Here is a 72,089-nt window from a genome sequence, read left to right on the forward strand (position 1 = left end):
GAATATTGAAGATATTCTAAAGCTAAAATTGTTTCAAATTTGTGCTAAAAGTTGTTTTCCATGCATAAACGATAGCATATTCTCTATGATTGAAAATGCCAAAATTTTGGCCTTATTTCGAGTCTAGAAAGGCATTAAATGTCTGCTTCTCTCACAGGAAACACCAACCAATCAGAGTCCACCTTCTTAGTGTTTAGCCTAGCAAATGCCATTACTTCGTTAGTTTTTTTCTCTAGTCATGGTAAATGGAGCTCTTTGGTTTCACTTTTATGCTCATGTTAAAACTGTGAAACTGGAATCCTTCATTTTTGAATTGAATGTCGTGCTCAACCCTAAGTGGGCATACACGTGGGTTTGACACTACATCTGATGTCAGCTTCAATGAATGCTCGAGTTTGTTAGGGTGAAATCTCAGGAAATATAAAGAACTACGCTGCACTAGCTCGAACCTATCAGAAGTTTAACACTTCATTATCGTTTTAACATGTTCAGAATAGTTCACATAAATATGAACTGTTGCAGGGGCAGAACAATACGAGCTTGCACAGAATGGACATCTTGTGGTCGCTCGTCCAAATACTGCAACTCAAGGCACCATCTGAAGCATGATCTCCGGCAAATTCCTCCGGAAGCTATCACCCTGCGCGCCCGTTGAGACTGTCTCTCTAACCTTACAATGATGATGTCCGCTCTCCAATTTAAATCTTACCCCATGTTGCTTGTGCTTGAACTGTGAAGCCAGCCTCTTTCCTTCCATCCTACAAAGGTGTGTGGGTGTTGTGTCAAATTTTTGGTGCTCTCTGCTTGTAGTTGCTCGACTGTTGTAATATCTTCTGTCATGCGATGTGATGAAGGCTGAAATTCCCTGGAGATCCACCGAGAATTATACTAACATCATCAGAAAAATCTGTCATGCTTCGATTACTCGCAAAAGGGGAAAGTCGGGAGGGATTTCCAACTTTACTCTCTGGTGCTTTAAGTAAAAAATAGTCATGTCTGAGAAGAGTGCTCGGGGAATGGGAGAGTGCTACCCATTTAATTTCAACCATTTCCTTATGTAATTCCTCTTTTAACTTCTAAATAGTCTTGCGGGTCAAGCTGATGTAGGGTTTGAAGCAAAATTGAATTTCGATGAAAATCTATTGGTTGGATGGAATAGAAAAACCCATTAAGAATTCTACGTATCGAGAGATATTGACTAGAAATTGAATTAAGGAGTCAATAGCATAACCAAAAGAAAACATTGGAAATTAAAAGATAGTTATTTTTTCTTTTTGCATTATTAAATGTAAAAGGAAAAGAAAGAGGAAAGGAACAAGAAGTCCCATTCTATTATAATCAACGCTTCCAGGACCAGCCCATTAATCGAGAAATTCTTTGATGATTTTATTTCGTAACAATGCATGAAAATACATCAATTAAATTGGGATGAAGGAGAATGAAAGTTAATAATTCAAGTGCCTGTTATAATTGTTTTTAATTATAACAATTCAATTGATTTTTTCACCACATTATTGCGGGTGGGATCATTTGAGATTACTTCCATAAAATATACGTAGCATTTAGTAGATAGCAATGAAATAAGATGGGCATTCCGTCCTTTAACTCTATTTCTTTGTAAATTAAATTATACTATTGAGAGTTAGAATGAGGTTTGTCGAATGTTGGATTTGACTTCGGACAGACTAACATTTGGTATCTAAGAGTGGCCACTAATCAGATAGAATTTTCAAGTCATAGGGTCGTCGATTAAGCATCCTCTCATTCCACTAGGGTCATACCTAGTTTTTCACTAGTCAATTTTGTCTATGTTTCAAAATTAAGGGTTCATGATACAAATAGGCACGTGGTTTTCACTTTGTACCACATTTAGCACGTGATTGGTAAAATTACACAAACAAGGATGGCTATGAATTTTGTGTCAATTCTAGCATGTGGCACAAAGTGAAATATCTGATTAGTTATTCTTCCCTCTATCAAATATCCGGTTAGTTGTTATTTCCTCTTTTCAAATGGTAAATATTTCTCAAAATATGGAGTGCAAATAAACCAATATCTGTATCGGAAATTAAGATATTTGATAGAAGGTATTATTCTTCCCTACAGATTCATATCTGAAAGAGGTCCAGTAATAAGTTTTCTCTAAATTGGCTATTTGTCCCTTACTAGGGATGTTCCAGAATTGTTTGCGACCGAGTGGATGGCTCAATGAACTGATGGATCTTACCCAATTGGAAAATCGCGAGACTTGGACAGATTATATATCTATATACAAAAAGTTTTTCAATGAGTAGGCTAAAAATATCTCATAATCTCAATGAAATAAAACAACGAGAGGGATCACATGCAAAGAATGAAGACCATATATATACAGACAAGCTAAGCTGTGTCGAGAAGATGGAAGCAATCCGATCGGATCTCCTACGTCTTTGTGGACTCTTCTCCATACATGTCACCCACCTAAACTCTGCTCCCCCCATCCCCTCAATCAGCTATTCCTCATATTCCCTTAATTCTTCACTCATTGACTGCACCTTTGTTTATTTAATTTTTATTTGGTCTACATGTAGCAGAGGAAACGATCCAAAAGTTGGTGCGTTTATTTCAACTTAATTTCAAGTACTGAAAATTAAGTACTGAATTTTTTGAGTGTTTAGTGACATGAGTGCTTATTCAATTAAGTTGATTTTGTTTGGTGAAATAAGTGCTAAAAAATTTTACATTATTACATCATAATTACATAATGGCCCCAATATTTTCCTTCTTTAAACTTTTGCCCTCGATTAACTTTTTTTTTGTTTGAAAAATAATAATAAAAAAAAAGAGTCGGGATCTGCAAGAGGAGAAGGGGAAGGGGTCGGGAGCCAGCAACCTCACGGGCAGCCAATGACCTCGTTTGGGATGGTGGTGGCTGGGATTAGGGCCACCACCGCCCCCATCTCCCTATCTCTTTGTTTTCGATCAAACCAAGAGATAGGGAGATCGAGGGCGGTGGTGGCCCTAATCCCGGCCATCATTGCCCCTGACGAGGTCGCCCGCTACCTGTGAGGTCATCGGCAACTTTGTCTGTGGCGGTGGTGGACGGGATCGGGGCCACCACCGCCCCCGATCTCCCCATCTTTTTGTTCGACCGAATAAATAGAGATGGGGAGATCGGGGGCGGTGGTGATCACAATCTCGGCCACCACCGCCACCATCAGGGTTGCTGGTGACCCCAGCGATCCCAAGTGTACCCGCCAACCCCAATGGTGGTGATGGGGGCTAGGATTAAGCCACTACCGCCTCCTGCTGCTAGATCGCCTCCCTCCTCTCTCTCTCCTTGTTTCTCCTAGAAGATACAAATGGACTGATTTGAAAATTTCTCAAAGGTTCAGGGGTAATTCTCCCTCAACTGAGCGCGTTCAATAGAAAAATAAGTAGAAATTTGTTACTTAATTTTTCAATGCAATTTTTGAATTAAGTCAACTTCAATTTCATTTACCAAACAAGTTGAATTGAATTAAGTGTTGAAAAATTAATTTTATCACTTAATTTTGATTATCATACACACTCATGTCAGAAAGCAGAGAACCATTTCATTCATGTATACAAACGGCCTGTCGGGCTGAATGGTCTATGTCCATTGAATACACTACTGACGTGCGCACTTATGACCCACAATATGCATAAGGTGGGGGCGAGGTCCTTTCTTTGACCAGTGAATATGAAGGCAAATTTTCAGTATTATGGGATAAGGAGGGGCGAGATCCTTGGGAGCCAAAATGTGAAGGCCAATTTTTTTATTTTTTTTTAGGTGTGAATTTTGGTATTCGGAAATTCAATTGGATCTCGACCAATAAAGTTGAGCCGGGTTGGCTCATTAAGGAGTAAGACTTGCAAAATCTACCTTTTTGTGAAGGCAAACTTGTTAGTGTTATGCGGTGGGAGGCGTAATCAGTAATTTCATTAAAGATTGAAGAATAATAAGTAAATTTTCTCAGAGCGCTGAAGTTTTAGGGAACGGAGCAAAATCCATCCACTTGTATAACTATTCTCTATACATCAATAATGTACGTCGATTCTATGAGGATATCCTTCACTATGTCGCATTATCCAGTAAAGTACACATGATATAAATTGAATAAGAATTGATTCAACTAAAATTAAGGTGATGTTTGATTACATAAAATAAGTACTTAAATAAATTCTTTAGCATTTGATGTAATTCAGCTTATTTGATAATCTAATAATAAATTGAATAATTTTAGTAAAAAACCTCTTTATGATTCAGTGAATGGAAACCTAATTATTTATGTTGGCTGAATCGTTAAGCTTAGGAACCCCTTTTGAATTTTGCAAGGTACCCCTGTACGATTTTCTAATTGCAGTGAAAGGTCCCATTTGCTCTAAAGCATGGATAGGTAGCCAGCTGCCAGCGGCTTTTAGGGTCGCCGACTACCCAACAAGGGCGATGACGGCAGGCAATGGAGACTTGTCGCTCTGATCTTCCTTTCTCCCTTTGCAAAAGGAGAGAAAGGGAGACAGTTCCAGAGGTTGCCCTAACGTCGATCACAGCTGTCCAGGGGACAACTTCACTTGGAACAGAGGTGATAAGCGTCAGGTCCACCACCGTCTCCTCCCCTTCTCAGATCGTTCAATGTCTTCCTGCTTTTAATAATTTTCGAAAATCATACTTTTTATTACGAAATCCTAAAAATTAATATAAGATTTTATCGGACCTGAAGTTGATAAAACGAAAGTTGTGTGGCGCAATGTAAATAGGACCTCTAATAATATAAAATTTCAACACTTATTTCTCAATCAAACAAGATTAGTACACTTAAATAAACTTGTAGGTCAACGCGTGCGGTGCATGCGAGACTAAGATTATATTTGTTTGGACTTAAAATTAAGCACTTAAAATTTAATTATTTAAGAGAATAAGTGCTTAATCGGTTAAGTCAAACTATTTAATAAATTTAAGTGTTGAAAACTTATAGTTTTCTAGGGTTATATTTATATGCTGCCCAATATTTACTTTCTTTACAGTTTGGACCCATATTTTTTAATTCAATTAGTAAAAATAGAAGGGGAAAAAAGGAGAATAGAAGATAGTATCGGAGAGGGAGGAGAGAGAAGGTGGCGGTGGCAGCCCCGATTCCGGCAACCACCGCCCTAATCGAGGTCACCGGGGACATCACGGGGCCCAAATTGTGGAAAGTACTTTTTCCTATTTTTATAAGCTAATGAACTAAAACATGACATGTTGCAACATTATGAAAATATTATAAGTAATGGAGTTAATAAAAATGCAATAAACTATATTAACAAAAAGTAAAAGAAATTACATTTGAATTTCTATTTATGATTCGCACATTCTTGTCAACGTTCACAATCACAAGTGAAATATAATATGGCTAATAATAATAATAATAATATGATATAATAACTATTAAAAAAAATTAGGTGTCAAGAAAAGAGTGCGAAAACAATTAACTAATGAGAATAGCCTTTCAAACATTGTGAGCGTGATTATGCTCTAAATTCTTGTTTCATCCAGTCGATCTACGGATTCGTGTTCTTCATAGAATTCATGCACTACAATCTCTGAAAAAGTACGATCCTTTCATTTGACAAATGTACAAGTTTTCCCAACCAAAGTATAATCCTTGATAGTATAAAGTACTGACTCTTTTTTTTCCTTTTGGATTAACTCATAAGAAGTTTCATTAATGAAGGAGGTCTTACAAGAAACAGAATATTATTTATATATATATATATATATGTTAAGATCAAAATCACCTTTCTCCGAAAATTACAAACCAACAGCAAAATACCAAGCTAAAACACACGAAAAGGAAAATGATGGAAATGACACCATGAACCCGAGGAATGCAAAGAGACAGATCACGTACAAGCAGCAAAATCAAAGGTTCTAGTCACTCTGATTTAGCAAGCCCCTCATTAAAAAAAAAAAAAAACTTGATTCCCTAGGGGAGTGGTGGTTTCGAATCTGAGCAAAGTGACAAGAAGAAGGTTGAATTCCGGTGAAGAAATTGAAACATCCATGAAGCACCGCCCAAACTTGCTGATCTAGGGGATAAAGTTTCTAATCTAATTCAATGACGAAAGAGAGTCAAAAAGAGCCATGTTTGATAATGAAAGCTGGAGTGCTCCTTGTAAAGCTAGCAACTCCGTAAGCGGGGACGAAGCCACGTTGATGTCAGGAGGGTACTAGCCCCCGTGAACTTTGGGCTTCTTTGAGATTTTACCTCAAAGGTTATGATTTCTTATAATTTTGCCCCCATTTTATATTATTAGCCCTCGCCCCCCCCCCCCCCCCCCTTCAAAAAAAAAAAAACAGAGAGTTTATGCATTATATATCATGTCATTATTTTTGCTCCAACTGGGGGAAAAAAAAATCATGGCTCCGTCCCTGTTCTTCATTGACAAATCCATAAATCGAATTTGAATGGACGATTCATGAATCATTTGATTACTCATTATCGAATATTTTTCTTTTTTATTTCACTTAATTGAGATATTTCTCTTAATCCAAAGTATACAATTGGATTTGTTTTGAAAGTTCTTTTATTATCTAGGACTACTGGGGTATCTAATCCCATTCGCTCACCTAGTGTCGGTGTCGGCCCAGCATAGTGCTTTTGCCGTTGGTGCTCTTTCCGTAAGTTTTGAATCAGTGATTACCTGCAGGGAAAGAGAAAATACAAAAAACACAGCCCTTAATCTCTATTAAGTAAGAAGAACACTACCAATGCTCGAGGGACCAGGTCCTCCGGTAGAGGAACCATCCATATTCCATTTTAGTCAACCATTAAGAGGAGCAAACCAATAAATCCGAGAGTGGATCTTCATAAAATTCAACAATTTATTCCGAAGCGGAATAAATTTCATCCGAATTGATAGTCATAGAAAGATAATCTCCACAAAAGAGCTTCCTTAGAATTGAAAAAGAGATTGCTCCTTGCAAGTCTTTTTCACATATGTGAATTTTGTGCCATAAGAAAATGCTTTTTAGTTATTAATATTGCTTCATTATATCTATATATACTTTCAGCCTCTGCAAAATTATGGAGATTGTAGCTCTTTCGATGCATGTTTTCAATTCCAAGCGTTACATCGATGCCATCATTAGCGATTACATTACATTCTCTGCATAGTCAATGTCATCTTTACAAAGACCTTCTCAAGCATTTTAAAAATTCTATGATAAATGCATGTACCATACATACAAATGGTTGCTTGAAAAACTTCAAATAAATTACTTACAATTCTAATAAAATTGTAAAAATCAAGTAAATAACTTGAAATGAAGTATTTTACTTTTAAAAAAATACAAATAATTTATCTGCATGTACGATAGATGAATTTTCTACCATATGTACCATAGAACAACCCCAATCATTTTGATAAATCATTCAAGAGCACCGCTTGTACTAAGACCATTAAAAAAAAAAGAATCGTAAGCGATGAGAATAATTAAAAAAAAAAACCTCTTTAAGATAAAACTAAGATTGAATCGGACACGCTATGTTATTCTTTTCAGTGGCGGTTGTTCAAACCTCCATTATACTCAAGATATGATAAATAATGATACAGTAACAAAAAGAAGTAGATCACTATCATTTGTGTTCCCTCTGAGTGAAATTATTGAGAACATAACTGTCCTCGTGTAGTACTTTTCCATTTACTTCAACATCCTGACGACAGCCCCCCATTTCCTTGAACAATGAAAACAAACTAAATTGAAACCCAAAGCAGTGAATTACCTGAGAATTTATAGTGTTTTGTTTACCCAATGAGAATGCAATGATTTTGTTGGTTATGGAGCATTGGAATGGCAGACTTTAATTTTTGGACTTTGAGGTCCGTTCGATCACTGAGTCTGCAATTGGCGACGCCCTCATCTTATTCCCAATAATAGAGTGGTCCTCCGACTTGGCACGTTTAACGTTGACGATTTTGCTTTTGCATCCCTCTATAATATGAGAAAAAAACGGTGCTAATCAGCAAGATACTGGATTTCTGTTGCTGTATAATAATGAAAATTTATTTTATTAACCACGTACACATACCTTCAATATAATAAACAATATCTTCACCAAGAGATTAATTTCTTTACAATGCTTAGGAGTTGCAATTCGTTCGTCCCCCTTGAGACTCTTGAGAGATGTGTGCGTACAAGCATGGATTGAAATTACCTTGACACGCGGCTTCCATCAAAAGAAGAAGAAGAACAAGAAGACGAAGAAGAGGAGGAAGAGGAGTGTATCCATTCACCAAAGGTCACGGTCTTTCAGGAATATCCGATAATAATTTTGAGAGGTTGCACCGTAGAAACTGCCTATCTGAGGAACGGTCATGTACTGAGTTTTTTTTTATTTTTATTTTTTTCCTTTAAAACAAAACGCCATAAATTAATTCTTAAAAAAAATATCTAAGATATTTTGCATTGTCTTGTTAGTTGAAATATATCTAAGAGAATGAACGTGATTTCAAAATCTAAATGAGATCTTCTATTGTTAACTCTAAATAGATTGAGGAATTAATTAGTTACGATTTTATGTCTTTATTTACGTTTAAAAAAATATAATATAAATTTTTGGGTGAATGTTCGCACGAAAAAAAATGTCGGTGAAATCATACATGCTTTGGTCACCCTAAATGAAGTGAATAGGTATGTGCTTATATGATAGATATATGAATGAATTAGAATTTGTCTAAATACATTGAACATATAAAAGTGGCTAGATTCACTAGAATGATAGAGTACAATATTTAAATGTCTAGATTTATTGAAATGGTAAAATTGAAATTATGAAAAATCAAGAAACATATTATTGAGCTTACTACTTTTACAATAGTTACAGATATAGATTATAGATTATAGATAGATAAGCACTTAATATCAACCCAAATTGGATCAGGTGATTCGACATTTCTCCAATAAGGTCATGGATTTAAATCTTTGCATGGAGAAAATCTACGATTGCCAAAGGGCCTTATCCTTTATAGCTTATTTGGATCCCGAATTATGAAAGGTTATGAAGGGGGTGGTTCATTGACGATTATAATACAAATTAGGATTATATAATACAAATTTGTATTCCTTTACCCGCGATTCATTAGTGGGCTACACTTGCCTAAAACCTATTTGACCTTTTCGAACTGTCTGTAACTCACTATAAGCTCGAGAAACAAAGAGAAGATGTGTATGAACGAGATATCCAACAACAAGAAGAAGTAAGAGGATCGAATAGAGGAAGTATCAAACATTTGGCGATCTCGTGATGATAAAATTTCAAAATTTTGTGCTATGTCGTGAAATTATTACTTGTTGTGCTATGTCATGAAAAAAATTCAAAATATCGCGTTGAATGATGAAGTTAATACAATATGTGTTATGTAGTGAAATTTTTCAAAATATCGTGCTATACGGTAAATTTAACCCATATTATAAATAAATGATATTATATAAATTGTAATTAATTGTGGTTAATATTATAAGAATATATTTGCTCATAATGCAAAGAAAAATTGCATAAATATTATAAACTCTCGTTAATATTGGTTTAAAACTCTATATTTTGCTACAATATATATGAATGATAATTCGATTGATACAATACAATTTTTTTTTAATAGTAGCTAATGTATATAGTTTATTGCATATTTTGTTATCTAGTATATATTTTGTTGGGTTATATGCAAGTAATATATTGTTCTATTGCATAATTAATAACAAAAAATTTCTTTAATACACAAGTGATTACGTGGTAAAGCGAGAGCACTTTTTTTCTTATTTTTTATGATGTGCCGATATGAGAATTCGGTTTTTACTTTGTTTATATATATATATGTGTGCGTGGATAGAGTTTTTAGCAGGATCCACACGTTAACAACACTCGTCAATGTCGGCAACGTAAACAGCACTCGTCAATGTAATGATCCATCACTGTTGAACATTTTTCTCCGAACCAGACAAGTACAAGTCTTCTCGCCGCAACCCACGGTCTTATTTGTCTTGAGAAAGGGACTGGATGCTATGTGGTCCGTAGAAATATTTTCATGACCACTCGGTTGATTTTGACACAAAGAGACCAAGCCTTCTTGGCTGAATCTGGTTGTTAGACATCGTACTGTTTTGGAGGGTAAATATTTCGAAGCTCTGAAATACACGTACACATTTGACCATGGGCTTGATTACTTAAATTCAATGCTGACTTTTTTTTTTCCCAGCATATAAGGTTCCAGGTCAACTAATTGGAACGGTGTCAGAGAAAACAACAGCCATTCACGTAAACCCTAAAAGAGTTTGGCTAATGGGATGGAGGAGTTTAATGCCCCATTTGGATTTAGAGTTAATTGATTTTAACTTTTAACTTTAACTTTAATTCAACACACTACACAACAAAACTACACATTTCCCAATTCAAAAATTTTAACTTTAACTTTAACTCAACACACTACATAACAAAAATATACGTTTCTCCAATCAAATTTATAATCACATCTCATTTGTTCTTTTCCACAATTAAAATTAAAATCAAAATTAAAGTAACTTTAACTCTGAATACAAACGGTCCCTAAGTATCCATTCGATTTCGGATTCGAAACTCCTTGAAGCCACCGGAGCGCTTTTGGCGTGATTACCTATTCCGTGCACTGCCGGGGGTTCACAGAGACTCGGGGATTAGTCGGGCGAAGCTCGGACTGCCATTCAAGTGGGACAACCATCTCTTGACAGCCAACTTCGTAAGAAATCGAATCAATACCGGCTCTAGTATTGAAAATATTGTTTGCATTTTCCTGGACGACAGTCGAATAGCCTATTCGTAGTCGAGTCGCTCTTCAATCCCCGCTTCTCTGCAGAAGATTGGATCTTCTAAGTCCTTTTTTTCCAAGTCCAAGTCTTCCCACCATTATCCCCTTTCATATTTGGTCTCAATCAAAAGAGAAAGGGACTGGAGTGTCGGTACCAAGAGGTCTTAGTTTCATGGCTACTCCGTTGATTGTGACACAACGGTGATTAATGCCAAGTCTTTTGGGCTGAAGCTGGTAGCTAGACGTAGGAACTGTTTTAAAGAGCACTGAGATGCACATGTAAGAGTATATCTCGTTTGAATCCTGCATTTCTAAGTCTATGATCTTCTTAAAGTTGCCGTACAAGATTCCAGGGCAGCTAGCTAGTTGGAATTGTCTCAGAGAAAATTGCAGCCATTAAAGTCGTTCATCGTTAGAAAAGGAAAATAAGCTCTTCATTGTTATTCATATTGTCAAAAGGATTCGGTGTATACCAATAATTCAGTACAAACTCATGAATACTGCATGATCATTCGAGATTTTACTGGCTTTGCAAAACTTTCTAGAGACAGTAATGCTCAGCTCTACCGTTGTTCGAATTCTCCAAAAATGTGCAGTTAAAAGGGTGACCTTGATGTGCCATTAAGGGACAGTTTATCAAATTAGTGGGGAACCCAAATCCAACAATTTGACTTACACGAAAATTATTATATAACTCCTCAATCCAACAATCAGCCATGCATGTCCCTGCAGTTTAGTTGATATTTCTACAGTTGATCGATGATTTTGCTCTAGATCTGTCCATATGACCTATCATAATACCAAGGGGATCGAATGTTTAGTCCAGTTTACTTTTCTTCTTGAGCTACTAAACTGTGTTTCGCATAATCTCACCACAGTTTGGATTTTCTTTTCTTTCTACTGTTTTTTTTTTTTAAAAAAAAAAACTTTGTAGACTTCAGGATAGCGTAGTGGGGCAAGATAGTACAAAGATCTTGGACCTTTCAAGCAGATCTGTCACCACAACTCCCGCGAATATTTGCACCAAGATCAGATCGGTGAGAAAAGGGAAGTACAATTTTCACATAGTATCGCAAATTAGATGTACACGCCAGCAACGACCCGTGCTTGACTTCATGCAACTGCACAAATTCAAAAGATCCAATATGAATTTGGAAAAATTTATTGGTGGGAAGAAAGAGGGATGGTGGAATTTCCACTTCAATCAGCTCAACATGGCAATGAACAGGGGGCTTGACTATGAGCATATCTCATCAGGCACTGTTTGATCTCATAGTCTAAAATGCACTTTGATGTGCTTGAAGTGTCGTATACTAGAGGAAAAATGTAAATTTTCCCTGAATGCGTGCTTGATTTTCTCCCTCTCTGTTTATTATTTTCTTTATTTGGTGCGCACTACTTAGTATCTGGAAGCCTAATAGGATCCGATTAATCTAGGTTCGAACTGAGTCGGCTCATGTGGATTTTCTCCATTCACAAGACTCAAACCGGAGATCTTAGAACACTTTAAATCTAACCACCTTGGCTTTCCTTTAATTAGTAACAACTACCAGCACTTTAATCCGCCGACAGAAAACATGATCATTAATCTGTTAATTAGCTATCGCCTCTATTCCCTCGTAGTTTGCCTTTCGCCAGTGATTGCTGCTTTCAGCCTTAACAATGAGACAGACTACAAAGCGTTACTGGCCTTCAAGAACCATATGAGCTCAGGCCCTTTCGATGCCCTCAGCTCTTACTGGAGGAATCCGATGGTAGACATATCTAACTATTTGGGGGCGAAGCTTTTTTGGAGCATTGAAATTACACGGGTATGAATGTAACTCTTTTGGACCCTACTAACAAAGATTCCAGCAGTTCAAGTCGGACAACCATATCATGACCGCCAAATTCTCGACAGGGCCGTCAACTGATGTGGAAGATTTTTGTGGACACATAAATGAAGACCATAGAATTTACTTGATTGAAGGAGACATGGACTAGCATAGACTTTGAGTTGGAGAACGGTGATGCGCTAGGATCAAGTATCCAATACGTTGGAGAAGGCCCTATGAAGTGATCAAACTCAATAGGGAGCAAAAAAAATAAAAATCAATAAGATCTTCTTCTAAATAATAAAATAAAATAATTTCCCCAAAGAAGAATGCAGCAAAAACATGAACCTGAGATTGTTATCTTGTAACCCGTTCAAGAAAGAAAACATAAACGATGGCCCATGGGCGGATAGGGGAAGGGAAGCCTCCCTGGCGAAAATCAAATTCAAGAGCTTGTGCTATTGCGCTATCTATTACAAGTATATGCAAATCGAACGAACAAAGCACTGAATGAGAATTACTTCTCTCTTCCCTAAGCGATTGAGAATCACTGTAGCTTAGAAGATATATTCATGAAATAGATTGAAATTACAGTAGGAGATCAAAACACTTCGGCTTTGTTTGGTTTAGGAGTTTCTTTTTTTTTTTTACTCTATTCCACTTAACTCCAATTATCTTTAATTCAACAACACAATTATCACTTTTTCATTTTTCTTTAATTTTTTTAACCATTCAATTTTATTTTCAATATTAAATTGTCTCAACTTTTCATTACTTTTTCCACAATTCAACAACACAAATTATTACTTTCTCTCAATCTCACTTATTCATCGTTTTTGTCATTTTTTCTCATAATTCAACAACACAATCATTATATTTTTATTTTCTCTCTCCACCTTATTATTACAATCCAATTATATATATATACATAATTGGAACAGAGTTGACATAAACTCAACTCCATTTCCAAACAGCCCCAAATCGTGGACCATCTTTTTTGTTATAATTTCTAGCTCATTTTCAAACACCTCTAAGTTTCAGCTGTCCAAGTCTAACACTCCTGTAAATATCGTTGCAGAATCGCCCATGCCTATATATAGCTTCAGCTTTCCTTCTGATTCATTAGAAATCCAACCCCATACACTCATAATAAACATGAAACCCCAGATACACAACTGCTCCTCGAAAATCCATGCTCTCGTGTTCATCCTCTATCAAATAGCTATTGCCGCTACTACTGCAATTGCCGCTACTACTGCAATTGCCGCTTTCCGTTTTACCAATGAAACAGACCATCAAGCATTGCTGGCCTTTAAAGGCCAGATAGCCTCCGATCCGTCCGATGCCCTCAGCTCTTGGAACAATTCAATCCACTTTTGTGCTTGGACCGGAGTTGCATGCGGTAAGAAGCATCAGCGTGTGACAGCACTTCAACTCCGATCCCGGGGGCTGGTGGGTTCTCTGTCTCCTCATGTCTGCAATCTTACCTTCCTAAGATATCTAAACCTTGAGAACAATCACTTGAATGGTATACTGCCCCAAGAGATCAGTCAGTTGAGGAGGCTACAGGTTCTTAGTCTCATCAACAATTCTTTCGAAGGAGAGCTGCCCAGAAATCTGACCAATTGTGCAGACCTCTGGTTCCTACATTTGGGTGGCAATAGTCTTGGTGGCCGAATCCCAGTTGAGCTCGGTTCTCTGTTGAAGCTCACCCACTTACAGCTCCCGTTAAATCAGTTCACCGGTGAAATCCCCCCCGAGCTGGGAAATCTTTCTGCTCTCACCATATTTTCTCTAGGAGTCAATTACATCCAAGGGAGTATACCCAAACAACTTGGATATCTGTCAAACTTAGAATTTCTAGATTTAGGAACTAACAATCTTTCGGGCCATATTCCCACCTCTCTCTACAACATCTCATCCATTCTCACTTTCATTGTGGACCAGAACACTCTCGAGGGGTCCCTTCCTTCTAATCTATTCCAAACTTTACCGAAACTAGAAGGGCTGCATCTGGGCAGTAATGGGTTCTCAGGACTGGTTCCAAGCTCTATAAACAATGCTTCTGAGGCCATAATTATTGAAGTACAGGATAACGCCCTTGTTGGACCGCTCCCAGGGGACTGGGGAGGCCTTAAGAATTTGGACTGGCTTAATTTAGGGGATAACAAACTTTCTGGTCACGTTCCCTCCTCTCTCTACAATATCTCATCCATTCGCCTCTTCTCAGTGGCAAACAATAGTCTAAGTGGGTCCCTTCCATTTGATCTTTTCCTAACTTTACCGGAACTAGAAGAGTTGTATTTCGGTGGTAATGAGTTTTCAGGATTGGTTCCAAGCACAATGACCAATGCTTCTCGGGCTGTAAAAATTGATCTTGCTTTGAATGCCCTTGTAGGACCGGTCCCAGTGGACTTGGGTGGTCTGAAGAATTTGCAGTTGCTTAATTTTGAAGTGAACAATCTAGGAACTGAAGAAGGGAATGATTTGAGCTTCCTTACATCCTTAATCAACTGCACCAAACTACAAGAACTGTCTGTTACTGACAATAGGCTCAAGGGCATCTTGCCCTATTCTATTGCAAATTTCTCATCCCCTTTGACAACGTTTGGGCTGCATAAAAACTTCATATCAGGAACCATACCTTCAGGCATAGGGAACCTCGTAAATTTGCAGCTTCTTGGACTGAGTGAAAACATGCTTACAGGGAGAATCCCCGGCTCCATCGTCAAATTATCGAAGCTGCAGGAACTCTACCTCTATCACAATAATCTCTCTGGAGTGATTCCATCCACCATTGGCAACCTGACTTCGCTCTCAGTCCTCAACTTTGTGAATAATATGCTGGAGGGAACTGTCCCTGCTTCTCTGGGGAATTGCACACACTTGAATTTTCTAGGCCTGGATGAGAATCTCCTCGTCGGTGTGGTGCCCCAAGAACTCTTTGGTATTCTTTCACTCTCAATTCTATCATTAGCAGTAAACCATTTAACTGGTCCAATTCCATCCCTGGTTGGTAAACTGGCGAATCTCCAGACGTTAGATGTTTCGGAGAACAACATGCAAGGTGAAATTCCATCTGCTCTAGGTGATTGTTTGGTGCTGGAATACCTTTCTTTGGGAGCTAACCAATTCAGTGGAACCATTCCACCCTCTATCTCAAATCTACGAGGTCTGAATTCACTCAATCTCTCTCGGAACAAATTTTCAGGGCAATTCCCTGGATTTCTAGCCAACCTCCCTTTCGTCCAAAGTCTTGATCTTTCCTTTAATAAGTTTGAGGGCGAAGTACCAATCAGAGGAATCTTCCGTAATCGTAGTGCGGTTTCAGTCGTTGGAAATAATGAGCTGTGCGGAGGACCTCCCTTCCTGCAATTGCCTAAATGTAAAGGGGGAGCAACAAAGAAAAACCGCAAAAGAAGATCATCTCAGGGGACAGTTTTGGTTATTACTGTCACGGTCTCCATTTTCTCCCTGTTGGTAGGAATGATTGCCATAATTCTTTATCGTTCAAAAAGGTTGAAAGGCGGAACTGCATTTGCTTCTTCAACCCAGGATCATCACCCTATGCTATCTTATGGTGAACTTTCTCGAGCGACAAACGGGTTCTCTCCTACGAATATGATTGGTGAAGGAAGCTTTGGTGCAGTCTACCAAGGCGTTCTGCCTAGCACTGGACAGATTGTGGCCGTGAAGGTGCTCAAACTTGAAGAACAGGGAGCGAGCAGGAGTTTCATGGCGGAGTGTGAGGCTTTGAGGAACATTCGGCATCGGAACCTTGTCAAGATCATCACTTCTTGCTCGGGCATTGATTTCCGAGGAGAAGACTTCAAGGCTCTAATTTTTGAGTTCATGCCCAAAGGGAGCCTCGAGAAATGGCTGCACCCAGTTCCAAATGAGATGGGAGGGAGCGACAATAACACGAGGTTAAGTGTGATTCAGAGGTTGGGCATAGCCATTGATGTGGCCACAGCAGTGGACTATCTCCACCATCAGTGCCTTATTGGCATTGTTCACTCTGACTTGAAGCCCAGCAATGTTCTTCTCGGCAGTGATTTTTCTGCACATGTAAGTGATTTTGGCCTCGCAAAGTTTCTAACCGTCAAAGCATCCGGGACACAGAGTAGTTCAATTGGGATCAGAGGAACAGTCGGCTATGTTGCGCCAGGTAAAACTGATGTACTGCTTCTTCTCATCATCTTATATAAGACTTCAAAACAGTCTTTTTCATCTTACAGAAATTGGTTGAATCAGTCTGTTTCTTTATACATAACCAGATATATAGTTCCCCAACGTAGCCACCAGCCCATCTAAAATAACGTCTGGTGAACGAAGAGGTTCTGTACAACCTGTTTATGAATGGAAAGATTGCAACAATAGTGTTAATAGACTGGTAAGTTCTAACAGCCCTTTTTTTGAGTGCAGAATATGGTGTTGGTGGTGAGGTATCGGCGCGAGGGGACATCTACAGCTTTGGGATTCTCTTGCTTGAACTGTTCACAGGGAAGAGGCCCACCGAGCCCATGTTCAGTGGCGAGTTTGATCTCCGTGGATTTGTGGAGAGATCTCTTCCTAATGGGCTAAATCAGGTGTTAGACCCATCGCTTTGCATAGGAAGAGTGCAAGGCGAACTCAAACAGTGCTTGCTCTCGGTCTTTAGAGTAGGGGTCATGTGCTCAGCTGCGCAACCAAATGAGAGGATGGACATTGGAGAAGCAGCTGCGGAATTGCAGAAGGCACAGGATGTTCTTCAAGTTCGTAGGAGGAGAATCAGAGTGTGAGAGCTATGCGCTTGGCATAGTGATCACAATGCAACATTCCACCAGTTCTCAGTAGATCTCTTTCACGTACATACTGCAGTTAATGCTACTTTAATTAATAAGTTTGGTGCATGCAGTTTTAGGAGATGGATTGTGATTTTTGCTACTTAAATGTTACCTTTTCACAGAAATATAAGGCATAGCTATGCCATGACAAAGCAGTGACTGCTGGAATCTCAACTTTGATGTGTCTGTGTGTGTGAGAGAGAGAGAGAGAGAGACGTCTCTGGCATGCTGAATATGTTTAATCCTGTCTTTTAGCTCATGCGCTTTGCTAATTTTATGGTAACTTTGCAGAAATTGAAGTTTCCTTGGAATGGACCCCATAGAAAGGATGTCTTCTGGTTATTTCCATGATAAGTATATTGGGAAGAGTTACTGCTGTTATTAATTCAATAGATCTTTAACTGTGTAACAGCACTTAAAAACCCAAATTTTACATGGATAACTGTGTAACCCTATAGAAATGGATGATGTCGGAAGAGGGCACATGGCCAGTCCGGTTAACTAAATTATGGGACAGCATTCACGGTGAGAATCTTGGCATCAACTGTGATCTCTGTAACCTCGTGGGTCATGTCCTTCAAGAAATCCTCGTTTCAGTATCAGAATCACACATGAACAACGTATACAACTTAATTTTCTTATGTTTGGTGCCAAGAACTCTTGTATGGTGTGGTACTTGTCCCGTAAGGCCAAAAGTATAGTGTTGACGGGTCCTGCATATGGAAGAAGGAAGACGAATAGGCTTGGGAAGATACATAGGAAATAGATGCCAGGAAAGGAGAAAAGGACTTGATCGAGTTAATTTAACTGTATGATCCTTATTGCTATACGAGATAGTCAGATATTCCATTGCCTTTTGCCAAACTTCAAGTCTTCTCCCTGTAACCTTGTGCCGTGATCAATTTTCTTTATTTTAAAATTTTTACACATATAAATATAGCTTTGTGGGGCCCATTGTTTTTTTATCGGTTTTTATCTTTTTTTCAAAAAAATAAATTTTATTTTTATTTTCAAAACTTTTTAAAACATATAAATAAAGATTATGTGATCAATTGTTATTTTCTCGGGTTTTGAGCGGCTTTTAGAAATGAATTTTAAAATCTATCTATATATATCAAAACAAACCACTAACTGGGCTATCTCGCTATATATGCCACATCATCACTTATGTATAACATCCCCTCTTTTCATAATTTGCCGCATACCACCCCTCCTTCCATTGATGTGACATAAGGAGTGTTTAATTGTCACCATGTGAATGTTGTGTCACTTTGATCCATAAATGGACTCGATATATCCGACTTTATCCAAATTTGTGTCATTGTGACACAACATCCACATTGCGACAATTAAGCACTTTTGGTGCCACCTTGTTGAAGGAGGGGCGATGTGTGGCTAATTTTGAAAAGATGGCGTGTCATTGGCTATCCAAATTTGTGTCACTGTGACGCAGCATCCATGTGACGATAATTAAGCACTCTTGGTGCCACATTTATGGAAGGAGATATGATGTGTGGCTAATTTTGAAAAGACGGGGTATCGTTGGCTATTTACTAAATTATAAGAGGTGTTGTCTCCCTTAATTTTATGTTGAAGATAAAAATTCATCCTATCATGATTGGAATTTTTCTTTTTGTTTTGTATGTATAATCTTGACAATGTGAATTTTTCAAGACCTATATTGAGTTCTCTTCTTTTATGTAATTTTTCCTTATTTTATTCGTGAAATTAAATTACAATTAGTCTTATATGCCTAACAATATACCGTTATTGATTATAAATTACTATTTAAAAATATATAGCACATATTTTATATAATAAAATTAGCAAAAAATATATTGCCTTTAATCATGTGAAATGCATGGGCTCCACAACTAAGTTATAACTATGATATCTGCATATATCTTACGTTGACTTCTCAAGTCATACTACTTCTACTGGCAGTGCAGGGTTTTGGCTCATTCATCATATGTCTCTATGGACATGATTAGCATTGTGTATTATCCTTCAATATGCTACCTGATGTGTTTCTAAAATGTAAATTTCCTCTTCTACTATCACTCTTTCACGTGATTGTCAAATCTCAAATATATAAGTGATGAATCCTTGCCTTATGTGTGGTAGTTGCTAGTCAATTCACCCGCATTTTTCGTGGAACTATTATTCGTGATAAATTTTAGAATATCCTATCATTTAATTTGATTATAAAATTTTAGTTAATGATTTAGCCCCAAAAAAAAAAGAATATCATATATTATGGTTCAAAAATATTCAAGAGTAATTGTTACATATGAGAATCGGAGTTTTTGTTCTCGATATATGTTTTAGGAGGATTAATCATTTGTCATCTACCATTGATACGGAAAAATCAACTTGAGTATGAGAAAAAGGGGTTCAGTGCTCCTTGCACTCACTCTCATTCTCGAAGTTAAAGGTACGACCAACGTGGGTTGGTTCAAACGGTTCAATATTTATTCCCGTTAAGTCAGATCTTGAGTTCGAGTTTTATAAATGGAAAAAATCAACGCTGAAAGAATTTTACCTCTTAGTGGGTAAACCCTCCTCGACTAAGTTAGTCGATGCCCAATTGTACATCTGAACCAGGGTTCACACCAAAGTTAAACATATGATTGTTTAATTTCTTTTTTTTTTCTTTTTGACCAGAATGGATAAGTTCAACTTTCATAAAAGGATTTTTTTCATGACTTTTATTTCCTTTTCCTCTTTCCTCCAAGTCATGGCCATCTCTTGTAGCAAAAAATACTAACCTGGGTACATTTTATAATTTTTTCACAATCCTAGAACTTTTATAACAATCTATTATAATATATAAAAACTAAAGAGCGTGAAGTGAACATGTCTAAGCTCGGTTAGCAAAATCTTAGGTCCATATTGAGGGACCTTATATTTCATTATGAAACTTGCAGCTCTATATTGATTTGACCTTGCAATTCCATTCATTGAATTTTTACTATATTTTGTTTGTGCCATATTTGATCTATATAAGCTATTCTTCTATATTATTTGTATGTAATAATATAAAATTAATTTTTAAGAAATTATTAAAAGTCTTCTCAACTCTAGGTATGTGTCATTTTTCAACTTTAATGTACAAAATTTCCTATAAATTCGAGAAGAAATTACATTTTCTTCAATCATATTTACTGCTATAATTTTTCCTATATCCTAACTCATGAACAATATTACCCTTTTTTGTTGCACCGATGCATATTTCAAGATTTTTTTATTTTTTATTATGGGTTGATCCTATTGGGATCATATTATAGGATTATCGACCTAATATACGTAAGTTATTCTCATTCCATAGGACTAAATTATGTATTTGTTTGCCGTCATAATATATACTTCTTTTATAATTTTTAGTATTTATTATGTCCAGTTATCTTTTTATCATAAATTTTCTTTATATCTATATTCATTTGTAGATCATATGCATTATGTATAATCTAATTTTGGTTGTATAAAAATTGGAAATTTTTTACAGCGCACGGGTATCGACTAGTTAGGAAAATTTTGAAATGTTACTAGTCATTCTGTTGGAATTGACAATTAAACATAATATATATAAGCTTGACCACGCCATAATAAATGGGGATATAATAGTAAATGTCTTAGTAATCCATAGATTAATATGCTACATATAAATTAAATAATAATTCATATTATTGTAATTAATAATAGCAAATACGAAAATAAAGAAACTACTAATTCAAATCACTTAATTATGAAAATTACTAATATTTGTAATTATTTAAACAAAAACGAAATAATGACACATATTATTTTAATTTATAAAAGCATATATGAAAATGAAGAAAATATTCAAAGCTCTACTGAGAAGAATTCAAATCACATATTGTCATTTTAATAGCAAACATATATTTACAATTTAAAAATTAAGAATATTTGTAATGATATAAATTTCAACTTGTTGAATAAATTCTTAAAATTATAGCCACTTTGGTTAATTGAATATTAAATAGATATTCATACTTTTAGAAAATCTGTAATTATATAAATTTAAACTTATTGGAGAGATATCTAAAATTGTTGCTAAACTTATAATAGTTCTATTGGGTAATCTCTTTAGAAGTAAAGGTGGCAATTCGTATCGTATTGTGTTTATACGTGTCGTGTCTAAACGGGTTTGTGTCATCGAAGTCAATACCTGTACACGACACGATTATTAAACGGGTCAGGTTTCATATATACAAACACGACACGTTTATATCCGTGTTGACTCGTACACGACACGGTTAAACCTGTTTATTGAAACGTGTCATAATAAGTACACGTATCCATACATAACACGATTATATCCGGTTACCCGGACACATTAGCACGACCTGCTTATACACGACTTGTTTATCCAACCTAGTTAACCATTCAAAATTAGGGTTAGTGGAAGCGTATTTTGGTAAATTCAGTTAGATAAACGGGTTAACAGGTTACACGATTAAATAACACGGTTAAACACGTCTAAATAAACATGTTTAATCGTGTATAATCGGGTTACACAGGTTCAACCTAGTAAGACACGCTTATTAACCGTATTTAAACGGATTGGACCCGTTTAAACCGAATACCAAAAATGTCTAATCCAAACCCGTTTAACTCTGTGTCGTGTCAAATTTTGCCAGTCCTATATGGAAGTAATTGAGTCATTTAGTTGAGATTTGGGGATGAATAGCATAATGAGTGGTGAAGTTACCTACGTATGTATACATACATCAACATATATATTTGACTTCCTCTTAATAAATAGCAGTAAAACAATAAGATCAAATAAATAAAATATAATCTCATCGAGTGTATATATGCCTTATGGTCACTATATCTTTGTGGAAAGATATATAATCTATATATAAAATAATGGATTATTTGTACGTTAATTATGCTTAAATATTTTAGAATTAGTAATTAATCCAACTTTCTACAAAAAGTTAATCAATTGATATTTTATTTTCTTGAAAATTCTTTGAATAAAAAAATCTCTTGGAAGTTTTCTACCTTGAACAATAACACAAAAACATTTTTAAATATATTTTATAAGTAGGCTTATTGCTCTCTTATTTTATAATTGGAACAGTACATGTGCATATATTTTAAATCATTAGTATATATTTAAGGATTATTGTGTGCTATAATTTTTTTTTGTAATTTACTCAAAATGAACAAATATATTTTCATATTTTATCTATACTTTTTATGATATGAAAATAATTTATTATGATATTCATCGAAGATTAAATATGGTTTATCATGACAATGTATTTCATTTCAAATTGAATCCAACATATTTATAAGAATAATAAGTTGGTAAAAGAATTATTCATACTTTATCATAATTTCATTTTGTTATTCGTTATTAAAGTTACTAAAATAAGACTATACCAAATAATAAAACCATTCAGATATAATTTGAAGTTTTATTTTTGACATAAAATTGAAATAAACACATCTCGTGGATCACACGAGAAAATACTAGTATATATGTGGAGAGAAATAAATAATAAACAATAAATTTATTGCTTTAATTACTATAATATAAAACAAAATTATTGATTTCCACCTCTTAATACTAATATATTGAATATGAATGATAACTCTACTAATTATTTGCATTAAATAGCGTCATGATATTATTTTACCATCAATGTCAATTCAATTTAAATTTTTTATCACCAATTGTCATAAATTGATGAAAGAAATCATTAATTTAGTGACAATTAAGGAAATCATATTATTATGGCTACAAAATTTTGAATTATCTTAATTGCAAAGATATCTCCATTAAGTTGGTTTTGGAGCTCATATGCACATGGTGAGATTGTTTTGCCAATATAAATTCCAACTCTCCTTTTTTTTCAGTTGTAAGAGAGGCTTATGACCTAGTAGAATAATAGAAATAATAAAGCTATATAGAGAAGTACGAGAGTCCTACTAATGAGGATCGAATCTGAAATTCCTCATGGTTTCAGGCGGTGACTTGTACCCTTACATCAAATCCCTTCCTCATATATCAATTCAAACTCTTGGTTTAGGTATTCCTATATATTGGGCAAAATATTTACAAGGCAAGGTGAGTAATTTCTTTCGATTAATTTACAACTCTAATTTAACTTCTCTTTTTTTTTTTTTAAGTTTAGTTCAATTCAAAGCCTACAAAAAATGGAACATTTTTTTCAAGTTCATCACAAATCAAGATTCCAAGCAACAAAATGAGCAATATTGTTTATCCCAAAATTAGGTTACTTTTATTCATATTATTTAGGGGTTTTTACCTAAAATGGCTCATGGTTTGTCCGTTTTGTCAAATCTATTATATGCTTTTTTTTTGTCAAATCTATCACATGGTTTACTTTTTGCATCAAATCTATCCCGACGTTATCTTTTCCGTCGACATCTAACGGCCGTGCTGACGTGGCATGTGGAGAGATAGTGGGCCACACTTGCCACGTAGGCGCCACGTCAGCACGGCCGTTAGATGTCGACGGAAAAGATAACGCCGGGATAGATTTGATGCAAAAAGTAAACCATGTGATAGATTTGACAAAAAAAAGCATATGATAGATTTAACAAAACGGACAAACCATGGGTCATTTTAGGTAAATACCCCTATTATTTATGCCTCAACGAAAGTATGATGCAATTTGATTATGCTACTTTTATTTCTTCTCAATTCTAAAATTTATAGTTTTCTTCATTTATCCATTAAGAGTATTGATATGATAATTTATTCACAAAAGAGATTAATAAATATTATAATTCATAATTATTATTGATTTTGATTTCGACTTCTTCTTTTATATTTATATAAATTCAATTATTTTTCATAAATTTTTGTTTGCACGGGCCTAAAAACCTAGTATTATTAAGTTGATTAATTAGAAATTATTATCGAATCTTTGAAAAATCAATCTAATCTGACTGAGATATGACTATTTGAATATCTACATAAAGATTTGTTACGGAAAATTATTTATATGCTCAAATATCAAATCTACTATAACAAGCCCCTTCTTTGGTCAAAGCTCTCCCCCTCTCGTCCCACACCGGGGAAGGTTGAGAAACAGGAGGGAGAGAGCACTTATAAAATACAGCTGAAGCCTCCGGTGCAAATCATACCTTTCTCGGCCTTTTGGCTAAGATCAAGTGTAGTATCTGTTCTTATCAGTTTAATATCTGATAGGTGAGCCATCGGCTCACATGATATTAAATTAATTTTTTGAAGGGGAGGGTCCATCACAGTAGCTTGCTGCTGGGGCTCTCGCGCGTCGCCTTGGCATTGCAGTACAGCCTCGGCCTGGCGCACCCTGACCAAGCCCCCTTAAAGCCTTCTCCCCTCGGCCCATCACGACGGTCGGCCCATGGATAGCAGGCTGCACTTGCAACCCGTTGAGATTCAGTTTATTGCAAGAATTTACTGCTAATTGAAAGTTCATTCTGTTTTAGAGCTGTAATCAGGTTACCGGAATAGTGCAAAGGTACACAGTGATGTTGATGCTCGACGGTCTCAGGGTCGTGCACTAGTTTAGCCTGACTTGATTTTCTATAACTAGAGGTTGCTCAAGATTGATCGATTGAACATGTCTGGAATATGGAAAAACCGAGACCTGTAGCGCTAGCTTTGCAATAGGCATTGTCACCAAACAGGGTTAAATGATCGACAGATGAAAAATTATGCCAGAGAAGCTCTATTAAAATGACAAACCAATCGAGCCATATTTTTGACAAGCTCTAATGAGATTAGAGGGATTACCAGTCATGGCTCAAACTGGGAAAAGAAATAGAAAGGAATTCGAATAGCCATTTAACGAAGCCCGAGCCCCAATGTGGCACGCTTCATTTGCGGTAATTGTGATCAAATTGTCAATAATCGACACTTTACAGTCAAAAAATTTCCTATTACCTAAAGTTTGAGGTTCGTCGAAGATATTTCTCCACACAATTTACATATGATAATAATATATTCCTTTAAGCAAAAAATATGTCATGAAAAGGACCCCAGAGATATTAGGAATTAAAGCACAAAAACGAGATATTAGGAAAATGTGTTCCTACGAAAAAAGTGCATGATAATAGAACTTTGATATAGTAAAACATGCATATAAAAATTGTAAATCAGTATATAAAACAATGTATCTCTTCTTGAACTTTATAGAATAACTCTTTTTTTAAAATAATAAAGGGCCCAAATGAAAGAATAGAAATAATAGATGGAAATACCTCTAAAATCAAAATAATATTGGGGAGAAAGGCAAAAATGAAGGTGACGCGCGTCCTTTTCCTCACTTAGATGGACCAATTTTCGACAAAATCATTAGACATAATTTCGCGTTTGGGGTGAGATACGTCAAATTTATTGTTTATACCATTTTCAAATATATTAATTATGTAATTTGTTACTCAGCAAAAAAATTATGTAATTTGTTTATCGTAGTATTTAGAATTATTGATTACTCTTTTAAGATGTCTTGTTTCTTTACACATGTTTTTAGATGTACTATATATGTCTAAGATATTATTTATATTTTGGTAAGTGATATATTATTTATATTTGCGTTGATATTTTGACCAATCAAGAGGTGCCACGTGGACCGATTTAACGCCGTTATCTTCCGGTTACAATTTTGGACTAGAAGTGTTCAACGGATTAAAGGTTTAAGACTACTTGAGCCAAAACGATGCTTTTACAACTGAAAGTTAACTTTTGCCATAGTTTTAGGACTTCAACAGTAATTTCCCGTAAAAAAAATTATTAGAATTATAGTTAATGTTAATGACATATATTAGGCAAACTAAAGTTGAGGACTATTATTTAAAAGCAAAAAATGGTCTTGAGTTGGTTTAAAAAGTAGTTCAACATATGAGAAGGCCAAAGAATTATATCCAAACTGATTCTTATGATAAGTATTAGCCATATGAGAAATTAGATATGGAGAGTAACATGCACCGATATGGCATGTAATTTTCAATCAAACGAAAATGGAATGTTTTAAAAAATTATATATCGTGGCTTCAGAGAATAGTGTATCAATTGTTAATTGAAAAGTTGCATATGACTATATATGTATTAAATCTTATTTGAAATTCTCTCGTAAGAGAGGTCAATTTCTTGTTCCCCTGCTGGTCCGATCAAATAGCAAGACATACTACTGTTATATTTGCCTACAACGATGAATTGAGAACATCAAATTAATTTCCTCGAAGAAAGCTTTAAAAAATAAAAGAAAAGAAATATTCTCGAGGAGATGAAATAGATAAAAAAAAAAAGCCAAAATCTAGAAGGAACCGTTTTGGTTGGAGAAATACAATTTGAAATTTGTCTGCGAACCCGAGAGATTCTTGTCCTTTCCTATTTACCATGTAGTTAAGTAACATGCCTGTCTTCTTGGGGAACCCGAAAGACATCGGAAAACGAGGAAAATGTGTTTTCTGTTTTCCCTTCTCCTTTTCTTAATCTTTTATCTTTTTTTAAAAAAATTTAATCTTATGCTTTGCTGGGCAAAGCAAAACGATTCTTGTCGGTTAGCAATTTGTTTCGAAGCCATAGGCTACGTACTAGGTGATTTAGTCGTCCATAAAAATCTGAAAAGTTTGTGAATTGCAATCTTAATCCATGTAAAATCAGTGTGTACTTTTTGAATACAAATTGAAAGGCTTCACGCATGTTCATCATCAAGAAGATTTGCAATTTGTCAAACTGAAAGTCGTTGAATCGACTTTTTGTGGTCAGATACGTATAGGAAATAACTGATATAACAATTATACAAAAGTAAAGAATGGTTTCTTGTAGAAAAGGAATGTGATTCCCGATTGTACAAATTTAGGATTTATTAGACTTAAAACACCTAAATATACATTATCAATTTTGTAAAAAGAGATAAGCCCTCATGATAATGGTAGCACATCTAAAAGTATGTCCGATAATATTGGTAGCTGTTCTTTTTTCATAATATATTTTGTTAGTTGTTAGCGTACAAACAAAAAATAGATATATTGTAGCCTCACAAGATTAGCCTTTTAGAGTAGACGGTCATGATAATTTCAAATTTCACTTGGTATCAAAGTGCGGGTTAGTGCATACATATACCAATTGTTCAATTAATTCAATTTGATAGTCCTCTAAAACTATTCTAACGAAGGAAGTGTTAGGGAATAAATATAATCATGCATGTTATCTAATAATGCTAACCTTTTAGAGCATATGGTCATAGTAATATCAAATTTTATGGTTATAAGAGGAAAAATCAGGATGAAAAAAGATGAAGAATCGGGATGAGCGAGTGACAAACTCAGTAATGTTTGGTAGGTCTAAATGAAATGTTATGGAAATGAATGAAAATTTCTCCATTCATTCCATTCGGCTGCATTGGAAAAGTTGAAATAGTCATTTCATTGGGAAGATCATTTTTTTTTCGATTTAATGGAATGAACAATCCTTCTCAAAAATTAAAGACTGTTGATCTCACCAATTTAATCAATTTAAATGAAAAAATGAAGAAGATTAATATGCATGATTTACTTTTAAAAAAAAAGAATACGTATGTTTTAATTATATTATATCATGGTCACATTTTGTAAACCATAATGGAATCAAATGACATTCCACTCTTCTTCTTTTTTTTCGTGAATCTTGAAGATTCATTTATAATATGTAAAAATTACATGAGAAAAGCTCAAAAAATTGAAATTACAAGATCAAAATAATCGGATCATCTTAAGTGTACTACATAGGAAAATATTAAGGTGAAATAAAACGAAATTCCAATCAGAACCTTCTACCATCACACATGGACCCTGCCTAAACCCGGGGGTGTGGTCCTCAAGCCATAATCCATAAAAACTCATCCATCTAACGCCAACTTTCAGAAGAGACATCAACAACAAAAGCAAAGCAAATGGGGTCTTGACTCATACTCGAGTGCCAAGAACCCTTCACAGAAACATGCCGACAAAGAGAACAAGAGCCTAGGCCAGGAAGGGCTATCGACAAATTCGGCAAGTCGAGGAAGACACCAGACTATCGACTAATCCAACAAGGTCGAGGAAGCCTGTCAAACCAACAAAGTCAAATCAAGAACTGCTAAACAACCTCAGTCGGTTCAAACCAACGACTAAATTGGGAGCCCTAAATGTCCCAATCCCAACTAGTCGAACCAAGTAAAACCTAGCAATCTCAGTTGGCTGAGCCGGAAAGATGCCGGGCTGCCAACCAAGCCAGCCTCTATCACATCACTCTGCAAACAAGACAGATAAAAAGACTGCCGAGAGAGGCTCGAGTCACCGCAAGCTTACACGTCAAGAAAAAAAGAAAAAGAAAAAGCGGTCATGTCACTGGAGTGGGGAAGTGTAGCAGTGGTCTAATTCTAACTGAGGGGCACAGTTCCTTAACGGGAAGGGGCCAAAGGCACCGATGGTCGGATGGTCCGCCGAAGAAAAAGAAACCGACACCAACTTTATTGCCACCAGAGAGACACCAAGAACCGATTTTATCAGAAATGATCCGATCTGGATCGGTTAGGGTATATTTGGTTTTCCAATATTATTTTAAAATTACAATTCTAATTTAACTCTACCCACTACAAAACAAAATAATTCATACAAAGTCAAAGAGTGGGCCCCATTTATACCACTTTTTCCACAACAAAACAACATAACTCATACAAAGTCAAATGGTGAGCCCCATTTATACCACTCAAAATCAAAATCAAAATCTGATTTTAAAATTTTATTATGAAACCAAACGCAACATTAGAATCTGATGATGAAGATGTAATTTTCAAAGTCCAACTCGGAATAGAAACTCCATAGGCGGGGGAGGCCGAAACAGGAAAATCGGAGAGGAGAGGAGGGCGAAACCGGGGTTGCCACCGCGCCAGTGGAGTGGAATGTCGGGGCCGCCAGTGTTTTTATGAGATCAAAACGACATTCCGCTCCATTTGCTTATTTATGTAAATGGCCATCATTTCTGGATTTTACGCAATTTTACATCATAAATTCTGGCTATTATTGATTGGATTCGACAAGGCCCCGTAACATTCAAGCACATAATTAAGCTAATCTTGAAGGAAAATCCTTCATTATATAACACCATTCCAGAAATAACCTACCCCATGAGTTGGGAACCTGCAACGTAGTGCAGAATCTACCAGGAAAACAGGACGATAGAACGGGCAGCCACCTGAAAAACTGGTTCATTCGGTTTCAATGTTTCAAACATTATTGTATGATTTCCCCTTAAGCGAGCGTGAATACAGCTCAAATATGTTGAAGTTGTGCCCACTGCTTCACCTGGTGTCCAATCCGGCACGTTTTCCAGCGTTAGTTCAAAGGAAAATTGAGCATTGCAGTTGAAGCCTTATCAGCACTTCAATGATTAAAATCCGCATAAAATAAAACATCCGATAAGTACCCGTAATTACAACAGCAAATTCCTGAGGGTTTTCCATCACAATATAAAAAGCAACCACTCCATGATACATACCATGGAATCAATCCCCCACTTCATTTGTCGCAAAAACAGATGGAAACCGCCAAAAAAGAAACGTAAAAACGCGAGAAGATCATTAGCAGAATTGAGTTAGCATCACTTTCTAAGTCATTAACGCCATCGTCCTCCGTCAGAAAAACAAAAGTTACCTCTATCAGTGGCTTCACAGACAGCTGCTGCAGTTCCCGAGCTCATGAATGATTGCATCCATGGATGGCCTCTCCATGGGAGACTCGTGGGTGCAGAGAAGGGCAATCCTCGCAATCTTCGCAGCCTCATACTCAAAGAACCGTCCATGTAGATTGCGATCAACCAACTCTTGGAAACGATTGCCCTCAGCAACGAGTCGGATAGAAGAAGTCACCTTCTGCTTCCCTGACATTATTTGGAATAGTAACATCCCGAAGGCGTAAATGTCACTCTTCTCAGTGAACCGGCCAGTGGAGGCATACTCAGGGGCTAGGTAGCCCATAGCGGCAGCCTCCTTGAGCGAGGAAAAGATAGTGTCATTCGTGAGAAGCCGGTGGAGGCTGCAGCCCGAAAGAAGAGGACTGTACCGCTGGTCGATGAGAACTTTGTCTGCTGAGATATTCTGGTGGAGGAGGGCAGGCTTGCCTGCTTTGAAACTATGCAAGTAAGCTATTCCTGTTTAGATAAGAATCGAGAGAAAGGTGGGTCAGCTGAACAAGGTACTGCAAAGACCCAAATAATCAAGAGCATCTTTCAAGAATGACTCAGTTCATGTAATGGAAATAAAAAGATTACCGTTCAACTACAAATAATGCATTCAGGCAAAAAGATTTTGGTTACTTTGAAGTGTATCTTGTGTATTTTGCCATTTTATTTTTGTGTTTACCAAGGAAAATAAAATGGATCTGGGACTACAATCCACAACGAATTTTAACTTTTCTCCATCACCATGTGCTGCGGATTTGGTCGTTTGTGTATATGCTTCAGTTTTCCACTTCTGAGTCCTCAAAATACGTAGAAAATTAGTTGCAAAATGCGTGACATTACACTTTAGAAGATGCATCAGATAATAGCATGTCTCGTAAAGAGCAACAGTTTCTTCTTCAAAATATTCACCAGATCTGGTCTTAGCAAAGGATGTGAGGAAAAGAACTGACCTTTAGCAATGCCTTTCACAATCGAGACTCTGGTGGACCATTCGAGTATGTTGCCATCTCCATCCTTCAAGTCAAGATACCTCAGCAGACTCCCATTGGGAACATAATCATATATCAGGAAACACTCTCCCCTGCCCCTTGAGCAACAGAAGCCTCTCAGTCTCACTAGATTCTCGTGCCTCAGCGAGGTCAAAACGTTTAGTCCCTTCAGAAACTCGCTCTCATCGGACTTGCAGCTGGTCTTGTTGATGCACTTAACTGAAACAAGGGACCCGTCTCTCAAGATTCCTTTATAAGTCGTGGACGAGTTACTCTTCCCCAATACATTCACCTCTGAGAAGTACTGAGTTGCTGATTCCACCTCCTCAAGATTGAATCTGAAGCTCTGCATAACTTCTTGAGGGAACAATCCACTGATAACCTTACCATCGGCGAGCGGGTCCCATCCGTTGGAGTACTCAAGACTTGCAAGAGGCGAACCATTCTTCCTGTAACCAGGGCCCCCACTCTGGTCTGTACTAAGACGACTATCTGAATGGTCGAATGAGATCCCGAGCTTTTGCTTCCTACGACGGTACTGAGTGAAGGAGAAAGCTCCTATTGCTGACAGGGCAATTGTTGCCACAACTATGCCAATAATGACAGAAGAGTGTCTTGATCTGGGCAAGTTGGAGCACTGAGTATGGTTACAAGGCAACTGTACATTTGCAGTCTCGGGAATGCTTGTCAGGGGACCTGTGGTCCCAGACGCATAAGGCTCAGGCCTGCTTGAACCAAGACTGTAAGAAGCATTACAAGCCGTCAGGGTCAAATAACCTGCTCCACACAAGTCCAAGTTGTTCTCGTACAAAAACCCATCGTTCAGTCTCTTCAGGCCTTCATCAGTCCAACATGAAATAACAAATCAGACTACATAAATAAAATTACAAGTTAATTATCCAAAGAAAGGAAAAAGAAATGATTTCCACTAGTTGGGAATCAAATCTTTCCACTAATCTACAGGTACAAGACAGCAAGCTTCCCTGGCTCAAAACAAGCAACAACTACTCAGCGTTGGATTAAGTTTGAGTCAAGCGCCTTTAACATTCGTCATATAAATTTCAATTTATTAATTTAACTGATTTTGAAAGTTATTTTCAACATTGAGAGTTTGAGCTAACTATATCAAACCCAAGATTAGATTGAAGCTAAGCCCGCAATTGATCAAAGATACACCAAAATAATCAAGTTCTTGAGCTTTGTCAGTTGATGATCTCAACTCTCAAGCTGACTTGCCTCAGCTCTACTAGATTTGGCCACTGGTGTAGTATCAAATAAGAACTGTAGCTTATGAATTTCATTGACCCGTTTAAATTTTTAGAAAGATCTGCAATTGTTCAGTCACGACCAATGTAACTATGAAAAAGACAAGCAAGCAAGAGGAAAGATAGTCATACTTGGGGGAACATTGCCAGAGAGTGTGTTGTTATGAATGTCAAGAACTTCAAGCAGCGGTAGACCAGCAAGCCTCGTTGGGATTGAACCAAAGAGACGGTTGAAGCTCAAGTCAAGCCTCGTCAATGAAGCCAAGTCACCTAAACTTGCGGGTATTGCACCAGTGAGTTGGTTGGATTGGACGGAGAAAACGCCAAGTTTTGAGAGAGAACCAAGCTGAGTGGGTATACTTCCAGTAAACTGGTTATAAGAGAGCTGCAAAACTGTCGAAAAAGAAAATGAAGGAAGATAAGGACACCATTCAGATTCAGTAACAGAAAATGGTTTCAGTTTTTTCTTTCCACGGGCAGGACCACCTTTAGATCCATCAATTCGGTTCATGTATTTGAAGACATGTAGCTTTTTATGTTTGTGCTGCAGAAAATGTTCCGTGATACTTTTCAAGAAAAGGAGAACTGGAAAAGAGTATTTCCCTACTACATCAAGAACTACATTTAGGTGCAATCCAAATATCCAAAATATGGGGCCTCATTGTTGATTTCAAAGTTTCAAACTCAATTTTGAATCCCGAGCAGACTCTCAACAGAAGAAGTCTCATTCAATCGTAACGACAACAAACATTGTCCAAAACAGATCTTCATGCCCAAAATGTACTGTGATGTCAGCTTGATTTTCTCACACTAAGCAACAAAGGAGAGCAGTACAAGATTCATTCTTTTCACATTGCATGATACAGTTCTCTGAGAAAGTCAGGAATAACCAAACAACCAGTAAGGCAACCAGGTCACTGTAGCAGTAAAAAACCAAGAAGCAAGAATAATGCGTTTTGAAATTCGAAAAGATAAGTTTGGTTAATCAACTTGCACTTTCACATAATCAGCTTCGTCAAATTAAGCCGTTAGTCTTACATAAAATCTGCTGTCGAAGCAGGAGATGTAAAGTTCTGATCTTTTGCAGATAATATTCAGACAAACCTTGCAAGATCCCCAGAAAGAATCAACTCGGAAGCAGCTATTAATTGATTCTTCAGAGGGCTAAGAATTTTGCCAAAAAATTCTTATCTCATGCTAAAGTAATATATACTGTCAATACACATTTGACTCTTTCAGTGTCGAGCAAATTCAAAGGTGAAATCACAGAGATGGCATACATTTCTTGAGACATATTTCCACAAACAAACATTGCAAGGATCCCAACAACATTAGTACACAGGAAGCAGCCAAACGAGGTTTCAGAAAAATAACAATAAAAAAAGATTATTGTAACCGAAAAAAAAAATATTTCGCCCAAAGGAAAAAAAAAACATTTCCGAATTCGAAAACACACCCCGTTGAACAGGAAAATAAAGTTCGAATTTTTTTTTTACATCCGACAATACCCAACAAAAAAAAAAGAGACGAAGCATTTCCCAAAAAAAAAAAAGAAGAATGCCGGAAAATAGTAAAACGCACCTTGCAAGCTCTCGAGATTTCCAATCTCGGAGGGAATCTCCCCGGAGAGGTTGTTCATGTTGAGATACAGATCACTGAGCCGACTCAGATTACCGATCTCTCTGGGTATCTCTCCATACAAAGAGTTGTAATGCAGGTACAGCCCAGTCAGGTGCTCCAGCCCAGCAATGGCGGGCGAGAGCTTCCCACTGAGCCCCCTGCCCTGCAACGAGATGTTGGCCACGTGGCCGTCGGCGGTGCAGCCCACGCCGTCGAAGGAGCCGCCACCGGCGTTGCAGGGGTCGCCATTGAGGTTCCACGAGGGGAGCAAGGTGTTGTCGGGGTCTAAGCTTGCTTTCAGGTCCATGAGAGCTCTGAGCTCTGAAGTGGGGGCGGCGGACAGGGCATGGGCTGGGAAGAGGAGGAAGAAGAAGAAGCAGAAGAGATAAAGTTGACGAAGAACGGACATTTTTTTTTTTTTTGGTTCTGAGGGAAGCTAGCTGGGGGTCTGTTGGGTTAGCTGAAAATGGCGGAACAGAGAGGGGAATGATCGGTTTCTTCCTTCTCTGAGAGACAGAGAAGTGTTGTTGGGGAAGAAGAGGGAAATGGTTGCAGAGCAGAGCTTCAATGGAACTTTTGACCTCTCTTTTCTCTTTGTGCAGATAAAAAAGTTCAAAAAACAACTGTAAAGGGGGACAAGATAGTTGAGTACTTTAAAGAAAATATAAATATATGTTTATAAACAATAATTAAAAAAATGTCGAGAAAAACTAAAAATACTACAAATAAGAAGATAGCATGCATTGGGTCCTGGCCTAGTCAGATAGACATATAGATAAGCGAACGAAAATTTTAAATGAAAAAAGAACAATAAATATATTAAGAATAGGGGATTGGACTGCAAAGGCAATTTTATAGTCATTTTCTGACGAATCCGAAAAGTTTTACTAGCCAAAATGCCAAAAGCCGTCCGTGAAATTCTTTGTTTTGATGCATTTGGCCTTTTCCAAGCATAAATTCTCCCATGAAAGTAAGTATTGGCTTCAATTTTTGTCACCCTGATGTGATAGCCTATTAATTTCAAATCTACTCACATGTGATATGATTCAGTAACTCTAAGATCTCGAAATCGAATCCCCCTATACGTTTATGTCGAAACATTTACTGAAAGTGTGCTCTTCACTTTAACATCGTGGACATTGACTTATGTGAACCATATTAGATTTTTGATGGTGTAATGTTAACGGATCAGTCTTTGATATGATTGTCTATTTCATCTTATATATTTGTGGTTGAACACGAAAATCCAACATTGCGTAACAGGAAGTAGCAAGATTATTGTTGCCCACCTATTTATTAAGCAAATAAGAAAAGTTCGATTTTTATCAATTTGACTTCCTAATTTATTTTATTTCGATTTATTTTAGATCCATGAATCTGGCATGTAACTTTGGAAAAGCAAAACTTCCTGACTCAAAATTTTGTTTGGAGAAATTAGTGAGGGTACAGGAGGTGTACGTGATTCTATCAATTTGGTGGAATCGAAGATTTCACATGATGGTGCAATCGAATTGTAACCAAATCATATATTTATCAAGAATTTTGTTTATGCGCTTTTTCATCAACAATGACACTCCCATGTCAAACGTGTCCCTTCATAGCCAACAAATGCAAACTAATTGCACGTAAAAGCAATATATTAGAGAGATATCAGTTTATAATATGGTTGAACTTCTCTACCTATCAACTTTAACATTTATGCTGGATACGAGTTTGATTACTCATAAATTTTCTGGAAATTTAACACAACTTTAATGCACAAATGAGTTGGAATAGCCTGCACAGTAAATCGTACAAACAAATCAATACCGGTGGTCCTTCTTTGAGAGCTAGGGTAGACGAAGGTCCTAGTGAATTCATAATGATAGCAATAGACAATGGATACGAGGACTTTGCCGACAACTGCCACAATACACTGGGGTAACTCCCGTGCTTCACCGCGGAAGACAATGGATACGAGGATTTTGCCGACAAGTCAACTGCCACAATACACTTGGGAAACTCCCGCTCGCTGCGGGAGATGATTTCTTTTTAGAGAAAATAACGTAATTTATTCCAATCTTTATACGGTTATTTTAGTTTTATTTTAACATCGATTTTTTTTAGGTATCATAATATTAATAGTTTGGTGCTAAATATATCTCGCCATAAAAGTTTCGTTCATTTTTAACGTAAATATTGACGTGGCGCGTTAATTGCTTGACGGAACTGATATGGAGAGTGTTTGAGTCCCGAAATAAGGAAAAAAATTACATTATGTATCCTAAATATTTTGTCGTTTCTCAATTTTATCTTAACATTTTGACGCCGTCTCAATTTTATACTAATATTTTGATAGTTTCTCATTTTATCCCAATCTTTTACTGTTTTCTCAATATTATCCCTACGAGTTGAGATAAATTTGAGAAATTATGAAAAGATTGGGATAAAATTGAGAAAAAAATAAAAGGTCGAGAAAAAATTGAGAAACTATCAAAATATTGAAATAAAATTGAAAAATCATCAAAAGGTTATGATAAAATTGAGAAACAACGAAAAAGTTGGATATATGGCGTAATTTTTCCTTTGTATCGGGACCCACACACTCTCCACGTCAGCGTCGTCAAGCAATTAACGCGCCATTTTCGTATTTCTGTAAAACAAAATGGACAGAATGTTTACGGCGAGATAAATTTGATACCAAACTATTAACGTTATGATACTTCATAATAAAAATAGACATTTGAATAAAACTAAGATAATATGTAAAGGTTGGGATTCATGGTGCAGTTTTCCCTTTCTTTTTATTATATATACAGTATCAAGTCCTCAATTAAAACCCAAAAAAAGCTAGCCCACACAATATGTAAATATCAATTGATATATTAGTCAATAATTAAATCTAAAATGATAGTTAATAAAGTTGTAGAGAAATTAAAATAAATTGAAATATCATATTATTTAGAGAATATTATTGTTTGAATTATTATCTCAAATATACGAATTTAGAAATTCTCAAAAAAAACTTTAGTTAGATGCACACATATTAATAAAAAAAAGACTAATACTTTTATTAACGTGGTTGAATATATAAGAAGTTAAATATTACTAGATTTATTGTTCAATATGAAATTCTCCTTATTCTTTCAATGAACATAATTTCAATTTTGTTCACATGAAATTCTCCTTATTCTTTCAACGAACATAATTTCAATTTTGTTCATCGAAATTCTCCTTATTAACATTTAAAAATTGGTATTAGTTAACTTATTTGAAAATAAATGGGCTTTTATTGTCATATATCACATGGTTTGTCCCTTTTCTCAAATCTATTTCATGGTCTAAAAATTACCCAAAAATGTCAATGGTTTACATGTTGTTCTAGATTTATCCCGGCTTCAAGTTTCTAGTCAATTTTTAACTATATTACTTACATGGCTCGTTTTACATTTAACGGTGCCTACGTGGAAACTTGACACGTTAGCAACACCGTTAAAAATTGACGAAAAACTTAACATCGAGATAGAACTGAAACAACATGCAAACCATAGCCTTTGTGTGTAATTTTTAAACTATGAGATAGATTTGAGATTAGTAACAAACCATGCAATATATAGCATTAAAACCCCAAAATAAAACTAATTTGAAAAACTTAAACAAGTAGGTCCTAGATTAGAAATCTATTACATTCTAGAACCCCACCACCTAATCCTTATTTTTAAATATATATATATATATATATAATATATAAAAGATTTCCTTTTTCAATGAATTTAGAAAACCTATATATTTTATTTAATTCTACGAATGACATATGAAGGACTAGGAGAGTTCATTCGACACTCTCATTTACCTAATATTAGTGTTGGATCCCACGCCTCACAGCAGAAATTGATTTCCTCTATTATATAGGATATTACGGTTCAATCATCACAAAAATTAATTGGGCCATGATCAATAATTTTTAGTTTATATATTACTGGTTAAGCCTAAAGCAAAAGTAAAAAAACTCAAGTGTAAAATAACAATTAACAAAATTTATAAAGCAACTAATAGTCAATAAGTTTTTTTAGAAAATGTTGTACACATTATCATTTCAAATTTCCTAATTTAGATAAATTATATGTAGTAACAAAAGAAATTGACTATTGAATTAATTTTTAATATCTCACGAGCGTAGTGTTCGCACAGTTGGTTTTAAAATATTAAAGAGGAAATTACGCCATATATTCTATGGTTTTACTAGATTCTCAAATCTATCATATGTTTTAAAAATTACCCAAAATATCACATGGTTTATATTTTATTCCAAATTTATCCCGCCGTTATTTCTTTCGTCAACATTTAACGGTATTGTTGACGTGGCACGTAAGTGGGCCCATTCTTGCTACTGTGGCCTTTTACCCGGGATAAATTTGAGAAAAAAATTAAAATCATGGAATAGATTTGAGAAAAAATTAAAATCATGGGATGAGTTTGGAGTCTACTTACGTTTTATTAATGGATAAATTGACGGCGGGATAGATTTAGAACCAAATGTAAACCATGAGATATTTTGGGTAATTTTAAAGCATATGATAAATTTGAGAATTAGGTGAAACCATATAATATATAGGGTAATAACCTCAATATTAAACATAAATAAATTTATTGTTGAAAGTGAAATTCCTTTTGTTGGCCAAGATTACCATTGCGTGGAAAAAAAGTTAACTTATTTGAAAAAATTATACCATAAACTAAATTGGACTCTATTACCTACTTTTCATTTGAAATATTAAATTGTTAAACCCCCAACCTAATCCCTATTTTTAATTAAAAAAAACACTTATGAGAGTAAAGAATAATCTCTACTATCCTCAAGAATTCCATTTTGGAACTCTATCTTAGCTTAATATATAGATATAGATATAGATAGATTTTCAATAAAAAAGAAGAACAAAACAAAAAACACTTGTGAGACTCAAGAATTCCATTTTGGAACTCTACTTCAGCCTAATATATAGATATAAATATATATATATATATGTATATATGGATAGATATAGATATAGATATAAATAAATAGATTTCAAATTGTTAAATTCTCCCAACCTAATCCCCATCTTTAATATAAAAAAATGAAGAAGAAAACAAAAGCACTTGTGAGAGTAAAGCATAATCTCTAGTCTCCTAATTTCATTTTTGGACTCTACTTTAATCAATGTATTGATGATATAGACTACACCCAACCATATCATTTTTTTAGAAGAAATTCTTGCTTAATATATATTATACTACATACCACATATTTAAAAAGCAAGATAGTATTTCATAACAATCATTTATACCTTACTATAAAATTACGATATCATTGTCATGTCACGCCATACATTAATTTGTTAGCAAATATATATTTTCCAACTAATTAAAAAGTGATGCTCTTTTGTTTTGAATGAATTTAAGTTCTTTTAACTCATTTTTATAATTGTTTTACAACTACTCATTTTTATAACTTAATAATGAAATAATAACATTAGTTTGTAACTTTGTATAAATGATTAAATGTTATAAGGAATCAAAATGTTCCAAGTTTAATACTCAGTGGGACTACCTATACTTTTATTTATCTATTAGGATTTTCATTTCATTGTACTTGCCTACATGTCTCCCTTGTAATCGGAAATTAATGTTATAATGAGATTTATATGTTCAAATAATATATATTGCATTATACAACATGCACTAATCAATTTAAATAACTTAAAAAATTTTCCATACGTATGTCCTTAATTTAGGTTATTCATAGAAACTTATAAAGTTTAGATGGATATAGAAATGAATAAATTTGTTGGAAACTTGAATATCGACAAAGAATAAAGGAATAGAAAGTAATTTCCTCTTCAATATTTTCTTTTTACTATGAAGAAAGACCAAAAGGAAACCTTATAAATATTTTATTATGGCATCCCTTTGATTAACACTTGGCTAAAGGAGAGTTACCATGAGTAACTCTCCTTTAGCCTAAGTATATAAATATAGATTGTCAAATAAATTTAGGTAACTTAAGGAAATGTTGAAACTTGTGGTAGATCTCTGCATTATAACCACCTAGAAGTAGTACTCATCGGGGTATTCTTCTAAATCTCATCGGGGTCATGGTGACTAGCCCAAGTTCTCAGGTCTTGGTATAGCTATAGCTCATATCTTGTGGGGTTTACTATGTCGATCGCCCCACCAACCCCTTTAGCTTAAACCATTGAGAAGTTGAACTTGATGCCAAAGTTGATATGATAAGAGGTAACTATGGGGAAGTCACAAATTCAAATAACCTTAGATATTAGGCAGGAGATACTTTTCTATGGCCAAATTGATTTGCTCTTAGACTTGTAGGGTGTTTACGTGAACTATATATATGGGGATTACTCGGACAAAATCCAAAACTCCTCGTTGCCCAAAAAAAATGAGGTAACTATACCACCAATTAATCTTTTTCTCTATTGTTGGATCTTCAATTGCAAGTTCTTGGCAGTTAAGCTACTCGTGCATCTTCTAGTTGTACTTGGTTTATGGACCCGGCACGGGGCATGAAACCTTCTTGTAGTTTGTATTATGGATGACATTTCTATTTAACCAAAAATAAACGAGGAAAAAAATGCCAATAGCTGAAGGGAACGGTAATTCCGCAGTTCTGGCAAAAAATTGCAGTGGTTAAAAAATAATAATAATAATAATAACATACATCAACTATGAAGCTTATTGCAAATCTTTATAATTTTTACCTAATTTCATTATCGTGAAAAAGAAAGAATAAGTTTTCAGAATAATTAGTGAATGAAATTAGAATTAAAAGAGGGTGTAGCACACTATGGCACGCCCTCACTTGGTAATCAAGAAATTCTAGATTCGATACTCAATGGACTATCCATGTCTATTTCTTAACTATTAGGATGTCTATTTCATTGTACTATCCTCACAAGCATTCCTTATGATCGGAAAAAAAAAAAGAAGAAGAATGAAATGCGAAGAATTGAAGTTTAACCCCAGGGGAATAGACCAATCACTTCTACCCCCATTCATAGGTCTGAGATCTACGGATCTATATATCTATATAAAATTATAAAAGCCGAAGCAAAGCCTCGAACAATGTCACATAGGACATAGGGTTGAGTGGCTTTTGAAATTCTTACAAATCACAACGCGACAAATCGGGGTGGATCCACATTGTGTAATATGGGGTCAATTGACCCAATTGAATTTTCAAAAGTTCAAGAATTAGTCATTAGAAAACTAAATTTGGCTCATTTTTTGGATAAATTATGACATAATATTTAATTTGAACCCACTTCTTTCCGCATTATCTCTCCCAAATGGATAAAGAGATGAAAACTTATGTTCATATCTGTCTTGAAATTTCTCAAGAATCCCTCCCATGCTCTTATTTACAAAAATAGGAAAAGAAAAGGATAAGTCCATAAAATCCTTCAAAACTCCTTTGTTAATATTAAATCCCATATCTTTGCAATGTCTTTTATTGTCTCACTAATTAGTCTTTGACCGGTTATAAGATTTTAGGGTTAATCAAAGGATACTTGTAAGTTTTTTTCATCATATGACCACATCACTATATTTATAATTGTGGATAAATACTGTTTATATTTGTGTTTTTTGAATAATTATATAATTATTTATATTGATTAGGTGTTTTAAATAATGTTTAGATTGAGATGATTAATGTAAAAATACCTAGATCATAATACGAATTCTTAGCATCATATAAGATGTTTTGGATTTTTTTTCATTTCATATGATACTTCACTTTTTTCAATTATTAATCAGTTTTTACTTTTGTAATATATTAATTTAAGATTATATTTTTTTTAATTCCTATTTCACTCCAAGGACGTTATAAATATTCTTTGTACCCACTAAACTCTGGGTCCCGGATACGCCCCTAGTGACAAATGCCATGTTGTTATTGTGCTACACTGCTCATAGAATTCCAGAGATCATTCAATTACAAAAATCGAAGAGTCATCTATAAACAATCTTTAAGAGGTAAAAAATCTCACCATTTGTGTACCCTCATCATCTTCACAAAACGAAAACAAAAGATTTTTTTCTATAAGTCGTGGGAAACTCCAATTTTTGTTGAAAATACTAAAGTATAAATTTTGCAAGACATTATCAACTAGTATGAAATAGCTTCAAAATTTTAATTAAAATATGACTAATAAGAGATAAATATTTTTTTTTGATAAATGCGCTTTATTCCATCAAACTATGTACAAAGGTTCCTCAAACATATGGCCCTGTTTGGTTTTAGGGTGTTATTTTAGAATCACAATTCTAACTTAACTCTACCTACTACAAAACAAAATAACTCATACAAAGTCAAAGAGTGAGCCACATTTATACTATTTTTTTCCACAACAAAACAACATAACTCATACAAAGTCAAAAGGTGAGCCCCATTTATACCACTCTTTTTCAAAATCAAAATCTGATTTTAAAATCCTACTATGAAACCAAACGCAACCTACATCCACTCAGATAAACGAAAACTATGAATCAAACGACAAGCTCCAACTTTGGTACTCAATCTTAGTAAAGAGTTAAGTCTCCCTCGAACCATTTTTTATTATCTGCTTCTTAAGAGCGACTACCTTAGTTTTCTAGTCTTGAAAAATTCTCATGTTCCTTTCTCGCTAAATAAGATAAACTAAGCATGTCCATGTCAGCCTTCGAATAATATGCTCCAAGCTTCTGCCCTTCCATTTCATTACAGTTGCAAACTCCGAGTTACAATCACCTGCAGGAGAGTCAATCAACAACAAATTCATCATTCCCCTCCATATTTCCTTAGAGAAAGAACAAGTGAAAAATAGGTGATCGCGGCTCTCTATGTCCTCATTACAAAAGACATATTGTGCTGAATCAATGTGACCCCGTTTTTGCAGCCTATCTCTTATAGTCAGACTGTTGAGTATGCAAAGCCAACTGAAGAAGGATGCATGAGGTACATGTCCTGGGCACCATACAAGTTTCTGCCATGGCACCTTCTAATATATTTCAACCAAATATATTATCACAAAATAAAAAACCAAAACAATTACTTTCCTAAGGAGATATAACATATCTATGGAAGAACCTCTGCTATATTACGAAACTGGTGACCATTTTTATTAGTTATTAGGAATTTTCAATTGAAAAAAAGCACATTTCAAAATCGACTATATTTTTTTGTTCTGTTTAGTGGAATCAAATTGATTCTTGCTTCAAACATTAGACGACTGTCTCAGTTAAGGGGGTCATGGAAAGAACGGGTTCAAAATCACGATCAATTCCTTTTTCAAATCCTGTTGTGGCTGATTGGGATTGTTTAAGCCACTCACATAATCGTTGACCTCTTGCCAATTGATTTTGGGTAGCTTTATCGAGATCCAAAGTGAATTGTGCAAAAGCTTCTAATTCTGCGAATTCCGCCAATTCCAATTAACTAATGGTTCAGAACAAAGAAATGGAAGAATAAAAAAAGTCGTCGGGATTCACAAAATTCCGTCGATAGAAACTAAAAAAGAGCTGTAAGAGCTATATAAGTAGTTCTGATGATTCAATAATATTAATATTAGCAGTTGAAATCCAAGCAAACGTAGCAACGTATTCTTTCTACTACTATGTTAATTTGATACAGAAATGGTTTCAAAATGAATAATGAATTTTTTTTTTGGATATAGAACACTAATGCCAATAAAATTATTTGAAAGCCTTATTGGACAAATGATCACACTCTTTTTTTTTATATCCAATGCTGAATCGGTGACCTATGTAATGTATAAAGTAAGAAGAATTCTTTGGATTTGAAGGAAAAAACAAACAACTTTGTATTTTGTTTTAGTTCGACCGGTAGTGTCATGAAATAGGGGACAATATAAATTTAGCAACACTCTTTCCGCCAAATTTGTTCCTAGAAAACTTTCCCTCTCTTTTATATTGAAAAACAAAATGTGGTTTTTCAGTCACAGAATCAAAAATTTGAGACAAATTTGAACCATTAACTATTAAATGTGACTATAAATTTATAAATGATTTTTGGATTTGAATCGAAAGTTGTCTTTGAAAGATTTATGCTTTTCAATAAAAGTTTCCCATTTGTCAACGAAAAGGGACGGAGTAGTTGATGTCACTCTTCCTACACTAGTTGATACTTCTCGGGTTTTTACCTAGAATGCTAAAATGAAAGAACAAAAAAAATATATATTCATGAAGCTTAAATTACTGAAACATCGAGGAAAGTGATCTATTTTATCATTAATATGAATAAAATATTATGAAAGCTTACGCAAGGGGGATTCTACCCCTTGCCTAAGCTTTCAGGTCTCAAACTTAGTTCATGGGATTATAAGATTATAACAGGGATGAACCTAACCCGAAGTATGAACCATAAAAAAAATACCTCACAAGGCTATTATCCAAAGTGGAATCCTTCATGTATTTCAAATAATTCGTATAGAATCCAATAAGTTATTGGGTGTTCTTTTAATGATTTCAGTACCTGCAAAATTATTTACAGTATCTTTTTTCGAAAATGTTAATACATTTTAAAATCCATTTTGTCGTCTAGTAGAGACAACTGTCTTTTTGATTGGTCCAATAGAAGCAAGTCCGATAGATAATCTAGCAGCAATAACGAAAGCGGTAGAAATCAGTGGATTCATGAACAATTCCTCACATAAAAAAATGGTTAATGATATAATCATCCAAATAATTATGATTTTATTATTCCATCGCTAAGATTCATCCAGAAATGTTGGCCTACTTCCGCACTAGATATACCGTATAACCCTTTTACTATGTTAGTGGAACATGATAAAACATTCATATTGCCCTCTTACAGAAGTAGAACTTGAAAGGGAATTGTTTTGATTCAACCATCTCTTTTTCCACTTGATGAGTTGAATTTTCTATTTTTCTCGATAGTGAATTTCTATCAAATGTATCTATTATTTTTTTCCAATTTGTCATAATCAGTAGTTAAAAGTATACCATGAATCTTGTTTATCCAACCCATGTCTATGTAATTTTTTATTAAAGTTTTATTTGAGGCATAACGAATTTAAACCGATAACAAACTAAAAAAAAAAGCAAAATAGTCAAGGAACCAAAGGGTCTTGGGGATAGAGGGACTTGCACCCTCACCATGTTTAAAGTCAAGTTATGGGTCATCCTATTATTACTATTGTATTAGTCATATCAAAATAAAGTAATGTATTAAGTAGGCTATTTTGGTTTAATTCTTTTTCGTTGCTCTATAGATATAAATTATCATAATACGTAATATTAATTGAATTTTTTTTTTGTATCTTCTTCAATATCTTACTTAATATAGTTTAATATATTAATAAAAAAAACCTGTAATCGTAACTTGGTTATACTTTTTTGAGTTTTTTCAAGAGTGTTACAACAAACCAAGTATTCCGTAATTGACATGAAACCCATCGCAGATCTAATAAGTATTATTCTTATTAGTTATTAGGAATTTTTAATTGAAAAAGAAAACCCATTTCAGAATCTACTATATTTTTTATTCTACATTATTTTTCCTCTCTTATTTTTTATTTCTTTTTTTATTCCCTTTCATCATTACTTAAGTCCCATAGGGTTAATCCAATAGAATCTGACCCATTTTCTCATTGAACAAAGGATACGAAATAAATCAGATTGATTTTTTCATCAAAAGTACCTTGTGGTGGAGACGATGGGATCGGTCCATGGATTTTCCTTCTGTCGCATTTCGCTCAAAGGATTGAAGGGAGATAGTGCATCAAGCTGTTCGCAAGGGCCAACTTGATCCTCTTCCCCAGGGATCCCAGGGATTCAATGACTATTCATAGCTTTTACCTTGACACCAAGAAGAGTTCCACCCAATGCTTTATTTTTGTCCTAGTTGATCTTGATTTGACATTAGAAGTATATTGATTTTTCACCAATAAACGTTGTTTTTATGCAGTGCTAATGATTTAGTAACTATCTTTGTAGCTCCAAAATGTTTCAATTTATGCTCCTACCTATTATGAGGGTCCTGGGAGGGGAATTACTCCTTTGATGTGTGTTGCAATGGCTCTATTTGCAGTATTCCTATCTATTATTTTTGCCACTGCATTTCACAATCCAATTCGTCATAACATTCATAATGATCAACTTTACGAAGATCCCATTGTATTCCAAAAGCTCGTAGCATCAATGCCGATAAACCCCCATTTATTGCTTCTTCTCCACCAATAATGCCTACCCCTTTCTTTTGTTTTTGAGGTTTCTTTCAGTTCTTTTAGTAACAATGGGTGATGTATTTTGCCTAAATAGTAAACACAGGTAATAAATAAGAGAATACTAAAGATTCAATCCATAGAATTTCTCAATTCGGACACAAGGTACTTATTAGATCAAATAAGTACACTAGATCTAGAGGGAAACAACCCGGATCACCAGCTAAGGCCCCTAAATGACTGACCCGGAATGATTCATCAGATTCTGATATTATCGACCGATTTGTGCATATATGCAGAAATCTTTCTCATTATAACAGTGGATCCTCAAAAGAAAAAAGAAAAAAAAGAATGTCTCAACTAGGTTATATGATGTTAGCTCTAGGCACGGGTCTTATCGAGCCGCTTTATCTCACTTGATTACTCATGCTTATTCCAAAGCATTGTATTTTTCAGGATCCGAATCTATTATTCATTCAATGGAATCTATTATTGGATATTCTCTAGATAAAAGTCAGAATATGGTTCTTATTGGAGGTATTAATATTAATTACTACCGTTGGAATTTTGGTTCTTTTTTACAGTGATAATTATATGTCTCATGATCAAGGATATTTGATTTTTTTACTTATCTGAGTTTTTTCAATACTTCAATGCTGGGATTAGTTACTAGTTCTGATTTGATACAAATTTATATTTTCGATAAGTGCAAAATAGTATGGATATGATCCTTGTTGTGCATATTGATCAATTGGGTTGTTTCTTTGTGGATTCCGATGCGAACCGTTTGTAGATATGTTTCCGGGTCTTCTACCCATTCAGTGACTTTGATACTGCATGTTCCCAAAATGGGTACTAGCGATTGGGTGAATTCAATACTAAACGCCTCTTGGCATTCCAACCTTCCTTCTCCTTTCAGGGCCACATGAGCCCCCAAAAATTTTTCGGAAAAATTGATAAGTCATGCATTCCCGGCCCACCAAGCAAAACTGGTGGTTTCTTGATCATGACCAGTTAAAGCTAATTTGGATTTTTTAAAAATAATTTACTTTTTTTAGTGTAGATATACACCATCCCTTCCTACTCGTATCCAAATAAAATTGAAAATTGGATTAATTAATTTTATTTGAAAAAATTAGTTGATAAAATTCGGAGTTTATAAAGAAATTAAGATCCCTTGGGGTTATCCTGCACTTGGAAGAAGTAGAAAAAGGAATAAATGATAATTTGATTCTTGGTCGCCGCAGTAAATAGGAGAGAAAATCTAATTTCTTTCTTCGTCTTTACAAAAAAAAAGAAAAATATGATTAATTAACTATGGCACGTTCACTAAAAAAAATCCTTTTGTAGCAAATTTTTTATTAAGAAAAATTTAGAAACTTAACACAAAGGCAGAAAAAGAAATAATAATAACTTGGTCTAGGGCACAAAAGTCCATAAGTCCAAGTGGCATTTATCAATTCCTTTACATTTGTATATGTTATAAATTCAAATTTGAGTCTAAAATTCTCTTTTCTCCTTTATTCAGATGCATTTTATACATTACATATATGGAGTTGGTTGAAATTTCATGTAATTCAGTAAACACAATAGAAATTTTATCATTGCTAGATCTAGGGGTTTTACCTAGAATTCTAAACTGAATGAATAAAAAAAAATTATTCATGAAGCTTAAATTACTGAATCACTTCCTAATGGGATGTTCATGTTTCGTTTAGATAACCGTGTCTAATGATTGTAGCCTCTGCATATGTGTGGATCTTGCATCTAGTATAGTAATATATAACTACTGGGATTGGCATTGCATGCCATTTATCCAAAAGTTCAAAACAAGACATTTTCATTGACTGATTCTTCATATGCCTAATATACTTTACTATCTTATGTATAATATATCAAATTTTAACTTAGTAAACTAGCGTGAAATGGTTTACGAATTTATTCAATACTATAAATAAAAAGAAACTAATTATTCAAAAAATAGTGAGTTTTAATAATGTAAAGTCATATACTTTATATCTTATGTATGTAAAAAAAATCAAATATTAAATTAGTATATTAGAGTCAAATAATTATAAATTTAAGTTAAACTCAAAATAAACATAAATATTCATATTATAATTAAAAACTAATTATTCAAAAATCGTTAATTTTAAAATAATTTAAAGTTATATATTTTACTATCTTATACTTATAAAAATATATTAAATTTTAACTTAGTATAATAGAGTGAGATAATTTACATATTTATGTAAAAAGTTAAAATAAGTTTGTCTCAACTAATTATTTGCTCAAAAAAAGAAATTTTTAGAATAGTTAATAGCATTTTCAATTTTCATGTAAAAACTAAACACATCAAGAAATTAAAAGTCTCATTATTAAGAAAGTAAATAATTTTAAATAAAATTCTAAGTGAGTTAATATTATTTGAGGTCAAAAATTTAAACTATTAGATTAATTTAATATTATTTAGTAGATATGAGATCTATAAAATCAAATTGAATTTTACGAATTTGATGTTAAAAATATAAAAGTTTCTTTTTAGAATCTAGAAATCTAGCAATAAATGAAGTTAGTTCAACATGTTGTATTTTATAAATATTTTATATTCAATGCTAACTTGAAAATTGTCAAGAAGTAAATTTTATATAATCATTATCTAATCAAAATTTTATAATCATATTATACGATAGAATATGTACTAAAATTTGTCACAAATAATAATTTAACACAAAGCACTGGTGAATTGACTAGTATGAATGGAAAGGTTCGAATGACTAAGAGGAGTTTAAAGTCAGACTTTTGAGTTAAAAAGAACCTCTTTTTTAGGTTAAGCTTGTTTTTGTTTTTGTTTTCCAACTTTTTTCCCAAATAAATGAAAATAAAATAAAGACTAATTTGCATTTGCATTTGCATGCGACTCACATATTCCTTTATTTTTCAATCCTTCATTCGCTTTTGGGCCCTCAGAAATTACGTTATAATAAATAAAAAATAATACAAATAAGAGTCACAGTTCCACAATAAAAAAAGAAAAAATTACCATTTTTTTGTTAAAAAAATATAGTTACACTCATTTACGATAATTTATTTGTATATATAACATAACTTAATATATGTGTTTCGAGTATCAAAGTGGCCAATAAAAATGTAAGCTATACCATAATAGATCAATCTTACTATGATCGCAATTGCAGTAATTATTTGTGATTTTAACATCATATATCCCATAATTTACCCATTTTCTCAAATCTATCGTTTGGTTTTAAAATTACCAAAAAGGCCAATGGTTTGCATGTCATTCAAATCTATCCTGTGTTTTTCGTTAATTCTTAACGAGACAGATCTAAAGCAACATGCAAACCATTGGCCTTCAAGGGTAATTTTAAACCATAGAATAGATTTGAGAAAATGGGTAAACTATGAGATATTTGGCGTTAAAACCCCTAATTATTATTTTTAACACAAAGTAAAACAAATGTACTGTAAAATCAAAATAAATATAGTTAACGAAATTAATTTTATAATATTGTGAACAATCATTATTGTTCTCGTGATATTAAGCTGATTATAATGTATCATCAAGTTAGACAATATCAATATTGCATAGAACCATATCATTATTACAATACTAATACTAATAATAATAATAATAATAATAATAACAATAACTTCACGAGGAATCATGGAGGGTGGTCATTTTTTTTTCCACGAAGTAGGTTTATCGATCAAGAATAAATGAAATAGAATAATCATATGAAAATGACTAATATATCAAGTTTTTGTTTTTTTTTTTTTGTTTTTAACGTGGTGTTCCGTTGAGCACTCGACTTATATAAAGAAAAGAAAATTTTAAGATGATTCTTTATTTATTTATATATTTTGATTCTAGAGTAAGATTATATTAGGATATTTCAAATATTTGAAATAAAATCTCGTTATTTCAAATAATAACACTAAAATGTAAAAATGAGAAAAGAGACATAAATGAAACAATAATAAATATTCCTAGAAGTATATGACAAGCAAAAGAAAAATGGAAAAAGAAATAAAAAAGAACAGCCAGCTGGTCAGAGTTAATCTTCAAAACAAACCCGAATTTTGTAGTTGCTAATGCGATGAATCAATGCAGTATGATTAAAACATATTGTAGATATCCAGAAATTCAAGTTTATACATTAAAATTCCTTACGAATCAAGCGAACTTCATGAAAAAGAAGATTATAACAGGAAAATCCAACTTGCCAAACTTATTAGTCCTTAAAGAGATTATAATTGATTTTATGTACATTAATGAGAGTTAAAAGTACGATTAAAAACCAACGTGAGTTGGTTTAAGCGGTTCGGCGCTTGTTCTGCTTAAACAAGGTATCGAGTTCGCATAATTGTGAATGCAAAAAATTCATGCTGGGAGAACTTTACCCCTTAGTGGGTCAACAGGTTCGACTGGATTAGTCGTGGCCCAATTGGACTTTTGGATATCATGGTTCACACCGAAAAATGCATAATTAAAAAGTACCACAGTTTGAAGAGTTCCAATATTGGTATTGTATAAGTATACAGTAATGAGAGTTAAAAGTACGATTAAAAACCAATATGGGTTGGTTCAACTCTAATTGAGGCTTAGATTAGAGGATTATTTAGGTGAAATATATAGGTCAAGTATGAATAACCTGCTTTTGACTCTCCTGAAAGGTGGACTAGTAGAGGTGTGCCGAATGTGACCCGGACATAACCACCTGACCACATCCGCATACCAAAAATGATCGATCATAATGGAAACAAATACCCCACCACTTTTTCATCTATCTAGTCATGAAGAGAACAAAGGCAACTAACATGGTGTTTCACTTTCCATCCTCAAAATGATAACAAAACATTTTGCCATCTTCGGCCATCGATTAAGTTCATGCTTATAAGAGATCATATCCTAATTCATGAGCAAGGATTAGCCTACTTGCAGGGCCAACATTCAACCTCAAGGTTGTTTGTGACCCCGAGAGGGCTCCTTATTAAAGTATAAAGTAAGATTCAAAGTTGAAACATAAAAGTTGCGCATATATCTACCATAAATGATTACCATTTATTTATGGATTTAAAAATATTTTTGCCAAAGAAAACATGGCCCAGCTCAATAATTGATCCTTTGGATGGTCAAACTTAATCGAACATCAAATAGTAGATATTTGGCAAATTAATCCATCTAAGTTGCTAACCATCGTGTAATTGTGTCAACTAACCCCTTAACAATGTTGGTCAACCTTGTATGGGATATTCTAAGGGTGGATGCGGTATATAGCAATTAATCCTTCTAAGTTGCCAACAATCTTAGACACTGTTCAAATAACGAGATATTGGTAATCCACGCATTATCCATGAGAGGGATGGCAATATTCCACCAAAGTGGCTGCCTTGTATGAAAATTTTTTTCAAAAGAGAACTATAAGGGTAAGTTACTGTTTACACTCATTTTTCGCATCTAGCATAGGCCGCTGAGCTCGTGATCCACGATGCACTTTATTGAAGTCAATTGGTCAAATTCGGGCCCAATTAGAGGTCCACAAGACAACATCATTTGTTGGATATACAAAGGAGCCCAAGATTACAAAACATTTTGCCATCTTCGGCCATCGATTAAGTTCTTGCTTATAAGAGATCAGATCCTAACTCATGAGCAAGGATTAGCCTACTTGCAGGGACAACATTCAACCTCAAGGCTATTTGTGACCCCGAGAGGGCTCCTTATTAAAGCATAAAGTAAGATTCGAGAGTCAAAACATAAAAGTTGCATATATATCTACCATAAATGATAACCATTTATTTATGGATTTAAAAATATTTTTGTCAAAGAAAACATGGCCCAGCTCAATAATTGATCCTTTGGATGGTCAAACTTAATCTAACATCTGACAGTGGATATTGGGCAAATCAATCCATCTAAGTTGCTAACCATTGTGTAATTGTGTTTAACTAACCCTTAACATTGTTGGTCAACCTTACATGGGAGATTCTAAGGGTGGATGCGGTATATAGCAATTAGACAATGTTCAAATCACAAGATATTGGTAATCCACGCATTATCCATGAGAGGGATGGCAATTACCACCAAAGCAGCTGCCTTGTATGGAAATTTTATTCAAAAGAGAACTATAAGGGTAAGTTACTACTTACTCCCGTTTTTCGCATCTAGCATAGGTAGCAGGAAAAGTTATTGGGTGATCCTACCTTACTACGTGGCGTGAGGAAGCACCAATCAAATTGCATGAAACTAGGGACTTGATGCTAATCACTCGGATAATTGCCATCATTATTCTTCATTAAAAAATTCTTATTGGTTCTTCCTCACCACGTCATTTGAGATAGAATCATCTATAATTTTTTCAGGTTGCAGAGTCTATGATCCACGTGGTACTTTATTGAAGTCAATTGGTCAAATTCGGGCCTGATTAGAGTTTCACAAGACGACATCATTTGTTGAACATACAAAGGAGCCCAAGCGAAGAAGCAGCCCATGATCGAATTCTCAAACCCGACCCGAGATACCACGGCATGAGCCATTTGGATAGTTGTAGTGTGATGGCAGTTCAAGAAGGAGATCAAGGAAATTAATTAACTAGGTTGATCAAATGCCAATTAGCTGAGGACACATGGTTGGCAACCCTCACAAGAGAGGATCTTGATCATTATACATAGCTGCTGGGGATTATTTCCTTGGCGAATCAAATTGGACATGGAAATTATCAAACACACAAGGAAATGAGCTCACATAAGGAAATTGACTCAATTTTTTCCTAGATGGCCTGGACGTGCGTGCAAAGGCAATGGATACAGCTGGTGTCTCGAATCTACAGCCAAAGATCATTGCCATGGTTAGGAGTTCACACTCTTGGGAATTGTTTGAAGGTTGGCAAGTGAATTGGTCAACATTAGGTAATTTCCTTCTATCTAGCTAATAAGATATATCTTTCTTAACTTTAATAAGTAGTTAAGGCAATTGGCAGATTAGTTGCTTGTTTTCTTTTTTATGTTCGAATAAGGCCGAACCTTGCCACAATGGACCATCCAAGGCTCTTGTCTATAAAAGCAAGAAGAGACACTCATTGTAAGGATCTTCGCAACAAAAATACCAACCAGCTCAACGCCTCGTATCTTTACATTACCTTTATATTACCCACATCTTCAATACACAACACTACCTTTTCAACAATGTCCTTTCTGCTGGCGCACACTGTCATATATACGTTACATGCATCTCTATATTACATGCATTCGCACCTACATGCCTTTCTTAGCCGCACTTTACGATTGCTACCGGAGCCCTCAGCTTCCTTGATTTCCTTCCACCATCCCTAGCTTTTGGGCAGGATCAATTTGCACTTCAATTTTAACTTCAACGTTGATTTCTTTACTTGCATTCATCTCGATTTCCGGGCTGAGCTTTTACCTTTCGGCTGCTTCAGTCAAGCTATCCATACCTTCCGCTTCTTCTAGCAGTCAAGCTTCGACATTTGGAGCTGGCTACTTGGCCGCCCATTTCCCCCGTATATCAAGCTTGTTGTGCACGTTAGGTGAACTTCGGTGGTCTAACATTCGCAACCACTTCATCTTTTGAACCTCCAACATGCACACAACCACATTCAATTCGAAAACTCAGCTATCGCTTATACCTATGGACCCTAAAGGCCGTGTCGCTATGCTATAAGCAGGTTAGGACGGTTGGTGGTTTCGCCGTTTCCCGATACCACACCCTGCACGCCTGGCTCTCTAACCTTGCCATGCTCGTGCGCCACAAATTGGCCGGCTACACATTTCAGGTGGAAAATTACATTAAAAAAAAACCAAGTTTTGCAAAAAATTTCAGTTTTGACATAATTTTTTGTAATAAAGAAATCATCAATTTTTATTTGGTCTTAGAAATAGCCTACATCTAACTCCATTAATATTTTTCATCCATTTGTTGATGTGGACTTAACGGACGTTAATGTGGACTTGCTTCTGCACATGTGGATCCACTGCATGCAACCTCATAAAAATTTCAAAAAAAAATTAAAATATAAAGAAAATTAATAAATTATTTAGATAAATTACATAAAATTAAAAAATAAAAAACTACTTTTAAAAAATAACAGTTTCAAAAATTCTGAATAAATATAAATATCAAATAAAAATTTATAAAATTCCAAAAAAATAAGACAAATTAAGAAAAATTATTTAAAAATCTCAAAATTATAAAAAGAGTATAATTCAGAAAAAATAGGAAATTCAAAAAATAGAAATAAAATAAGAAAATAAATTAGAAAAATTACCATAAAAGTAGGAAAATTTAAATAGGAATTTTATAAAATTTTATAGATTGATAAAAATATTGACACAATTTCCTCGAGAAAATCATTCATGAGAAGTTGCTGATAGAGTAGGTTAGTCAATAACCTCAACTCAGACATATCACCCTTGAGGCAGTTCATTCTGAAAAAAATTTAGACAATATCATTTCTAAGCTCATTTAGAACAATTCAGACAATTTTCATGATTTTAGATATTATTTCTTAATTCTCCCTTTTTCCGAAATCTTCTAAATTTTTCTATCCTTCTTAAATATTTTCAGAATTTTCATTTCTATTTTAATATTTTTAATAATTTTTCTTATATTTCTAATTTTCTAAATATTTCTTGAATTTTCTTTTATTTTTTATGAGGTGGCGTGTAAAGAGTGGTCCCAAGTGTGCAAATGTGGGTCCACAACATCGTCCACTAAGTCCAATGTAGCAAATGGACGGAAAACATTAACATAGTTCGACGGTGGCCACCTCTTGGAAAAAATAAAAATTAATGGTTTTTTTTTAATTACAAAATATAATTTATGACAAAATTAAGAATTTTTCGCAAAATTTAGATTTTTTTATGTAATTTACCTTAATTTTAATATCTAATAGATAGATTGTCCATTTTCATCTTTTTTATAGAATGAAACGTTGGAAATCTTTCTAATTTTTTAAAATTAAAATTAAAATTAAAATTAAAATTATGGTGATTTATGTTCCAATCATTTTTTAAAGTTAATTTTCAAACTTCCAAGTTTTTGGGTGCAACATTAAAAAAAGAGTGATGTGAGATGTGCCACATTAGCGTTTAACTGCCAAACTAACGGTTTTGCTTGATTTGGGAAAGTAATGTAACATTGTGATTTTAGATATCAAACTTTGAATATCTAATTTCTAGAAAAATGATTTCAGTAAGATAAGTGCCTAAAAGAGAGTTCCGAAAAAAACTCTCCCCAGGCATGTTGCACAATAAGGCCACTCTTCTCCTTTTCCTTTCGATTTTCGTTTCGTCTAAAATTTTTCTTTCACAATTTGATTCTACTAGGGATAAAGGTATGGATAATGATCAGTTATGAAGAGCAATTTCTGAATAGCGCCATTTAATAAACTTTTAATTTTAATTTAAAAATTCCAACATATTTTTAGATCTAATATGTTTAAGTACTCAGTGCAATATTTTCTAATTGTCTCATCATAACTTTATTTATGTGATGAACATATAAATTATAATATATAAAAGCCGTAAAAGGGAACGCTTTTCCGCTCAACTTTCATCTCTACATTTAAGTGACTATTTGATTCCAGTTAAATGAACTTTTACTATTTTTTTATTTATATCATATTCAAAGAATCTTGAATATTTGTCCATATTATTTATATAGCGTGATGTACAATTAAAGAATTTTTTTTATAAATAAAAAGGTTTTTTCAATAAGCGAAAGAGATTGTTTAATATTTTTACTTTTTTCAAGTTTAAAGTACTAAATATTCTATAAATAATGCATATCTCTTTGCTTAGATGCCTTACATGTGTACTATGAAGCCAGGCTCATGGTTGCAAAGAATGAGAGATGAGGAAGACGTCGTTCCTTGATCAGAGAGCCTAAAGAACATGAGGGTCATCAAGCTACAAGCATGGAAGAGCAATATTGGACAAGGCTAGAACTAGAAGAGGGATGTAGAGTATTAAGGTATTATTCTCTTTACCTTAGTAACATTTCGAATCCTCTATGAACCACTAAAACTTGCAGATTTTGTTTCCATGACGCTCTTGGTGAAGGTTTCATGATCAAAGCTTCAACTGCAAGAGAAATGTAATGCATAGGGGATCCCGGAGATCGTTTATAGGGGATCGTAGAGATCTCCGCATAAAGGATGATTTATTTAGCCTGGTGTCTTCACTAAAAAACAACACTTTTAGGAATTCATTTGATAATGAAGAGGAATGCGGTAGTCTCTGACATGTTTCTAGACATCGATTAATGTGTACTTTCTCGCTACAACTAAAAATAAATAAAAAAGAAGAAATCTTTAGTTTACTTTTTTGGTAAATAATATTTAGTTTATTTTAATTAAAGAACATTGGTACCAATATTCGTATTATTATGTATATGTATATATGTATGAGAATATTTTTGAAGTGCTTTATTCATTTTTCTGTTAGTAAACCCTAGATTGAGCATAGCTGAAATAGAAATTATGGCTTTTAAAATTATAGTTCAATCTCATCAAATACAACCGTAATATAAATCGATCTAGCAAACACTTCCCTCGAGATAGATAGCAAGAAAACGATCCAAAACAGGTTTACCTTGTCTTACCCTTTTGAATCGATCGGATTGCAATAAGCCGTTCAAGTGCCCGGCCTTTAGTTCGTCCACACAAACGTTTACTTGCTAAGAGAATCCTCCACACGAGCCTAGGAACTCCGGTCTACAGTCACTAACATGATCGGAACTCCACGGACACGAGGAAAGGAACGAGGCAATCAAGGACCATACAGTCGAGGGAATTATTTCCTCATATGAACAATCTATTTTCGAAAAGCTTTCAAATAAAAAAACTCTTGCATTTCCTCATATGGACACACCCACGATTCGGTATCGACTTCGGGATGTGCTAGCATCCCTACAACCACATTGCAAGTCGTATCCGATAATCGATCTCTAATTAACTGCCTTAATCAATTTGATCTTGGCTTTCACACGTCCTATTGTGTGTTACTTAATAGGTTCATTGCTATGAGGCAATGAGATTATACATCAACTCTTTGACACTACCGTAAACTCTATCCGAAACCAAAAGCACAATTCTCAAAATGCCATTCGGCTCTCAAAGGTTATGAGTGACATCGAGCAACATATCATGACAATCTTAATAGTGATGAATGTACAATTAATACACTCTGATAAACCAATGACTATACATCATATGCATGCATGTTCCTTTACTACAGAATCCCGATCTAGCCAGAGTCATGGTGAATGTCAAACTATATAGCAAATCATATGAGTCTCTGATTTCCATTCTTAGATCTATATGACTTCAAACAGAAACTCTTTCCTGTTTAAGCTCAACTGCCTTGGCCAATGACTACTTGATCTAGAATCGAATTCATATCCATAGGATCCTTTCCCTGCTTACTCAGGTTAGTAAATCTCGTCTTGATCGGTTACATGTCTTCATATACAACTAATTAGGACCACACTTGTCAGATACCCATGGATATGAGCAGCAAATCCTAATCACTTATAAATGAGGCAGCCGTGCCATCTTAGGTCTAAGGATACATACAACAGTATAGTCTAGATAATGTTCATTGACAATAGTGAAGATACTATGTGAACGATATCTATACATCACGTTTGACCCACTTATCACATAAGTATCCACGTGTTTGCCTGACAATCACTATCAGATAGCATGAGATTCACTACTTCATTTTCATTTGTATCTATATACTAATCATGAATACAGATAAAGATGACGATCTATCCAGAGAGATAATGCCCGGTTAAGTCTCTTGCGATCATGAACAGTTTAAAGATATTATTAACGAACTACGTTGTGACTCATACTTTTAACTCTTTAAGAATAAATCATTCAAAATATCTTAAAGGTTTTATTCTAATAAACATAGAGAATATGTGAATAATATAATAAACTTCATTTCGATTAAAGGAATTATTCGAATACATAAATTGGCTCTAGGGCATATCACTAACATTTTTCGCTAGCGACCTCGGCCAAGGGGACAATGGTCAGCCGGTCCCCCCTTTTTAAAGAGAGAATGGAAAAGGTTAGGGGCAGACCGACGAGGGTGAAGGAGGTTCCTGTTGCATTTGAATTCGGAAATATAAGTTACATTATAACGTATAAAGTTTATTATAAGTATATCACAAACAACAAATAAGGTTGAGATTATGTATGAATATTCAAGAATTTATTTTAAAAAGATTACTTTTATATGAGAACAATTTGCAATGTGAATATAATTTATGAATAAAAAAGTTGGGCAAAAAACATTTTTCTCCAAATAATTGGTTTGGATAAACATCAACAAATGTGAAATGACAAAAAAGAAAAGAAATTATTTATATAAAAAAGAAGGAAGCAGCCGAAAGTGGGGAACTCGCCATCGGCTTCTTACGGACCAGTTTATAATTATAGTAAAATTAAAGAAACGGTTTATATTAATCCTCAATTACTCCCAAATCTTTTTTTTCTTTTGTCTAATTCTTGTCCTTAACAGTTTGTTCCCAATAGTACTATCGTTTGATTTTTCGTCTAAAATGCTGACCTGATATCTTCTCATGTAAATGGTAAGTTACAATTGCTATGCTTAGCAGGAGGAGTTATATGCTGAAATCCATCTGTCCACAAAGAAAGTACAAAAATATCCAGAACCACTTGCTAATAACAACCTTTTTACGTGACAACATATGAATCTATTCGTAAATTGCAGTTCATACTAAGTCGTTTGTTCAATTTGGGAGCCTATCCTGCACTTGTCACCGACTCACAACTTGTAATTGGAGGAATCTGTTACTCAGTTGCCTTAGTCTGCACTCCAAATTGAACAGTCCACTGTAGCAAAAAAAAGTCCCAAAAGAAGAAAAAGAAAAAGAATTTCTCAACAGTAATTCAACTAGTTTATTCGATTGTGCTTATTCATTGGGCTTCAAGCTCAATCTGAAAAATAATGTTATATAGTAAACTTACTAATACTAACTACCCATTTTTACGCACATTCTCCCTTCCCATTTTCTCTCTCCCTCCTGACTGGCTTTATAAGAATAGTAGTATAGATATCATGCATGCTTATTCTACTATGCACGATGGGGAATTGAGGCTTGCGCTTAAGAAGTCAGCTTTGCTAGCTTGAGCTCACGATAATTAGTTTCCCAGTTCTCCACCATTTCTTTTTTAAAATTTTTGAAAATTATTTTTTCATATTTTAAAAATAATTATTTAGAAAGGCATATTATTAGTTTATACTTTGATATCCTGATGATATTTCCGGTACGCTCCAAAACATGATTTGAGTAATTTTAGTCAGGAGGATCTAGAATTCCTGTCCAATTAATCCACATCAAAATCATCTCCTGACCTGGCTACCAAATGCAGACGATGGTGATTGTGGGTGCTCCACCTCGAAGACTCCCTTAATCCATCTCTCTTTCCACCAACACCCATGCAGTTTCCAAAAATGACGACACACTCCGCTTTTAAAGTTGGACACTTCCCACCTCTATTTTTGTCGATTTGACAAATTACTAGCGCAACATAGGTAAATATGCTGACATGGCATTTTTAAAATAATTCTCATTTTAGAAAATCAAATATAAATTTTTTTCGATTTTTTTTAAAATGGAATTCTCAGTCTCAGCCTTGTTTGGATAGAGAATCAAAAAACTTAACTTTAACTCAACACACTACACAACAAAAACATATATTTTCCAAGTCAAAAATTTTAACTTTAACTTTAACACAATACACTACACAACAAAAATACACGTTTCTCAAGTCAAATTTATAATTCTATCTCATTTGTCCTTTTTCATAATCAAAATCAAAATCAAAATAAAAGTTACTTTAACTTTGAAACCAAACGCACCGTCAGTGTCGGGCATGGCACCATCTCCACCGGCGATTTACTCTTTTTTAGCCATGTGTTACTCTAAGGTAATTCTAATTATAATGAAAACTCAAACTCTTTTTTTTTTTCCTTCACAATTAGAAAGTAGATAGATAGATGGTAGAATATATACAATAAAAATATAGATTAGGTTGGAGGGCCTTTGAGAAGGACATGTCTTTATTCATTACACAAATACTTGGATATCCTACAAGAATTTTAGTACTTTTTCCATTAAAACTGAATTTTCGAAAAATTATATATTATCATTATTTATGTTTTTTAAAGAGTCATATATTCCTTATAAATACATATATTAATTTTCCTAATTTTATCTAGACTTTTTTTATTTTTTATTTATATACTTGACAGTTTTCGATCTTTCATAAGATCCTATTATAGAATTATCATATAATTTATCACTTACATATTTACTAATTCGAATCCGTAACGAGTATGTATTCTCTTTAAGTACTCAATCATTTTAGAAAATAACTATTTCCTTAAAGATATACATGTATCTTATGATTATAAGTTGGCGTAATTTTTTACCATCGGGGGAGAGAAAGGAAGGGGCGTTTATTTTTGGAGGGATGTGTTGAGGGGGGAGGGTGGGGCTACTTGTTTAGCCGGTCTGCAATTTCAACCGTTGGATTAAAATTAAGAGATCCAACGACTCTGGTCTTGACTGATTTTCCAGTTGTTCTAAGAATTTCGCCTCCATTCATTTTCCCGTTTTCGCACTGACAAAATCTGCCAAGTGCCAGTTGGCATCATATTAATGGCTGGAGCAGTGACAGGCGTGTTTAATTTCTGTCACCCTCCAGACACTGAGATTCCCCTCGAATCAACAAATAATAAAGTTCAAAATTTGAATGGGTGGACAGCTCCCTTGCTTCCGGTCTCACCGTATGCCCCTATATATCTGTATATATAATATGTATACATATCTTCCATTTCTTTTTCGTCGGCAAGTAAACGAGAATCCAATCCACAACCAAAGTCGACTGTAAGAGGGAAAATGTCCAGGAGAAAGATTGCAAGAAGAGAAAGAAAAAGAGCATATTCACTAAATAACTACGAATGAAAATACAAATGATAAACGTAACATATTGCAAGCTCAACTGAAGTATCCGTCATTTGTCGTAATCTTGATTCTTGACCTCCTACAACAATTTTATACGGCCCCCACTAAAGGTACAAGCATATTTTCATTCAAATTCGTTATTAGGAAAAGGATTATTAGCCTAAAAAATCATAAATTTTCATTGAATTCTTAGATGTATTAAATTTTTATTTTTTGACTTTTAAATTCACAAAGTTTTCATCCCCACATCTACCAAAGCATCAAGTCCTTTGTAAAAATGCTGACAGGATGATAACTGCGCTGACGTGACAAATATAATCCAAGTTTACATTTTTTTTTATAAAATCACAAACCTTTAATTATTCTCAAATTGACCTTTTTTTTTTACAAAATCATATGAACTTTTTGCTCCTTTAATTATTTCAAAAATATTAACCCCATTTTGTTATGTGTTTAATATTCTTAAGTGTATTTGCTTCTAAATGTATTTATTAATTAGTCTTATTTGAAATAAAAAACCAATTTAAGGTGGTTTATTCAATAGTCGATGTTCAAATTATTTGAAATTTTAAATGGGTTTCGTATCTTGCGATAATGACAACACCAGATACGGTAAGTCACACCTCGAATTTGGATCGTGACATTTAGCCATTTTTTTGATGACCTATTTAGCCATGCAATTAAAGTACATATAGAGTCTAATTTCAATAAGTACTCCAAGAAAGATTATGAACCACCTAGTTCTGGAAACTTTTAATGGTGCGTTTGATTTTAGAGTTAAAATAAGTTTGATTTTGATTTTGATTTTGATTGTGGAAAAGGACAAATGAGATAAGATTATAAATTTGACTTGGGAAACGTGTATTTTTTTGTTGTGTAGTGTGTTGAGTTAAAATTAAAATCATGATTCTAAAATCAAACTTACAAATCAAACGGGGCCTTAATCTATCACATTGTATGGTAGCTAATAGTCCTCAATCACTAGTTGAAGCTTGCCTTGCTTACTCTAGGCAAGTCAATCTAATCCAACGATGAGAAGTGACTGTGGTACTCTAGTTATCGATAGTATTTTTTCCTAATTTCTGCTTCTCAAGTAAATGAGATGGAGCATGCCTTGCTGACAAGTCAATCTAGTCCAAAAATAAGAAGTTTCTCTAGTATGTTTTGTTTGATTTTACAAAACAATTTTAACTCTACTTTTAACTCTATCCCATTTAACTTCACTTATTTTCAATTCAACAGCACAATTATTATTTTTCCCTTTTTTAACCATTCAATTTAATTTTTAATACTAAATTATCTCAATTATTCAATACTTTTTTCACAATTCAACAACACAATCATTACTTTCTCTCAACTATTCATTATTTTTTCATATTTTTTCTCATAATTCAACAACATAATTATTACAAACTAATTAAAATCAAAAATCAACTCTACTCAACTCTAAAACCAAACACAATTAGCTATTCGTTGAATTTCCTAATTCATGCTTCTCATGTAAAAAAAAAAAGAAGTGGAAAGTTTGCAATCACTTATTAGGGGACAGGTCAATCTAATATATTGTTAGAGTAGCTCTGGTCAACTGATCGTTTAGCTTGTCGAATTCTCTTTTTGTTTTCTTAAGTATAATAATTCCCTCAAATAGGATACCTAATAGTGTAGGAAACCCTTAAAATTTCATTATGCTAAACGAAATATAGTACCGCCTAATTAAATAAAAACCACGCAAACTTACTTGAATTTTTTCTTTTTATTTATGTGGGAGGTAGGAGCTAGGAAAAATTGTACTGGTAGTTAGGATACTGGAGTGACTTCCCATCAATGGATTACATGGACCTGCACTCTACTAAGCAACGTGGGCTCCATCCCACTTTGAATTTTCTTTGTTTACTTAGGAAGCAAGAATTGAGAAAAAGATTTTGTTGATAGCTAGGCCATCTACTTCCCATCATTGCATATATTGACATGCCTCCTACTAATGAATGCAAACTCTATCCAGCAATTGAGGACTGTTATGTACTACATACAAAACCTATTTAAATTTCAAATGATTCGAGAATTAAATATTTATAAAACTGACTTAAATCATTTTTTTTAATGTCAAGTGAGACTGATTAATAAATACACCTAGAAGTAAATACACCTAAGAATTTGTTAAGGAACAGGTTCTAGGGCTCGACGCTAGTTGGGCCAGGAAAGCCCATTGAGCCCATGCGCAATGTGGGCCAAGTGGCCCGGTTATGAGATGCGGCTTGCTAGAAAATTAAGCATGTGAGATGTGCCTCACTAATTAGTCGAACCATGAGATATACCGAAGATATTGCGAGATATCCTTAATAGGTAATCAAATATATCCTCAATTCACTATAAATACCTAGGTATGTTCCATAGTTAAAGGATTACACACTATTTGCTCTAGTGTAAGCCTCACCCTAACTTGAACATCAGAGAGGGAAACCAGGTCACCACCCCCGATCGCCCCTTTTTTGTAGGTGCTCGTGATTCAAGGCTCAAGGACTCATCTTCATAAGCGCTCATGAGAATTGCATGTGGGTCAAATTGATTTATCAAGTCCATAAAAGAATTAAAAAATCTCAATATTAAATAGGTAAATATGTTTTCTATTAAATAATGAAAAAATAAAAATAAAAAATGGTAGATTTGGGAAAATTTTTAAAAATTGTGATTTTGTGGATCAAAAAATTGGCAGATTTGGGAAAAACTTAAAAGTTTGTGATTTTATGGAAACAACAAATGCCAACTCAAATTCCGTTTGCCAAGTTAGCACTGATATCATCCACATTAGCATCTTTAACGGAGGAATTGACATTTTGGTAGGTATAGTAATAGAGCGAAATTTTGTGAATTTATAGGACACAAATAAAAAATTAGTAGATCTGAAAATTTGAGGAAAGTTTATAGTTTTTTAGGCTAATAACCGATACGAAACTATATAGTTTGTTCTATGTATTTAGTTGTTTATCTGTTTTTGTATTTTTTGTATTGTTTACGGATATCACTAAATGAACCATTTGACCTTTTTTTAAATTGTTTGGTACTATAGATGTGGTTATTAATCTGTTGTTAATTTTGAAAATTGAGCAATAGAACTATGAGGAACAAGACATTTAATGTTAAGGTAAAATTGAAAAAAAAATAGAGAGAAACTAATAGGTATTGAAAATTAAACTTTCTCTTAATAAACTATATTTTTGATAAAAATATGCGAATAAAAAAGTAATTATGGTATTGAATGAAGATGAACTACGAAAAAGGAAAAATTAAACAAAAAAGCATTTAAACGTATATAATGTCAATGATAAAAAAAGGAGGAAATAAATAAGGATATACAACATGAGACAACCAACATTTTGAGTTTGTCTCAATTTTAACCCATACTTTCAAATTTTTTTGAAGTGGTCTAACCTTTAACTTCGGTTTCAAATGTATCCCACCATCAATTTTCTATCTTGATGGATGGAAATGTCCCACGTCACACCGTCAAATTTAGATGGAAAATTGATGGCAAGCTGAAATTGAAACAGAAGTGAAACATGCTTGCTCACAAAATTTTTAAAAGATAGGCTACAATTAAGAATGCCACAAACATTGGGCTACATGGAATTATCTTTAAAGGATATGCTTCTCTGGAGGAAGTCAAAGACTGTGAAAGACGAATTGACATTCTATACAATTATATATGATCCATTGACATTTCCAGACTTTTTCTCCCTTTTTTTGTCGTGAAGTAGTTAGCAATTCTATAAGATTCAGTATTTCACAAAAAAACAAAGCATTGTGCAGGTGATTGAGATATTGTTATTAGGATTTTGAGTTTTCCATGAAAGCTTACGAAGGTAATTGAGATCGAAGAAAGAGGGAAAGGCAAAGTAAAGCTTAATGAATAATCGATCTAAGCTAAATTTCTTAGGAACAAGCAAACAAGCCGAAGAAGCATAAATGACATGATAGAATGATTTTAATTAGGAAACGATTTTCCATACTGGATGATTAACTCTGCCATCCACACTATGCTTGAGGGCAGGTGTTAAGATGTACCACATTGGAGAGTTGGTAAAGAAATCATGGGTATATACGGGGTTGGTGAAAAAACAGTAATACCAACACCTATCAACTTAATACTATAGCTTTTTGATTAAATATAGGTCTATATGCTCGGTAATTTTTTTTTTAATTATTCCACGTATATTTTTCTATAAGGACTCCTTCAGCATACCCAATTGAAACACTTTTACAATGTTTACAAGTGTATAGACTGATAGACATGCATAAAATGGGAAATAACTTCATGTAGCCTAACCTTTGGAGTATTTTCAATTTTAGCCTATCCTTATAAACTTTATTAAGACAACCTAACTTTTCACTTATGTCTCAAATTTAGCCTACTGTCGATTTTCCCTCCGAACTTGATGGAAAATATGGGGTGGGACTTTTCCGTCCATCAAGTTCAGATGAAAAACCGACAGTGGCATACATTTCAAACAAAAGTCAAAATTTAGGTTGTCTCAGAAATTTTTTGAAGTATTGGTTAAAATTGAGACCACAAGGGATTATATATATATATATATTGGCGTGTTGGCATTCCCTGCCTATATTATGTTTGCTTTGCGATAGACTTGGGGTTGAGTAGGGACAAGGGTGCGATGATATAGGACTAATCGAATAATTGTGCATTCTCATTCATAGGCCTAATTGTTCTTCTTGCGGTGATAGCTCTTTCATTCTTTGTTCTGTTTCTTCAGGTATAACTATACGAATTCATGATTTATTTTGTATTTTGGTTTGATTTGTGCTCAAAGAATCATGCAACCCGTCATGTCCTCCACGAAATCATACGAGTACATTTGTTTTGGTGCCACTATCTGTTATTTATTACTTATTAATGGCAAAATATTCTTTTGTAGCGAACTGAAATCATTTTGGTTTAGTGTGCAAATATAGTTTTGTTCACTTATAATGGGTAATATTGATTTATTTTTTTCGGTGTGCACTCAGATATTCAAAATTCCAATTGTACCTCGACTAATCCCGTTGAGCCGGGTCGGCCCACGAAGGGTAAAGCTCTCCGAACTTTGATTTTCTGCATTTACAAAGACTCAAACTTGAGATCTTATTTAAGCGGAACAAGTACCGAACTGTTTGAACTAACCCAGGTTGATTAATATTGGTTTTTGTAATTTTACAGGATACAAGTAACTTACGATTTCCAGAGTGATGATCCAAGCATGAAGATAGAATTCTCAAGCAATAACCCACCAAGTTTCTCCCTCTGCTAACTCTAGTACAAAATGACCTTTTATAGGTGTTATTATGACATTTAGTAGCAATTATAATTGCTGCAAAAACCTTTACCTGCGATTAATCAATTGCCATTAGATCCACTGTTGTTAAAGGTTATAGAGGCAATTCATACAATTGCTGGTAAAAATAAAAATAATCACCACTAAAGGTATATACTTTTAATGGCTATTTTTGTAGCTATTACAATTGCCACTAAATCTTAGAATGTAAATTTTTTTTTGGCCATAATCTTGCAATGTACTATTCAAATGATTTTTACTGGCTTTTATAGTTGCCACATACGTAACCATAGAATGGAATCTTCTATTACTCCAAAACTAATATACTTGGATTAATTTGTCACAAGCAAGAAAGTATATTGCGAAATACTTGAACAATGAACTTCAATTTCCACATGAATTACAATTCAAGTACTAAAAGAAACTCAATCACTTTAACCCCATCATCGCCCAATGTAACTTTTCATATCCTTGTTGTTTGAACAATCCAGCAAAATTCATTGAAGCATTATGGAAAAGCCACGAGGATGACTGTAACATTTGAAGCGAATCCTCTACGAACTTCGGGCATCTACTGACAGTAAGATAAAATATTTTAGTCAGCTTTCAGCACTGCATTAAAATAAAAGCATAGTTCTAACATTTTGCTCAACAATTCTCACATTCTACTCTGCAACAGCTACATATAGGCCTGCTCCTCCCTTAAGTGAACGGCCTCAACCAATGAAAAATGTCTCCTAATCACAAAATCTGAAATGCAATTAAATCTCAGAGATCTCCACGCACCAATTGCAATAAGAAACTAGACAAACAAGTTCAGCCATTACAGATCAACATAATATAAATAAGCAGCTCCCCAATACAAAAGGAAAAACTACGAACTACAAAGCTTGGATAAGAATACCCCAATAATATCGCCAAACATCAGCGGTCCAAGTCCAATCGGCGAGGACTGATATAAATAAGTTCGTACGGGCAAACGAAGAGCACTCCGAGCATCCCATCCAATCTGCACACATATTTTCTTCTCTATATGTATGTAGATCTTTTTCAGATCTATCTTAATAGACATAAACCTCTTATCTCCCCGCATTCTGCTCATAGTGTGCACCATCTCCTGAGCAATAACAATATTGTCTTGAATATGCCTGCCCACGACAAGGTTCACCTGATTCGGGAAAACCAATTTTGCCATATAACCTTGAAGTCTATTAGCCACCAGTTTAGTAATGAGCTTGTACGGTACATTGCATAAGCTTATGGGTCGGAAATTATGCACCGTTTCCGGAAGCTCAACCTTTGGAATAAGGACAATGAGAGCGTCGTTAAACAAAGCAACTGGAACACTTCCCTTGAAAACACCACGAATAAAATCATAGACTGACTGTCCCACAATATTCCAGTTGTGTTGGTAGAAAATTGTCTGAAAGCTATCCGGCCACGGGGCTTTGAAGGGTGGCATTTCAAATGGAGCTCTCCTCACCTCCTCCAAAGAGAAAGGAGAATTGAGCCCCTGCAACCCGGTAACCACCCTCCCAGCAAAGCCATTAAGTATCTCTTCAAGCTCATAGTCCTTCAGAGGGGCATGCAATGAATGGAAATGAGAAACAACAATAGGCTTTAATGGTTCATCCTCAATAATCCATGAGCTTGAGTCGTCTCTCAGCATCAAAATACGCAATTGTTTCCTTTTAACAATAGCTTTTGCAAGGAAATAACGCCTATTCTTATTCTCGCACTGAATCCATCAACTTCGAGATTTTTGAAACCATAAGACTTTCTCTTGTGCTAAGGTTTTTTCAAGCTCCAAAGAGAGCTGCACTTCCAGTCGACATAGAAAGGGGTTCGGTTGAATGTATTATGCCCACTGAACACCTGATAACAGAGCCTTTACCCTTCTATACGTATTTGAATATTTCCGAAGACCTCCCTATTCCACTGTTGTACATTATCACGAAAACTTACTGGGTTCATAGCGAAGCTCAGACTGGACTGCCATGAAGACTGAAGCATTCGAGGAAAGTTTGAATGCGTGTGCCAGGCTGCTAAATAACGAAATGGCCTCTGAACCCGCTGGTCTGGTCTGAAACCGCTTATATCCAACAGAAGTGCATGATGACCAGATTTGAAACAAGGTAGCACCCGAACTGCCTCCTCGGGGAAAGCACTTCTCCAAGAAGCATTACAAACAGCTCGATCAAGCCGCTTGAATACTACCTGCTCATAACCCGTGAACTCTTGGCCCCTCCAAGTAAAATGAGGCCCGCTGCTACCCAAATCCATGAGACTGCAATCTTCAAGGGTATCCCGAAACCACAAGGCAGGCATTGGATTGAAGGTCCCCTCCACTCTTTTCACTGGGATGGAGAATCTCGTTAAAATCCCCAATGACCAGCCACTGTCCCATAACATCAAAAGAGAGCGATCTGAGGAACTCCTACAGCTCGCGTTGAGATTCCTCAACAGGATGTCCATATACCGCCATTAGAAACCAACATTGTCGATTATATTCAATTTTCAAGTGAACCGCCTGATTATGCCTTCGGATCTCAGTCAAAAGGATTCTGTTCGGTCTCCAAAAGACCCATATGCCTCCCGAAAACCCTCAAGCCTCCACATGGATATAAGAGAAATCCCTGAGTTTCCGACAAATTGTATCGTCATTCGATCCACTAATACGTGCTACAACAACAAAAACATTTGGACGGTCAGAACGAATAAAATCCCTAGCTGCTCGAGTAAAACACAGGGGTATGTGCAGTGCGACAATTCCAACATAATATGCATAATAACAGAAAAATGGAAATGAGAGGACACAACTCACTAAGAGCTCAGTCCAGCATTTGGACATCAAGGCCATCCAGAGCCTTATCCTGTTGGTTGAATAAAATCGACTGCTACTCAGGCACTACTTCGTCAACACTCGAATTAGATGGCTGGATGGCATCCTCCACCATCATGTCCGATTACTTTATCTGCCTATCCCGAGCAGTATTGTCCGGGTCCAGATTCGGGGCCCTCGAACCATACCCATCCACAGGTGGTGCAGCGATCACCGGGTTGACCCAGTCCCTCCATAGCACCCACTCCGTAAACAGGGGCTCGAGAAGGTTACCCCTCCCAAGTCGTTTGCAATGGATTGGGCAGAATGCTTGGAATTGACTCCAAACTACTCGGAACAGGGGCCTCCTTATTCCCATCAACTTTGACCGAGCCGGTCACAGCTCTAGCAGGATCTTAACTACCCTTCTGGGTCGGGACTCTAACAGACCTACAACCTTCAGTCTCCTTCTGGGCCGGGCTCCTTCGAGGCCTACCATCAGCAATACCTGACCCGACTGTCTCATTGGTCTCCTATCCACTGCAGCATGAGAGAATTCCTCATCTACAGGTACGGAAAAACACTACCAGCCACAAAATCCGCCTCTTTCCCCTGAAAATTCTTCTCTTGCCAATCGTGGAATCCATAACAGCAAATCACGATGCCGAATTCACTGCCTTTCTTTTATTCTTCCCAGTAGATTCCTGGTTCGTAACTGTTCCTCCCAAGCCGCTCCTTGATTTCCGCCCTGGTTTTTGGGCAAGCATCCAAGGACCTAACAGATCCCTAAGGGCTTGTTTGATAGTCATCGTTGCGGAGGTCATTCCCAGTCTAGTAGCCAAGGCTGAATCACTGTTGGCTGGCTTAGTTGCTACAGCTGTCCCGAGCTCCTCCCACAGTACCCCTTCTATCGTTTTCTTCTTAGCAGCAGCAAGATCAGTTGTGGGGCAGTCCTGCTTATGCCCATACCTGCCGCAGCCGAAGCATACCAGATGAATCCCTTCATATTCCATGAGAAAATGTCTTCCGAGGACCCTAAACTTTGCTCAGAGTTGTTGGTTCAGATTGAATTCCACACATAGACGACCGAAATTGCCCTTCTCAAACTGTTCCGTGTCAATGTCAATTTTGACCGTCTTACCCAGATGGTTCCCAATCTCTTGGAGCCAGTTTCCATTGTAATACCGCAATGGAAACACAGGAATGCACACCCAGACAGCCGCTTTGGCAATTTGAGCTTCTTCATGATCGAAGTTTAGAACCCACTCCCGCAAAGTGAGATAGTGCCCTAATATCATCCACGGAAAGTGAGAACGATCCTCCCGGTGTTCAAACTTCACAAGATAGCAGTCATTCCCCAAGCTGATGACCTTCAGATCGCCTTTTGGTTTCCACAGGAGCATGAGACACTTCTTCAAATACATATAGCCCACGCGTCTCCCCAGGACCTTCACGATGAGGGAGCCCCACCAAGGTTCCTAAAAGGTACGAAGTTGATCCCTTGTGAAACGAATGTTAGGACATGTCTCCTCATCATTCGATCCATCAGCTTCCACTGCAAAAGGAAAGAACGCTTCAAGCTCTGAAATCGGAGGTTCCCCGAACTCGTTTCTTCCTTCTTTTGAGGACTCCCCCTCTCCACAAACTGTCTCCTTGTATGATGGTTTCCTCTCCCAAAACTGTCATCCTTGACCTTTTCCATTTCCAGATACCCTCCAGAAGATAGCCCATCGTCATTATTCGCTCGCTTCTTCTAGCGCTGCAGATTATCCTTCTCCTGAGTAAAGAGAGCACTTGCGTCCATTTTTTCATTTCATACTAGACCCTTTTTGATATTTGAATAACTGTTCTGAGGGATTTGTAACTATTGCCACTAAATGGCTAGAAACTTTTATCTCGGTACATTATTTAGTAGCTATTATTTAATTGCCACTAAATAATTGCCAGTAAAGCAACAATTTGCTGTAGCATGAGATCGAATGAATACTTTGCTCTATCTGTTCCTTTCGGTTGAAGTCTTTATATAGGTGAATATATGTCAGACCTTTAAATCTTTTAGCATGACTTGATCACAATCCAACGATGAACCTCTCCTTTCCGCACTAGTTTCATTACTGGGGAAAGAATTAGTCCCTTGTTAACCACTAAAAGGATGAAATCAACCCTGTCTCCAATCTCCGTTTAGTCTCACTTTATTCTAAGTCTGAATATAGGCTTTTCTGCATCTATCGGTGAAATTATCGTCATTTACAAACAAAAGCTAAGAAACATTGCAAATGCGAGTCTTCCACGTTCGACTTTCTTTGAAAATGGAGTCTATATCGTCACGCCAAACTGTAAATATGATTAGCACTATTTATATATTTGAGCCAATAGGTAAGTCAGTCAGCAGTACATGCGGATTACGAAGCAGCGTGTAACATCCTAACCGACCATATAGGAGCAATGCATGTCCATTTACTTACATACATCTACATACACTATATGGACCTGTACCATTATATATATCCTATGGAAGACACAACATGTACAAGATAAGTTTGGAACAGACGGAACAAGGGGTACATAGTATCAGATCCATCCCCAAAAGGAGCACGTGGTATAGAGCTAGGCACTCAACTATACGATCAAAATGTTGGGAGTCG

At 35.0% G+C, this 72,089-nt stretch overlaps 4 protein-coding genes and 1 non-coding gene across 8 annotated transcripts in view; 3 read left to right on the forward strand and 2 right to left on the reverse strand.

The window, feature by feature from the left end:
• Positions 1 to 917, forward strand: part of LOC116187626 (transcription factor EMB1444) — an 8,730-nt gene extending 7,813 nt beyond the window's left edge. For all 4 annotated transcript variants that reach the window (XM_031516467.1, XM_031516468.1, XM_031516469.1 and 1 more), the window contains exon 11: positions 523 to 917. In XM_031516467.1, coding sequence (XP_031372327.1) covers positions 523 to 609 — 87 coding nt within the window. In that variant the 3' untranslated portion in view covers positions 610 to 917. The remainder of the gene's footprint in view (positions 1 to 522) is intronic.
• Positions 918 to 13,636: 12,719 nt separating this feature from the next.
• On the forward strand, positions 13,637 to 17,768 carry LOC116215853 (probable LRR receptor-like serine/threonine-protein kinase At3g47570). The gene is made up of 2 exons (XM_031551642.1): positions 13,637 to 16,806; positions 17,064 to 17,768. Exons 1-2 carry the CDS (start codon positions 13,725 to 13,727, stop codon positions 17,417 to 17,419), a joined length of 3,438 nt encoding a protein of 1,145 aa, XP_031407502.1. The 5' UTR covers positions 13,637 to 13,724; the 3' UTR covers positions 17,420 to 17,768.
• Positions 17,769 to 24,609: 6,841 nt separating this feature from the next.
• On the forward strand, positions 24,610 to 24,805 carry LOC116189683. The gene has a single exon (XR_004152454.1). It is a non-coding gene; the product is annotated as a U2 spliceosomal RNA (small nuclear RNA).
• A 5,030-nt stretch (positions 24,806 to 29,835) lies between these two features.
• On the reverse strand, positions 29,836 to 34,665 carry LOC116189599 (probable leucine-rich repeat receptor-like protein kinase At5g63930). Its single transcript, XM_031519319.1, has 4 exons — positions 33,994 to 34,665; positions 32,545 to 32,805; positions 31,109 to 31,984; positions 29,836 to 30,626 (listed from the first exon to the last, which is right to left on the reverse strand). Exons 1-4 carry the CDS (start codon positions 34,439 to 34,441, stop codon positions 30,145 to 30,147), a joined length of 2,067 nt encoding a protein of 688 aa, XP_031375179.1. The 5' UTR covers positions 34,442 to 34,665; the 3' UTR covers positions 29,836 to 30,144.
• Positions 34,666 to 68,513: 33,848 nt separating this feature from the next.
• Positions 68,514 to 69,098, reverse strand: LOC116188792. The gene has a single exon (XM_031518262.1). It carries the CDS (start codon positions 69,096 to 69,098, stop codon positions 68,514 to 68,516), a length of 585 nt encoding a protein of 194 aa, XP_031374122.1.
• Positions 69,099 to 72,089: the final 2,991 nt, after the last annotated feature.

Source organism: Punica granatum, chromosome 8 (genome assembly GCF_007655135.1).
Source record: "Punica granatum isolate Tunisia-2019 chromosome 8, ASM765513v2, whole genome shotgun sequence".
NCBI lineage: Eukaryota > Viridiplantae > Streptophyta > Magnoliopsida > Myrtales > Lythraceae > Punica > Punica granatum.

Excerpts from the sequence above, each read along its gene's own strand:
- LOC116215853 (XM_031551642.1), top strand. The coding sequence starts at position 13,725 with ATGCCTATATATAGCTTCAGCTTTCCTTCTGATTCATTAGAAATCCAA. Across the intron at positions 16,807-17,063 it reads AGTCGGCTATGTTGCGCCAG|AATATGGTGTTGGTGGTGAG; the intron begins GTAAAACTGATG and ends TTTTGAGTGCAG.
- LOC116189599 (XM_031519319.1), bottom strand. The coding sequence starts at position 34,441 with ATGTCCGTTCTTCGTCAACTTTATCTCTTCTGCTTCTTCTTCTTCCTC. Across the intron at positions 31,985-32,544 it reads CTCTGGCAATGTTCCCCCAA|GCCTGAAGAGACTGAACGAT; the intron begins GTATGACTATCT and ends GGACTGATGAAG. Across the intron at positions 30,627-31,108 it reads TGTGAAAGGCATTGCTAAAG|GAATAGCTTACTTGCATAGT; the intron begins GTCAGTTCTTTT and ends TTATCTAAACAG.
- LOC116188792 (XM_031518262.1), bottom strand. The coding sequence starts at position 69,098 with ATGGACATCCTGTTGAGGAATCTCAACGCGAGCTGTAGGAGTTCCTCA.